This window comes from Sphaerodactylus townsendi, linkage group LG01 (assembly GCF_021028975.2).
Source record: "Sphaerodactylus townsendi isolate TG3544 linkage group LG01, MPM_Stown_v2.3, whole genome shotgun sequence".
Lineage (NCBI taxonomy): Eukaryota > Metazoa > Chordata > Lepidosauria > Squamata > Sphaerodactylidae > Sphaerodactylus > Sphaerodactylus townsendi.
The window spans coordinates 164,396,136-164,468,224 of NC_059425.1; the positions used below are offsets into that span (position 1 = coordinate 164,396,136).

At 42.9% G+C, this 72,089-nt stretch overlaps 1 long non-coding RNA gene across 1 annotated transcript; it reads right to left on the bottom strand.

The window, feature by feature from the left end:
• Positions 1 to 28,560: 28,560 nt before the first annotated feature.
• Positions 28,561 to 40,911, bottom strand: LOC125441585. The gene is made up of 5 exons (XR_007245871.1): positions 40,038 to 40,911; positions 37,349 to 37,631; positions 37,052 to 37,136; positions 29,385 to 29,449; positions 28,561 to 28,698 (listed from the first exon to the last, which is right to left on the bottom strand). It is a non-coding gene; the product is annotated as an uncharacterized LOC125441585 (long non-coding RNA).
• Positions 40,912 to 72,089: the final 31,178 nt, after the last annotated feature.

Sequence of the window (72,089 nt, forward strand, 5' to 3'; positions counted from 1 at the left end):
AGACATTTACCTACAACCATGGAAGACAAATGTGTTAATTCCCTGGCCTCTTAATATATATATATATATTTTAAAAATATCCAAGCAGAATTTCCTTGGAATTGATAGTTTTATGGCCCTGAGATATGGCTCACTGTTAGTTCAGATAACTTCCAGAAATATGGTATAGCCCATTAAATGTTTTTTTTAAAAGCTCTCATAGGCTCATTCTGCACATGCAGAATAATGCACTTTCAAACTGCTTTCAGTGCTCTTTGAAGCCGTGCGGAATAGCAAAATCCACTTGCAAACAGTTGTGAAAGTGGTTTGAAAACGCATTATTTTGCGTGTGCGGAAGGGGCCATAGTTAAAATTTTGCAAATTTCATTTAGATTCAGCATCAGAGCATTTTCACACAATGGAATGAGATTTTGCCAAGCTAAATCTGCCCCAAGGCTGTTGTCTAGGTATATATGAAACAACATTTAAAAAAATAAATGCTAATATTCACTTAAAGAATATATTCTGATGTTGCACTAACTATATTAGTCTAATGGGCTTTATATTAACCATGCCTTAAATGACTTGTGCCTTAAAATATAGTCTCTCAAGATAAAAAACAGTCAATAGGGTATAGCTGGAATTTGCTAGTTGCTTAAATGTATGCTTAAATGTTTATTTGTTGAAGCAGTCAACCAAACTGCAATACCTATAGTATTTTCATGGTACTATCCCATGCGTGAGACTCCTACTCTCAGGTGGTTTAAAAGAAAGGGAAAACTATATATTGCTGGAACTGGCAGGACAAGTTGAGTACAACCATGTACTTTTCAGGCTGAAAAGGTGCCCAAGATCGTAACCTGTAAAGCAAATGTCTGGAATAATCTTCACCAAATAGCTATGCCCACAGAGAATCCCTGTAGCACAAAATACAGGGTGCCAGTGTAACCTCCATCTGTGGGGCAGAACTTGGAAGGAGTTGCAAAGAAACTAAATTTAAAACAAAATGGTTTACTTCCTTAACATATAACACTTTTAACATTAACATTTAACATCACACTTCAAGGTCCTGCTCAGGTTTCACCTCAAGTCTTTATATTTACAATCTACTGATAATGCCAAGTCCAATTCTTCCTGCTGGTGGTTGGCTTATGAAGACTTCAGAGGTTTGGTAAATGGGATCAAAGATGATGAAGGTTTCCAGGAGAACTCTCACCCATTACAAACACAAAAAACCCTGAAACAATAAACTCCAACATTTACAACATAGCAAAAATAAACAACTACCTTCCCACTAGTTCCCAACAACATTGCAGTTACCTTAACAAGGTGTTAAGGGCTTATACAAATCAAGGTCCATGCCTGGTAGCCTTGTCTCCTCCAAACTACATGAGCTCTGCAGCCTCTTGCTGCTTTTAGTCTCCACCCCTTTCTGGGTCAACCCATTCTGAACATAGGGGTTACACCAGCAAAGGAGGAAACTGACCAGAGAACTTTAACAGTTGGGTAGAGGGAGGAAGCCTCTTTCTCCTCTCACACATTTCTTGTCCATGCTCTCCAAACAAAAAATTAGGAGGCAGCTTTTATTAAGACATCCCCAGGACATCTCATCGGTGCTGTGTGTAATGGACCAAAGTTCTAGTTCGCGATCCCTTAGAAAAGAGTTTCAAAATAATCCCTCAAATTTACAGTTTGGAAGCAAAGAGGTGTAAAACACATCCCAATGCCCCAGTCTTAAACTTTACTGTCACTCAAAATCTCATAAATGCAAGCTATTCAACTTGCATTCTTTGCACTGATGAACAAAATAATTAACCTCCCCCCCCCCCCAGTGTGTGTATGTGTAGCAAAAAATAAGCAGGAATAATGGAGGTAAACATTCATCACCTGTTGGTGGTGGTTACAAAGCAAGCAAATATTTTAAAAAGTCAAGAATGGCAAAAAAAAAGTTGAGAGTCTGTCTCTAGATCTTTTTATGCTAGTATATGGAATTTTATTTGGTCAGAGCTGTCAGTTCCAATTCATTATTTAACCAAGCAGGTCCTAAAAGTGTCTTTAGCACAAGAAATGCGATAGTGGAAAGTACTGTCAAATCACAGCTGACTTATGGTGACCCCATGGGATTTTCAAGGCAAGAGACATTCATAGGTATGTTGCCATTGCCTGCCTCTGTGTGGGCTAAGAGAGTTCTGAGAGAACTGTGACTGGCCCAAGGTCACCTAGCACATTAGAAATATGTAGCAGAAAACTAAACCAAAACCGGCCACATAAAATACTTTGTGCATATCAAGATAACAATGTAATGAAGTTGATGAGAATTAAGTCAGTTCTTTCCAAAAAGATGACATGGCACCGTTGCAATCAGATAATAAAGAGTCCACAATATTTAATTTTGCAGATTTTCCTCCTTCTGTGTCAGGCAACTACGGCTAGTTGATCACTTCGCACAGAAGAAGTTGCACTTTCAAATGATCATCTTCATGTTGTCTTATGTTTCAGCAGCCCAAGCAACTGTTTCTTTTGAATGTCACCATGCCTCGTACAAGGAAGTGAAACAATGACCTAAGCTTTTCACAGAACATGCTCCACGTGTACAAACCACAGGCTACAGAAGTCTCTTTGTATCACCTGTCAAGGGACCAAAATGGCACAGTTTGCTGCTCTGGGGCAATAAAAGGCCTACGGAGAGAATGAGAAGGTAACCTGCGTAAGCAACACCTCCAAACCAGAGTCATTTTCACATAGCAATAAAAAGACGGGAAAGCTGAGGGCTGAGTCACTTGCGCTCTCTCTCCCTCTGCACTGCACCTGGCTGAGTTATTTATGTGCCTTTGTAATCTCTCCCACTCTTTCTTTGTATTAAATGCACACTTAGGAAAGGACCTTGCTTCGGCTGTTTGTTTGTTTGAGCCACTGAATGGCCACAAAGGATTAATTCAAAGGCCCATTCAAAAGAAGACTGTGTAGAGCTCTTTGAAATCTGCTTTTTAAAAAATATGCCAATAGGACTCCTGCTGCTAGTTGGCTCCATTTTTGATTGCACATGGCGAAAAAGATTTATTTCAGTGTCTGATTTCTTTTCCTTGTTTATGTTTTCCTGCACCGAGAGTCAGGAGGGCACAGACTGTTCAGGAAAAAAATGGAGACAGCTTAATCTTCCATAGGTCGGAAAGGTGAATATAAATATAAAAATCAGGGTGGTAAAATTTTATACCCACATGTCATGACTGTTGTGTGTGCTTGCAAGAGTTTCCCCCCAAAAAATCATTCTTGACTTTATTTTTACACGTATATCCACCAAATTGTTCTGAGCAGCTAAACAATGATTTCACAGTTGCAAAATCCCCAGAGAGATACTGACAGTGCCTTGGGAAGATACAGTCCGGGGAGAGGCAGGAGCTCAGTTTGAATTTAATGCCATCTGAAGCTGTCATTTTCTCCTGGTAAACTGTTCTCTGTGATCTAGAGATCTGTAGTAATTCCATACCCCACCATGAGATTGGTAACCCTATTTTCTAGTGTTCTTCGACTTTTGAGGCTTCAGGGGTAGAGCTTTTGAGCTTCAGGGGTAGATCTCATCATGTGCCTTCAGACACTCTCTGGTTCATTGTTAGATGTTCTGGAAAATAAACTGTGCACAAACAGCTTCTTGAGGTCTGTTTTCCACATGCAGAAAGAGGAAAAGGAGTACGAGTTCAGATTTACATTCCGCTTTTATCAACCGTAAGGAGCCTCAAAGTAGCTTACAAATCCCTTCCCGTCCACCCACAACAGATACCTTGGGAGGTGGGTGAAGCTGAGGCTGATTCCGCATGGGCCAAAAATAGCGGTGTGAAAACGGTGTGAAAACAGTATACCGGTAAACCCTTTTTACACCGTTTTAAACCATTTTACACCATTTTCACACTGCTGTTTTTGGCTCATGCGGAATCAGCCAGAGAGAATTCTGACACATCTGTGACTGGCCTAATTTTCCCCAGCAGGTTTCATGTTGATTACAATGATCCAGATTAGGCTTCTTGATAATCATGAAGATCCAGATTACAGTCCACCGCACTTAACCATTACACCAAAGATAGACTGGTGGTGGAGAAACCAGGCTCTGCACTTGGGATGCTCCCCTATGTAAACTCAATGTAAATAAGCAAACTACACAGAAAATAAAGAACAAGGGGCACAGGTAGAAACTTTATCCTGACTGTATTAGTCCCATGGAATGTCTGTCAGCCAGCCTTATAACATAAACAAAAGGCAGACTCTCAAAACCATTTTCCTGCTGGCACTTTCACCCATGGTGGAGAGCCAGACTTTCTCAATCTGTAAACCATATGATGCAAATCTGTTTCCATATGGCTAAATCCACCGTGGTTTGCAGTATGACAAACATATCCTGATGGCACTGACGCAATTTAGCCGGACCTCACAAAGATGTTCTTAAGAGTTTGTTTAATGAATCTTATGCCGTTGTCTGTTGTCTGGGAATGCTCATCACAACACACAACACATTTCAGAATCTAAGGTGCATTTTTGCTGTAATAGACTAACTCAGCTGCTCTTGGCTCACAGCCACGGGAGCCATATGATTAGGAAATCTCCCTGGCGCTTTGAGTATAGTTAACTCTCTACAAAAAAACAATGCCAGCTGCAGGAAGCAACAGCTTTTCCAAATGATAGTTGATTTCTTGTTGAGTCCATAAAAACAGATCTTTACGAAGGAATATATCCTTTCCTGAAAGTTCAGGTTTAGGAACTTCACTGCCAAAAAATGTTCTGTGGCAGCCAGAGGAGGCTGAACTTGGTTCCCAGTTGGTTCCCAGTTCCTTATTTGCACTTCTTAGTTCCTTATTCATGAATCCAACCATAAATATTGAGGACAGTTTCAATGCTTTGAAACCCAAATAAGGTTTTGATGCACATTCAAGGGACTGTGCCCTCCAAGAGAATGTATATTGTTTCCTGATCCAAGGCCTAGTTCAGGGGTAGGGAACCTGCGGCTCTCCAGATGTTCAGGAACTACAATTCCCATCAGCCCCTACCAGCATGGCCAATTGGCCATGCTGACAGAGGCTGATGGGAATTGTAGTTCCTGAACATCTGGAGAGCCGCAGGTTCCCTACCCCTGGCCTAGTTCTTGTGCCAGCTGCTCCAAAGTGGGGTGCTCCAGGACAAGTACACCTGCAAACAAGGGAACTAAGCTGCATGCAGGGGCGGAGCAAGGGGAAACTGCACCTTGGGGCATGCATGTGCCCTGTGGCCCTGCTGTGGCCCTGCCCACCCCGCCCACCCCGGAACGCCCCCACCATGGCCCGGCCACACCTCCACCACGGCTCCACTCGGGACGTCACACACACACCCAGCCCTGTTGGCGCTACACCATTGGTTGCACCTCAAAACAAATCTTTGGCCGACACCAATTCACATATCCTCACAACAGAGACTGTCCCCTTCCAGAAGACATATAGCAATGCCCCGTCTAAACACTTTTTCAGGCACCCTCAGCTTCTATTTGGTTGACACCCAAAAGCTTGTACTGCGAAATAGATTTGATTAACTCTGTTCCAACAAAGACTCAATAAGATCACAGGCAATAGTGTGTCTGTGTGCGTGCATGTGTGTGTGTGGGGGGGGGGGGCTGGCCTATAGAAATATTAAAAAGGGGGAGGGGACATGCACAAATTAAGTGTGACATTTCTGAAGCTTCACTTGCATCTTTGACTGATTTGAAACTTTGTGTCTAGAATAACCAGCTATTTATGGTCTACTTTAGGCCATAGTATTTTCTTTCAGGTTGGTGGGATGGCTTCACATTCCTCATGGAAGGGGATCAGCAGGTAGCTGCACTTCAATCCCTGCCTGGTGCAAGTCTTGAGAAAGATGGGCAGCCCCATTCAAGTGGCAAGGCAGGTGGCAGTGCCACAGTTGTGCTGCCCTATTGTTCTTGGAGAGGCTTTTCGATGGTGGCGCAAGAAGATCTGCAAAACAAAACAGCCTCCCTGCTGCTGAGAAGCCTCTAGGGGGCTGAATGCACCCCCCAAAGGGTCAAGTAAGTCCAGATTCACTGCTGCCAGAATACACAAGCAAGTAGCCAGGCCGGGAGGAAGCCAACTGATGTTGACACCTCCCCTGGTTGCATCCCTGGACTACCTCTGCTGCGCTGGTGGCAGTGGCAGGAGCTCTTGGACTCTGGTGCAGCATCCTGCACCATGTCCCAGGGTCAGGGGAGTCCACTGCCAGCTGCACGTAGGTGATTTCACCCCTCCACCCAGATAAGTGTCTTGGGGAGGGCATTTCCACTGGCAGAAGCCCATGTTGCTTCCACCAGCAAACTCAGCCCCCTGAGAGGGGAGCAGCAGTGGTGTAGGAGGTTAAGAGCTTGTGTATCTAATCTGGAGGAACCGGGTTCGATTCCCAGCTCTGCCACCGGAGTTGTGGAGGCTTATCTGGGGAATTCAGATTAGCCTGTACACTCCCACACACGCCAGCTGGGTGACCTTGGGCTAGTCACAGCTTTTCAGAGCTCTCTCAGCCCCACCTACCTCACAGGGTGTTTGTTGTGAGGGGGGAAGGGCAAGGAGATTGTAAGCCCCTTTGAGTCTCCTACAAGAGAGAAAGGTGGGATATAAATCAAAACTCTTCTTCTTCTTCTTCTTCTTCTTCTTCTTCTTCTTCTTCTTCTTCTTCTTCTTCTTCTTCTTCTTCTTCTTCTTCTTCTTCTTCTTCTTCTTCTTCCCCCCCCCCCTGATGGGGCTGTGACTGTCCAAGGCCCTGGACAGCCACTGCCAATAGTACACAGTGGTGAACCTGATGAGCCAGAGATCTCACCCAGAGATCTCACTCAGGTTTATATGTTTATACACAAGCTCAAATTGTTAATTATATGTCAGCTGGAATGAGCTACATTTTAGTCACCACTGAGAAGGCTGCCAATTTAATTTTATAATTTGTTGACAACAGTGCCTTAGAACACCCTGACTTTCTGTAAGCTAGCAATTGTACCATTATAAGGGTTTTATTCTCTAAATGAAAACTTTTAAAACTTGAGGTACAGTTTAATCTGCCTTCTTGAATAACAGTGGTCTTAAGCTACATTTTACTAAACAAAAGCTACTATTCCCTACTATTTACTAAACAAAAGCTATTATTTATTTATTTATTTATTTATTAATTCGGCTTTTATACCGCCCGATCCCTGAAGGGCTCCGGGCGGTGAACAGCAAGGATTCAGAGACAACAGGAGCAAAACACATATACAATATAAAGACATAAGCTCCATCTCATGTCAGCACTAAAATAACCTAAAACCAGCGGAAACAAATTAATACATAAAAGCATAAAAGCAGGTCTAACCTCAAATTTAAACCTACCCCCCAGAAAAGTGGGACGGGTAGTCCTCAATATGAGGGGACCTGATGTAACAGCCCTCCTGAAACCAGAGGGCAATAAGGAGCAGTAGGGGCACCATATCACGCCAGACACTCCAAAGGCCCGTGAACAACACAGGTCTACAGGCCCCATGAACTCACCTAGAACCCTGCAGAGGGGTCTGACAGTTGAGGCACTCCACCAGGCCAGTGTTAAAGTCCTGGTTCAAGGTGGGAGGCTGCAGCCGCATCATAGAGGGGCCAGGGATCACCAGCAAATTGGCCTCTGCTGATCGCAGAGGCCGAGTAGGGATATATGGGGTGATGCGGTCCCGAATTATTCCCTTTCAATATTACTGTTTATTGTTTAATAATAGAACAGAACCAATCCTCCTTTTTAGCTCTGGTAAATAAAACTTGCCATCCTAAGTAAATCAGTTAAAATTATACTAATCTATCAGTTAAGCAAAATAAAACCTACATTTGTAACTAAAAGTAATGGTAGTTCTAGCAAGGCCCCAATTTGTTAATTCATCACATAGGTCATGCAAAAGTCCATCTCTGGTGGGAGTCAACAGGAGGGCCATCACCTCAAGGGCTTCAGAGTTTCCGCCCTGATAATTTGATCTAAACCAATGAACCAAAAGTCCAAAACAATAAGGAATGGGCCGATCCCAGTTCTCTCCTCCAGATGATGCTGCCGTGGTGGCGAACCTTTGGCACTCCAGATGTTATGAACTACAATTCTCATCAGCCCCTTCCAGCATGGCCAATTGGCCATGCTGGTAGGGGCTGATGGGAATTGTAGTCCATAACACTGGAGTGCCAAAGGTTCGCCACCACTGTGCTATAGGCAGGAAGGCCTCTGTCCTTTCAGTCATATAAACTTCTCAATCTTCCCAAAATAATATTTCCAATAATGTATTGCAAATAAGGAAAACTCCACTCTATAATGCTGACAAAGACTTTCTTTTCAAACTAGCCAATCTCCAGAGAGATTGAATTTTCATCAATTCCTTGCTCCCACGCCAACATCCTCTCCCCTTCCTCTCATCTGGCAAAAAGGTATAAAAGATTACCCCTGAGGCCCAATTCTTGGTAGTTGATTTGAAATCCATACAGTTATCTCAGCCTCACAGTTGATCTCTCTGATTCTATGCCTGCTTTCCTGTGCTTCTTCCTGCCTGGTCAATTTTACTCTGCTGGAGCTGTTTCATCCTCAGCAGGAACAAGCTCCTATCTTTTTGGTGTGTCCCCCCACCCCCAATTTTTAGTCATCCCCCTTGTAGGCAGGTAACTTGGTAGAAAGGGGCTTCAACTATTTCTTCTTCCATTCTATAAAACTGTCATTAGCTCTACTAAAACAGATTAACCTTTTAAACTAAATTTCTCTTTCTGTTAGCTAAAGATAAACCTCTTTTATTTTGAAAAGTTTATTCCCCCACCACTCTTTCAAGCGTTGGTCTGAATCTCAGCCCTTGGTATACATAGGGTTAAAGATCTCAATATTTAAAATCTCTAAATTTCCCAATCTCCAGGTGGCAGCTGGAAATCTCCCACCATGACTAACTTACCACAGGTGACACAGGGCCTTTCCCCACTTTTCCCTCGGCCACCGTCCCTGCGCGAAATTCCCAGCGCGCGGCATCCCTGGCGCGCGCCCGGGCATCCCCACGACCCCGCGGTCATCAAAAGGCGCCCTTTGCAAGAGCGCCAGGGATGTCTCACACTGAGGGGGCGCGACAGCGGCAGTGTCGAGACGGCTGCGCTGTCGCTGTCCCTCTCGTGGGGAGTGCCGGGGGACCCCACGCTACTCTCCTCAAGTAGCGTGGGGCTTAAAGTAAGTGGGGAAAGGCCCACAGATCAGTTCACCTGGAATAAAAGGCCCCTTTAGAAGGTGGACTCCATGGTATGAAGTCCCTCTCTTCCCATTTGCAAACCTGCCCTCCTCAGGCTCCACTCCCAAAATCTCCACTTTTTTCCCAATCCAAAGGTGGGAGCCCTAAAATGCCCACAAAACCTGTACCTGCATATGCATAGCCACCTGCGTAACAATAGCACACAGCCTCCTTTGCTATATTTGAAGGTTAAGAGCAGCTTGTACAAACCTGGAGATTTGGGGGGCGTGTTTGGGAGCAGAGGTAGCTCAGCAGATCAACACAGAGACCCCCTTCTGCATTTGCAGAACAATCAACTTTGCAACTGGATTTTATTGTGCAGAATAGCAAAACTAACTTTCAAACAATTGTGGAAGTGGATTGAAAGTGCATTATTCTGCATGTGCGGAAGGGGCCAGAGTCTACCCTCTGAAGCAGCCATTTCCTCTGGGAGAACTAAGTTCTGCAGTAAGGAGATTAGTTGTAATTCTGGGAGAAGTCCAGCTCTCCCCCCCACCCCCCGGCCACACACACCAGAGGCTGGCAACACCACCTCTGACCTTTGGATCTTTGGAAAGGTCAAAGGTTTTCAGGGCTCCGGGATTTTTGGTAGTCTCTTTCATGTTCAAATGAGCAGGGATGAGGGGAACCTCTGAACAGTAGAGGAAATAATCAAAAGGGTACTTTGAGTTTTCTTCCTTTATCAAATGAAAAAATACATTTTTCAAAGCAAATATTGATTCACATTCTAAAGATTCCAGTCCTCTATTCCCCTCCCACCCCAGCGGTTCACCTTTCACTGGTAATGTACACAATCCCATGGGTAAAAGCTAGTGATGTGCACCCACAGGATGATGTGGAATTATATCAATAATCACAAGGTGTGTTTCTTTCCGTAGCACATATTACTGTGACATGCCTCTGAAGATGCCAGGGAAACATTAGGAGCAAAAACCACCAGCCTAGAAAACCAACCTACAACACTCACTTTATTCTGGCCGTGAAAGACTTCAACAATACAGTCACAGGCATCTTTCGAGAATTTTTACAATTCATTTCTGCAAGTGTTCTGAAAGAAGGATGCTTCTGAATTTCTTTGTGTCCATCACTGTCAGAAATAAATTGTTCCAATCTCCCTTGTTCCAGTCCAGGGACGTAATGGAATGCTTCAGCTTTTCCTTTTTGATTCATTTGGTACATTTAAGAATATTTAGTTTGAACATATGCTAAAAGTCTCAGTGCCTGTCAAAAGCAATACAGGTGTTACTATGGTGCAAGCCACCATTCCTGTCTAGCAGGGGCGGAGCGAGGGAGAACTGCGCCCGGGGCACGTGCATGCCACCTGCCCCCTCCATGCCCTGGCCATGTCCCCACACCAGCGCATGCCCGGAGTGTCACGGCCCCATCCCTTTGGCGCTACGCCACTGCTGTCTAGTATAGCTTCTGCTATACTAGATTCAGTCCAGACTAAATTTCTACAGAGTCCTCATTCCTGCTGTAGATCCCCACATGCTATCCCTCAGCAATAGCATTTTGTGGAGATCAGTGATATCTGTTGGGAAAGGTGAGAGCCAGAAAAGTTTCATTCTGCCGATGGAAAATTCAGTGTGGATCCAACCCATTTGTGTTATTTTAAACCCTTTTCCCTTACTCTTCTCCTATTCCTTTTTCCTTCCCCCTTTCTTCCATTTCCCTCTTAACCTTCCCTATCCTTCCCCTTAATTCAATCCCATTAGGTAGGGACTGATTTTGTGGCACCATTGTACAGTATACTGTGGTATTGATTACTAATTTTAACTGTTAAACTATTGTTGTAAGCCACATTGAGCCTGTTAGGGGAATGGCAGCCTAGAAATCAAATTATAGATATAAATAAAATAATCTGGAATCCCCTGGAGAGGTGGCAGGACCACATATTCCTATCCAATGCATCCTATATGTGCAACAATCATTTTTAGATTTCTTTTAATCTGCTTCCTTTAAATTCTAGGGTTGAATCCAGCACAAACATTTTGCTTGTAACCAAAACTCTTTGCAAAACAAATACAAGAAAAAGACCACAGTAGCTACTTGAGCTAAGTCAAACTTATTGTACTCCCACTTGTCATTCCTACTTGTACAGTATCTTATACAACTGATTTCTGAGCACTACATATATGGAGGGAGGGACAGTGCTAGGTGTTGGAAGCAGTTTTGCAAAACAGAAGAGTGGTGTAGTCATTAAGAACAGGAGAACTCTAATCTGGAGAACTGGGTTTGATTCCCTACTCCTCCATGACACACTCTTATTTGGTGAGCTGGATTTGTTTCTCCACTCCTACATTCCTGCTGGGTGACCTTGGGCCAATTACAGTTGTTCAGAACTCTCTCAGCCCCACCTACTTTACAAGGTGTCTGCTGTATGGAGAGGAAAAGAAAGGTGTTGGTAAGCCCCTTTGAGTCTCCTTACTGGAGAGAAAGTGGGGGGCATAAATCCAAAGTCGTCATCTTCTATTCCTGACTATTTTTCTGCTTGTTAACTGCTGGATCCAAACCATAGTCTTTCCTGTGTGGATATCTTTTATCCTTCAACTACCCATCTAGCTGTTGGGTTTTCTATGTATGTGAGAGACAGTCTTAAAGATTAGGAAAAGCAACAGATTCATCCATCATAATTGCTGGAACTTTCCAATCATTCTTGGTGCAACTCCACCCACCACCTCCCCCACCATGTGCACACAATAAGTGACAGTGCAGTCCTAAGAAGACCTACTCAGAATCCAACCAAGGCATTTTAATTGGGGCTTACTCCCCAAAAAGTTTTTGTAGGATTGTGCTGTAAAGGAACTAACAATTCTGTCTCCTATTATTCCCATACTTACGAAAAAATCATGGCATGCGTCAAGATAGATGGTTTAGCTCACCCAAGCTCATTTCAGATGCCAGCTCAGTCTTAATGAAACTTTTTGAAGATAAATGATCTTATCCAAATAAGACTCTTCTAATGGATTGTGGGAAGGACTGACACCAGTATACCTTGAGGTGGGACAGCTGCCAAGGCCCTGCTCTTCTGGTGGGGGCCATGATATTACTTTCCCCTGTTGTACACCTGCTTGTTGTGAGCCTTCCTAGTGCACTCAAGGAATGTTGCATGAGCATTAGTAGGACTGGAAAATGAGCCATTGGGGTGGGGAAAGCTAGGCAGTGGGGGATGAGCATAGAGACAGGTTGGCAGGGAGGTATGTGTAGAGGGCCCCAATGCACTCTCTACACAGTTCCCACTGAAACCTATAAATGGTCCCGATTGTGGGGTCCAACCCATTACAATTTGAACAACAGAAATTCTCATTGCCTTAATTTTCTGATGCCTGAATTATCTGACAAGAGAATTATAAAGCTACCCGGCACTGCGGGTGTTCAGTTTGTCCATGGCAAAGACATTTATTTGATGTGTGACGTGCTGTTATCTGTTTTAAGTGGGTCTGTCATTTGATTAAGTGCATGTTGTTTTGAAGTCAGCTGTTTTGAAATCAACTGCTTATGAATTAATTTATTCAATTAAAATAAGCTTGCATATTAACAAAAAAGCCCATGTAGGCATTCAGTTTTGAATGCAGAAGGAAGTGTAAGATATAAAAAAGACAGGAAAGATAATTACCATTCACTGAATGAAGAAAAGGCATCTTTAAAATTTTCTTTTTCATCACCTACTCTATTACAGTCATTCTTCCAAAGTGATGTAGTTTCAAATTATAAAATGTGTCCTTAATTTATAACCTGCCAAGATAAAATTAGGCCACTAGTGATTAATTTACTGTCACTTTATACACTGTGCTTATTCTGAGGGCCATGTGCTCAGGTTCATGCTGTATGGCTGCTAGTATAAACACTGTATTGCCTAAATACTTCCCTAAATTAAACTTAACAACATGGGATTTTGAGATATCCATGAGTTTCCGTTGGACCTTTTAGTGATGGGATGTCTGGGAAGTGTCCAGCCGCTGATAAGTGCCCCCTTTACTCTCCTGTGTTTAGGGTCCCTTATCATCTATGGGACCCATCTTTCTTTCTCCCCTCTTGGGAGGGTTTAATGAGGATTATTGCGGACACTGTTTAATATGTTGATTGCTGCATTTTACTTTAATTTATTTAAGAGTTTATTGTATACCTGTAATGTTATGTTGTTCACCGCCCAGAGCCCTTCGGGGGTAGGGCGGTATATAAAACCAATATAATAAAACCAATTAATTAATTAATTAATATATATAAAACCATATATATAAAACCAATATATAAAACCAATATATATATATAAAACCTATATATATATATATAAAACCAATATATAAAACCAATGAATGAATGAATGAATGAATGAATGAATGAATGAATGAATGAATGAATGAATGAATGAATGAATGAATGAATGAATGAATAAGTGTGTTGCCATGTTCTTTACTTAGATTCTGGACCAGTGTTCAATAAGAGGACTCTGGATTGTAGAAATCAGAAGTCTATTGGATTGGCAACAGGCACTCAGCTTCAGAAAGCCAGTTCTAAAGATCCTGGCTTTTGCAGTAATATTTATCCCTTACCGATTCCTCCAACTCCCCCCTCCCTCCAATGCAGAGTCTCTGGAACCAGCAGAGAGGAGTAGCAGCAGTGGGAAGAAGACTTGGCCAGGAAGAGCAGAGTGACCTGCTGGTGTTCATTTTGGAGGGCTTTTCTCAAAGCCACAGCTTTTAAAACAGTGTATTTTAACAGGGGTTATCTCTTTTTCTCCTTGTAAGGCTCCTGTGAGCTAAGGCTGCTGAATCTGGAAGGTGGGGCTTAACAGGGGTTAACAGAGTTCATCTCTTGTTCCTCTTTGTCCTAAGAGGTGGGGCTTTTGTCCCAGAGAGAGGTGGGCTTTAGTTCAGTCTCTGAACCACAGCGGTGCGCCGCCAGCGGCGCAAAGGCAATTTTAATTTAATTTTTTGTTTTTAAATTAATAAGGACATATTTGACAGATAGTACGTGCAGATAGCTCCAGGGGGGCACTGACTAAAAGCTTAATATCTAAATATCTAAACAAATCAGATATGAAGGCAGAAAGCCAGCAGGGAAGGGGGCTTTCCAGTGTTTTGCACTCGAGTGTCACATGTATGACTATCTGCCACTAGACAGAAGTCGTGGGTATGCCCCTCGCTGCAATGAGCTCCTGGCACCTCAAGGAATGTGTATGCGTTTCTCTTGAAGCCAAGGTGGCAGACCTGGAGAAGCTGGAAAGAGGTGAGAGAGGGTGACAGACGAGGCTTTCAGGGATCTCTTAACAGCCTTGGTCCAACTCCCCAGGTGCCATCTCTTCAGATGTCCTGGAGAATGAAGGTGTTATGGGCGGCGGTTGCCAGTCTGAGGTGGGGGACCATGCTCCCTTAGGGATGGGATCCCTTCCTTAACTGGTGATCAGCTATCCTCTCAAGACTGAGGGATATTCCCCTCGGGAGGTGGGGGCTCCTTGTAGTGGGGTGATTCGGGATCATTAGAAATGTAGAGAGTTGGGTTTGGGACAGGCATGATGACCGTGATGGTGACTTGCCTGCCTGGTGCTGGCGGTTAAGCGGATGTCACGCCTCGCCTCAGATAGGCTTTTAGACAGTGCTGGGGTGGAGTTCAGCAGTTGTGGTCCATATTGGCACCAACGACTATTACTGGGAAATGTAGCCGGGAACTTCTGGAAGCTAAATTTAGGCTGCTAGGAAACAGGTTGAAGTCCAGGACCCCTAAGGTGGCATTCTCAGAAATGCTACCCGTTCCAACCGCAGGGCGAAGCCAGGGCAAGCCGGAGATACAGGGTCTCAAATGCGTGGATGAGAAGGTGGTGTAAGGCAGAGGGTTTCAGATTTGTCAGGAACTGGGAACTTTTTTGGGACAAGGCAGGCTCTGTACAAATGGGACGGGCTTCATCTTAACCAGAGGAAACTCAGGCTGCTGGTGCTCAACATTAAAAAAAGGTGGCAGAACAGCTTTTAAACTGATCACTGGGGAAAGCCGACAGGAGCTGAGGTGACTTCGGGTTTTGAATACAGTATCTATGGGGATGCAGAACAGAGAGGGAGGTTTTTTCTAAATCAACCACATACAAGTTTAGGAACATAGCAATGTGCATGTGGACAAGGGATAGTGTCTGCAAAAGACTCTGAGAGGGTAAAGCACATAAATCCCAGGTTAAGGACACAGAGACAGGGTATACAGGTGTCTCTATGCTAATAGTAGAAGCCTCTCTCACCTAAATGCCGTGGGGGAGCTAGAGTGGCCAGAGTTTTGAAGGAGGATCTTTTGATATAGTGGGCATTACAGAGACATTAGCGGTGGAATGAGGAGAACCAGTGGGATGCTGCTGTTATACCCAGGCTACAGGCTCTATAGGAAGGATAGGACAGGGCTTTATTGGGGGTGGAGTTGCCCTTTACATCAAAGAGAGCATAGTATCACCATAAAATAGACAATGCAGTGGGGGGAGCTGGTTCCCCTACAGAATCACTGTGGATATCAATACCAGGTGTGTGAAGGACAGTTTAATATTAGGGAATATATTATCACGTCCCCCAGACCAAAGTGCAACAAGAGGATTCTGAGATGGAAAAAAGAAATTAAAGAGGCCAACAAAAACAAAAATGTAGTGGTAATGTGGGTGCGGATTTTAACTATCCCCATATAAACTGGAAAAATGCATGTTCAGGGTCATAGTAAGGAGAGAGCATTCCTGGATATGCTAAATGACTGTGGCTTAGAGGCAGATGGTTAAGTGGAACCAACCAGGGGAGAGGTGATCCTAGATCTAATTCTATGTGGGACCCAGGACCTGGTGCAAGAAGTCAGTGTTGTTGGAGCCGATAGGGAACAGAGAGACCACAATGCTGTCAGATTCAGCATCATCTCAGCACTGCTTAACAAGTGGCAACTCACTAATGTAGTTACATTCTGCTACCAGGTGGTGGTAGAAATTTCTCAAAGATGAGGGGGATAAGTGCGCGCAGGAAGCTGAAAGGGAAAATCAAGAGAGTCAAAACTGTCCAGGATGCTTGGAGGTTATTTAAAAACACAGTAATAAAAGCTCAGCTGGAATGTGTTCCACAGGTTAGAAAAGGCAGCACCCAGTCCAAAAGAAAGCCACCAGTGTTAACAAGAGAGGTTGAGGAAATTATCAGAAAAAAGAAAAATGTCTTTTAGAAAATGGAAGTCCAGTTTGATCTGATGAAGAAGCCACATATGAGAGGAACACAAATGGTGGCAAGTGCTATGCAGCCAAGTTAGCTGTAAGGGAGGCAAAAAAGGATTACATGAGGAACGCATGGCTGGCGCAATCATCAAGACCAGCAACAAACAGTTCTTCATCAAAAGCAGGAAGCCAGCAAGGGAAGCAGTAGGCCCAAGTTAGGATGACAAAGGAACAAAGGGGTGTGCTTTAAAGATGGCAGGAGATTGCAAGAGGAAGCCGAAATGAATTTCTTTTTTGCATCTGTCTTCACCCAAGAGGAGGGTGAGGGAACATTTCTGCACCTGGAACCAAGCTTCTTAGGGAGGTGAATCCCGAGGAACTAGCTTAAGGATAGTGGTAGACAAGGAAGAAGTTCTGGCAGCCATTGATAAACTAAATGTTACTCAAATCCCCTGGCCCAGATTGCATTCACCCAAGAGTTCTTTGGGAAGAGCTCAAGCATGAAATTAAGCTGATCTTCCTCTCACTTTTAATATGCAACTTATCCCTTGAAATTCAGGCCCATCCCTAAAGACTGGAAGATGGCCAATGTCACACCAATCTTTAAGAAAGGATCTAGGGGGTCCCGGGAAATTACAGGCCAGTCAGTTTGACATCTGTTCCTGGTAAATTAGTAGAATCTATCATTAAAGATAAAATTATAAAACATGTAGAAAAGCAAGACCTGCCTGGAGAAAGAGTCAGCATGAGCTTTTGCAGAGGCAAATCCCTGTGACCTTACAAACTTAGTTTCTAGAGTTCCTTTTGAGGGTGTAAACAGGCATGTGGACAGGGGTGAAACCAGTGGACATTGTCTACTTGGATTTCCAAAAAAAGGCTTTTTGACAAAGTTCCTCACCAGAGACTGTTGAGAAAAAAAATCAGCACATGAAGGAATAAGAGGGGAAGTCCCTCCCATGGATTAAAAACTGGTTGAGAAACAGGAAACAAAGAGTGGGTGTAAATGGGAAGTTCTCACAAATGGTAGAGATGTCGGGAGTGGTGTCCCCTAAGGATCCGCTTTGGGACCAGTGCTCTTTAACCTATTCATAAATCGACCTTGGAAGTAGGGGTGGGTAGGAAGTGGTGGCCAAGTTTGCAGATGATACCAAATTATGTAGGGTGGTGGGAAACCACAAAGGATTGCAAAGAGCTCCAAGCTGACCTTGATAACAAATTAGGGTAGAGTGGGCTCTAGAAATGGCAATGCAGTCTCAATGTAGCAAAATGTAAAGTGATGCACATAGGGGCAAAAAATCCAAACTTCACATATTATCGGCCACAGGGGTCAGTGCTATCAGTCACAGACCAGGAAAGGGATTTCGGCGTCTTAGTTGATAGTTCCATGGGAATGTCAACTCAATGCATGGCAGCTGTAAAAAAGGCAAACTCTATGCTGGGGATAATTAGGAAAGGAATTGAGAATAAAACTGCAAAGATTGTCATGCCCTTATATAAAGCAGTGGTGCTTAATTCACATTCTTGGAGTACTGTGTCCAGTTCTGGACGCCACATCTCAAAAACAGTAGCTGGGAGATAGAAAAAGTGCAGAGAAGGGCAACAAGGATGATTGAGGGACTGGAGCACCTTCCCTATGAGGAGTAGTAAGGCTGCAGCTTGGGGACCTCTTTAGTTTGGAGAGTGAGGCGGCTGAGGGGGGGGATAATGGATTGAAAGTCTACAAAATTATGCATGGGGTAGAAAATGTTGACAGAGAGAAATTTTTCTCTCTTTCTCACAATACTAGAACCAGGGGGCATTCATTGAAAATGCTGGGGGGAAGAATTAGGACTAATAAAAAGGAAACACTTTCTTCACTTTAATTTGCGGTGATTGGTGTTTGGAATATGCTGCCACAGGAGGTGGTGATGGCCACTAACCTGGATAGCTTTTGTGTATATAAAGGGGCTTTGGACAGATTTATGGAGGAGAAGTCGATTTATGGCTACCAATCTTGATCCTCCTTGATCTGAGATTGCAAATGCCTTAACAGACCAGGTGATCGGGAGCAACAGCCGCAGAAGGCCATTGCGTTCACATCCTACATGTGAGTTCCCAAAGGCACCTGGTGGGCCACTGCGAGTAGCAGAGAGCTGGACTAGATGGACTTTGGTCTGATCCAGCTGGCTTGTTCTTATGTTCTTATGTTCTTATGTTCTTATGTTCTTATTGCGGGAACAAGGTGTGAAAGACTTTGTTTTGTAAAGCAGGTACTCCAAGACCACAGCAATAATCTCCTGGCGGGCTGTGTCCAGAGCCTCCAGACCTCCCTCCTCCCATCCAGAGTCAAACAGGGGTGCACTAATTATTTACATTGCAAAGCACATTGATACAGTACCCATTAACCTAAAACAGGTGTGATTAGATAGAAGATCAGCATTCACACTCTTGCCCCAACCAGACCGATTTCCCCTTGCCCAGACCTGCCTCGTGGTCTGATGTCGGGAGGGGGCACGTCCCACTCCTGACAGGTTTCAGCCCTCCAGGTAAACAAATTATCACGACAGAGTATCTTGCTGGTTCTATCATCTGATTACCCCTTGGGGTTGGAATTCATAGTTGCTATATAATTAGGGTCGCCAGATCCAGGTTGAGAAACTCCTGGAGATTTGTCGGTAGAGTCTGCAGGGGACAGAGACATTAAGGAATACAATGCCACAGAGTCCATCTTCCAAGCATCCATTTTCTCCAGGGCAGGGGTGTAGCTAGGGTAAATGGAGCCCGGGGCAAAATCTGAGTTTTCTTGCCTTCCCATTTCTGGGGCAAGGCAGCCTCCCTCCTTCCCACCACTGCACTCAAACAACATTTTTTGCACCAGGTCATCTCAAAGTCACCATTGCATTATAGAACATGGCCCAACACACAAATCTGAACACACCCAGGGCTCCCTAGTTTAAACAACATTGAAAGTGATGCTATTTTTTTTAAGGAGGGGGAATCCACCCTGAAACAGCATCACTTTTAATGTTGTTTAAACTACAGAGCCCAGATTCTCCTTTTAAATCCACCTTAAGGGGATACTCTGGGCTCCCTAGTTTTAGAAACAACATTGAAAGTCATGCTTTTTCAGAGTAGATTCCCCACCCCAAACAGCATCATTTTTCAGCCTATGTTGGTTAACCATTAGGGAGTTTTTCACGGGTTGTGTGGCCGTGGTCTGAAGTGTATCTTGTTCTAATAGTTATCACCTAGCATGTCTGTGGCTGGTATTTTCAGAGGTGTATCACATGAGAGAAGTCCTATTATACACACTGTGTCCAGCCTTCTCTTTATAACAGACTTCTCTCTGTGATACACTTCTGAAGCATGCCAGCCACAGATGCGAGGCTAAAATGTTAGGAACAAGATCTATCAGGACCACGGCTACACAGCCTGTAAAACTCTACAACTACCAGTTGAATCTGGTTTTTGAAAGCCTTCATCAATACCTCTTTTTAATGTTTTTTTTTTAATCTAGGGAGTTCCAGATTCTTTCCCTTTAAATCCACCTCCCAAAAGGAGGTGGATTTAAAGAGAGAACCTAAGAGGGGAAAATATGTGAGGGTGCCTGTCAGGGGAGCACATGTTTATGCTAACAGTACCAAACTTTTAGGCTTATCTTCAGAAGACTTCTCCTGATTAAACCAATTCCCAGGTTTAGTGAAGTTTGGTTCAGGGAAAGCCCAAAGTTATGGACCCTCAAAAGGGTAGCCCCATCTACCATTAGCTCCCCATTGGAAACAATGGCGGATGGAGCACCTCTTTTGGGGGTCTGATAACTTTGGACTCTCTGAACCAAACTGCATTCGAAACCTTGGAGTGCTATCTAAGCAGAGACTATCCCTATGATAGCACCCAGGTTTGGTGCAGTTTGGTTCAGAGGGATCCAAAGTTATGGACCCTCAAAATGGTAGCACCGTTTACTATTAGCTCCCATTGGAAATAATGGAGTATGGGGTCACCCATTTTGTGGGTCCATAGCGTTGGACCCCCTGAACCAAACTGCACCAAACTTGGCTGGTATCATCAGGAGAGTCACCTGGCAATAGTCTGAAAGTTTGGTGCTGCTAGCCTAAAAACTGCGCCCCCTGCAGGCCAGAAATGGGAAAAACCCTGAAAAATAGAAAAAGCCACTAACGAACCTGCAATTTTTGCGCCCACCACAAGGTGGCGCCCGGGGCACTTGTCCCCGGATGTCCCCATGGTAGCTACGCCTCTGCTCCAGGGGACCTGAACTCTGTAGTCTTGGGATGAACTGTAATTCTGGGGTAACCACAGATCCCACCTGGCGGCTATCACCACTATGCATTAAGGTGTGCTTTGTGCAGCACTATCTTAGACAAGCGTCATTATCCTTTTCTCCATTGCTGGCCATCCTACATTACAGATTGCTCAACTCACTCCTGGGAGGAGTGGGATTGAGGCTTGGCAGTAAGAACAATTGGCTGAAGGCAAGTGTTTCTGGGAAAGTAGGACAGGAGGACAATGGCATTGAAAGCAGCATTCTCATCTCCTGAGGAGAGATCTCCTTCTGTGAAAATGAGCAGAGGGGGAAGCAGGAAGCAGCAAAGACCTAAGGGAAAAGAAAACAGCCAAGTTGGCTGACAGTTGGCCTATTCTAGTGGCTTCTGTGTAAGGCAGTCACATGGCAGGCAGTGGCAAATCATGCTGCTTCCATTCCTCTGGCAAAACCAAGGCTCACAAATTGAACCACCAGAAACTTCCAGTCTGAGTAGATAATACTGACTTTGATGGACCAAGGGTCTGATTTGTTACAAGGCAACTTCATGTGCATGTGTGTGCTCATCTGCTAAACCTACCCTGGCAGTTCTATTTTTTACCTTTTCAAAAAGGTGGTGGTACCTATCAGTATCGCCATTCTCCCTTTAAAGATCTATAATTGAACACTTAGCTGAGCTCTTTTAAAATGGCTAAAATTTCCTCTGTTAAACTGCCAGGTAAAATGTGATGCTAATGACTGAGTGGTGCATAATTTGGTTGCATTAATAGCCAAATTGAAGCCTGACTATACCTGTCCTATTCATTAGTCCCTTTCTTGCTGTTAACATATTATTCCTTCTTCCCTCTATCAAGAGCTGTAATGATTTGCCTGTTTGATATAAATAGACCTGACAGGTTTCTTTGAGCTAGTTGTCATCCATGTACACCAAATTGATTTTTGAACTTTACAGCTAGATAATTTCTATTTTCAAACCAGAAAACATGGAACAATTTTTAAAATTCATATCCTTTGAAACCACAAGGCCCATTTAGGGTTGCCAACAGGTTGGGGCATTTCTGGAGATTTGGGGGTGGATCCTGGGGAGGGTGGGATCTCAGCACAGATGTGATGCAATAGGCCGTGGTGGCGAACCCATGGCACTCCAGATGTTCATGGACTACCAATTCCCATCAGCCACTGCCAGCATGGCCAATTGTAGTCCATGAACATCTGGAGCGCCATAGGTTCGCCACCACTGCATAGAGTCTGCCCTCCAAAGCAACCATTTTCATAAGGGGAACTGATATCTGTTTGGTGATTGGTTGTAATCGTGGGAACCCTCCAGGTCCCACCCAGAAGTTGACAACCCTAGGCCCAATCCAGACACTTCCCATGAGTGATGCTAAGTAAATAAAATCCTCCCAGAAATGTAGCAGTCTATGTATAAAAGAATTGCCAGTGGTAGTTGAAAGCAATTGTATTAAAAGAACTCTAATGCATGATATAGCTGCCTTGCAAAAGAGGATGGAAGAGGATGGATAGGGACTGGATAGCCCATTTAATAACCAAAGCCACAATCTCTACTTGATCATCTAACATGTTAGAGGAGGATCAATATGCATTAACTTACATGCGGTGAGTGAACCACATACGAAGCCTTCAAGAATCTTTTTGAAATGGCTAACATTATGGATGTGGTTCTTGTTGGATGTAGCTATGTCTAATGTGCAAAGGAACTGAGAAGAAGATCCAGCAGGGGACAGGCTAGATAGGGGTGTGAAGTTAGTGACCCCTCTGTCCTTTTGTGTCACCTTTTGTCTATCCTTAGACTGATACTCTGAAGTCTAATATCCTGCTTCTTCTCAGAAGTCAGTTGCAGAGAGTCTTTCCAGCTAGCAAAGTAGCAGAATGCTACCTTTCCCTCTTCCCTATCCAAAATGTAGTTCCTAATAAACATTTACCTTTTACTGTCTTAATCAATGTGTTAGACATTTCTCTGTGTAGTAAAATCCAACAGTTGTACTCCACAGTCTTGGTCAGAAGTGGGACTTTTCAGCTTATAAAAGAGAGAGCTAATGGGGACATGAGAGATTTATAACATTATGCATGGGGTAGACAGAGTGGACTGTTCTATGCACACCAGACTCCTCTGTAGTGGTAAAGTATGCTGAGTTCTGAATGAGCACAACCTGCCAGACAGAGCACTTAGTTGCCAGTTGCCTATTAATAAGTGACAGGCAAAATAGCTTTAAACATAATAATTTAGAGTTTGGCAGAAGGAGGGGTGTTGCTCTAAAGTTTAAAATACAACCCGAGAAAGTGAGATAGAACTGCAGGAATCTCAAATTGCAAATCTTTTTCACTTATTATAGGGAATTGAGCATGCTGCGAGTCTGAGAGGAAAGGGCTAAGTAAGACTATTATTTATAATGGCAATAAAGACTTTGTAAATGTTAAATTGACAAAAGATTCTAATCACCTGGGGAGTTCTGCTTGAGCAAGTAATAATGAAGAAACACATGGGATGCTTATTGGAAGTTACTTCCTTACTGACTTTTGTTTAAAAGGGAAGTGGAAGGGACAGAACTCTTTATCTTTCCCCTTTAAGATGCCTGTGCTACAAGTAATGGGTGGAATGCAAGTGTTAAATTAAAGGTAATGGGTGGAATGCAAGTGTTAAATTAAAGGTAATGGGTGGAATGCAAGTGTTAAATTAAAGGTAATGGGTGGAATGCAAGTGTTACAGTGTACTACAACTATTGTTTTAAATTCAGCTGTCAGTGATGAAAATGGCCAAACATCTCAATGTGGCATACCTCAGAAGATGCTAGCTATAGATGACCGTGAAACGTTAGGAGCAAAAACTGTCAAACCACAGTCAGTCGGCCTGGAAAACCCCCAACAGCCAAAATAACCATGTGTTAGAAGGACAATAAGTTTAATGGCTGTCTTTACTTAACTTTGTGGTACTATGCCAAATCTCTTTATAGCAGAATATGGTGGCACTTAAAATGGCAATCCTATGCAATATGGTGGCACTTAAAGTGGCACTTCGAGTATCCTCTTTTTTCTGGCTCTCTGTTGTAACAGGCCATGATGGCGCGATTTTCTTGTGCATCTCACTGAATCTTGATTTTCAAATCATGGTATTTAGTGACCTTCTCATGTTCTTTTTCAGTGACCCTGTTGTCACCAGGTACTGCTACATTGACGATGGTCACTTTCTTGTCCTCAGTCACTGTGATGCCCAGTGTATTATGTGCCAATACTTTCTCAGTTTGGACTTGAAAGTCCCATGAGATCTTGACCTTCTTTCTCTGGACAATGTTCCCACCAGTTTTTAGCTGTCCTAATGTTGTAATTCTTGCATAAATTCCAGTGGATCATCTTGGCCACTTTGTGCCTCTGTTTGTACTCAGTCTGGGCGATCTTTTTGCAGGGGCTGAGTACACGATCTACAGTTTCATTGGCTTCCTTGCACAATCTGCACTTTGCATCATCTGAGGATTTTTCTAGTCTGGCCTTGATCATATTTGTCCTGATTTCCTGTTCTTGAGCAGCTGAAATCAGTGATTCGGTTTCCTTTTTCAGAGTTCCATTTGCTAACCATAGCCAGATCTTTTCAATGTCCACTTTGTCTTTGATCTTCTCCAGAAACTGGCTGTGAAATACTTTGTTTTAATCACATTTTCTCTGTACTTGTGTTTGGTTTTATGGGCTTTCAATAAATGCATTGTATTCATTTCAATCAATGCCTGTTATTGTAGCCCATTTGTCGATGCATGCCCAGTTGCCTCAGCATGCAAAGCAGCCCTTGTTAACCCATGCGATAACCGATGCAGTATGGAATTATTTTGTATTTGTTTCACTATATTGTATGGATTGGTGAACACTCTTAGTTTGGTTTCTCAGTTGAGACCTGTCTGGCTTGGGAGACTCCTCTGGTAGTATACCTCTAGCATAACTCTCAACATCATCAAAGCATGCAAGCCTTCCCCATGACAAGGTGTGTCCATGTGAGGATGATGATGATGATATTTGACTTCTGTCCCACCTTTTCCCAGTATAAACTGGGCTCAAAGCAGCTCACAACATAAATAACATAGCTGTGTTTCCAGATGTGAGAATCATTTAGAGTAGCTGTTTTGTTGACATGTTAATTTTCCATGTGCTGGAAAATCATGGCATGACTATGAATCCCAACAAATCAACTACAATGTATATTTGGTAGTAGTACAACTGTGTACCATTTGTATGCCAGAATTTATGAAACAGTAAGCATTTGAAAAGTTCATGATTTAGACACCTCTACCCAAATGCCTGTGATATTTATTCAGGTGAATGTGTAGACACAATACTAGTTTTGCTTCCAGATGCAAGAATGAAAAAACAGCTGAATGTAATCTTGCTCCTTGTCTGCATCTCCTCTCCTGTTGACCAGGACAAATGCTGTCAGTGATTTATATCATCTTGCAGGAATTACATGTTGACATTTTGAAGCAGGAACTAACTCATAAGAAATGGAATGTTTTCAAGACATTTATGTAGTTGTCAACAAACCTTTATTAGGCATTAAAAATGAAAAGAAAAAAAGATAAGGGAAAAGACCAGACATTAACAAACCAAACATATCAGTTATTTCCTATGCCAGAAGGACCAATACAGAGTAAATTATTCCAATGAGTCGAGAAGAAATTTGGCTACAGAGGTTACAATCAAAGGGGAAAAATTATTTAATAAGAATATGACCTTCATTGAACTTTGCAGGAAACAAAGAGAAAAGATTGGTCCCAAGCTCCTCATATTTAGAACAATAAAGCAGATTATGTTCCATAGATTGGACCTCAGAAATACAGTGGGGGCATTTTAGGTCTTGTTGGGCAGTCTTAGTGAACCTCCCTCGTAATATTGAAGAAGGGAAAGAGTAACAACTTGCCCTGGTAATTACCCACCTCTGGTTAGGGTCAGAGAGTAGGATCAAATAATCTGCCATCCGGTTAATTTTAAATTTGATGTTGTAGTGGAGGGGGGAACAATTGCTTCGAGCTTTGTTCTGCAAGGTTTGGAATTCTTGATCTCTAGAAGCCTTCTTTTCAGTTGGAAATAGATTTCAGAAGCAGATAACATTTGGAGGGGATCCCAAGAGAATCCCAGCGAAAGTATCTTAGTTTCACCACCTAGAGGCCTGAAGCTGGGGAAGAATATGGTAGGTGAGGCATGTAGTTGAAATGATTGCAGTACAAATGCAATGAAAATGTGCCCTGGGGGCAAAGAGCATACTTCTGCCGAAGTCTACTAACATTATCCTCTCTATCCATTTTCTGGTGAATCAGTTTCCTTATTCAGCTGTAATTAATACTGACTTTCATTTAAGAATGAATTTGTTGAATACGCAGAACATTCATATTGATTGCTTTGCAGGCCTTTTCCACATAAGTTGTTTACAAAATATCTTGCAGCCAAGTGCTACATTATTTTCTTTGAATGTCACACATTTTTTTCTTCTGTTTGATTCCAAAAATGTTTTCCCTGCATTTTTCCTCCATTGGTTTCCTGAGCACTTTAACCATGATGTTTTTTTCAATCTGTTTCTGAGCCAGCTTCCCTTAACTGCATGATCATCTTGAAACAGTCTTTATTTCTGTACCTTACCAAACACCTGGCCCTTATCCACCTCCCTGTATTGTTGCCCAAACTGTCCTTCAGCCATTTTATTCTCCCCTTCCTCCTCTTCCAAAAAGGTTTTTAAAAATCTCTCTGTCACATTTCATTGGTGGGACAGAACTAGCCCTACTTCCAGTGGTGGGATCCAAAAATGTTAGTAACAGGTTCCCATGGTGGTGGGATTCAAACTGTGGCGTAGCGCCAATAGGGCTGGGCGGGGCACAATGGGGGCATGGCCGGGCATTCCTGGGGGGGGCATTCCTGGGTGGGGCTGTGGCAAGGATGCAGCTGCTGCGGCGGTCCTTGGGTGGGAAACGAATGCACGCAGGTGCAGGCTGCCACACACGCCGGTGCACCTCCTGCTAGACTGCTTCAGGTTCTGCGCGCTACTGCTGAGAGGAGGGGCATAACTAAGGCAAAAATCACATGGCAAAATCACCAATTAGTAACCCCCTCTCGGCACACACAAATAATTAGTAACCTACTCTCGGGAACCTGTGAGAGCCTGCTGGATCCCACGTCTGCCTACTTCTATCAACTACAATCACACCATGCATCAGAAACACATTGACCTATTGGTTCTGTCCTGTTGGTACCTGGAGAAGAGGAAGAAATAATAGTGCCCTCCCATATACATGTATATGGTGATTCCCCATTGATGGCAAATCAATTACTTAGTGTTGAAAATCTTTCTCCAGCCACATTATACCAATAAAGTAAAGCAACCCTTTTCTTGTAAGGATGAACAGCAGCCAGTCACTTGTGTGGGATAAAGTAAAGAGGTAAAATACAAGTTTGGGACTGAAGCCGCCTAACCCTGTTTTTGGCCCCAGCCATAAATAATCAAGGCAGCTCTTATGATCAGAGCTCTAACCTGGATTCCTTTTCTTAGTCGTGCTCAAGTGTTTGGAGAATGACATGGAATGCTGAACAGAGTTCTATGTAGTTAGGCAGTCAGATGTTGAGAAACCACTGTTGCAATATGGGGTGCTGGAGGAAAGCCCTGGTTGACCTGCTGACTCCCTTTGGTGCAATTCACAATTTAGCTCCTAAGAGCTGACCACCCCTTTTCTCCAGTTTGATTGGGAACATCCACTGAAAAATGAATCTGCAGTTTGATGGCATGCACGCACACACACACACACACACACACACACACACACACACACACACACACACACAAAGAGAACAACAACAACAAACGACAGTCAATTCCAGTGAGCTTGGCATAGTTACGTTGTTTCTATCAAAGTATGGCAGAGGTTCTCATTTACATGCCTCAAATGTGGCAAGGTTATAGAAACAGAAGTCAGCCATCCACAACTTCTCAGAGTGAACATTTTTAGTGCAAAGACCTGAATGGGGGGGGGGGGGGTTGGCAAAGAAAAGGTTTATTACACAATAAAATGACAGAACAGAAGCGTAAGTGCTATTTCAACTCCATTCTGAGAGTGGAAATCAGCTTATCTGCTCTGAAAAATAGGACCCAGATGCTTTATAATTCCCTTTTGGCAGACACATTCCTCCTCATCTTGCAGAAGCAATAACACTGTCTTTGCTGAAAATTACCAGGGCTCGGAACACCAAGGGGGTAATTTCCTGGGCTGGGTGACAAGGAGACCCATTTGCACAGCTCCTGTAAAATGTCAAAGCAGCTAAAAGGTAGGAAACATAGGGAACAATCAGTGGGTGTGGGAAGACTCCCTCCCCCCCGCCCCCCGTACACCATAAGTTGACTGTTTCCTTATGACGAGTCTCAACATCTCTGGCTAACAACTAATTTTTGAATAATGGGCATATTTTGAAAAGCTCTAAGGGAGAAGGGCCAGAAATATGGACTCTCCCTGTTGCTTTCCCCTGCTGACTGATGACATCTTTGATTCCCTTTTTTTGCAGCAGGATAGAAAGTTGGGCTGTCTTTATCTGTAATGCATCTCGGCCACCTCTCTCTTTGGACATGTTGGCAGAGTTAGATTTGCTTAGGGAGAGTAGAGTGGCCAATTGTGGGTGGAGAAATTCCTGGAGATTTGGGGATGGAATCTGAGCAGGGTGGGGTTTAGGGAGGAGAAATAATTCTATGGGATATATTCCCATTAAGTCCCTCCAAACTATTCTTTTTTTCTATAGAGAAAGTTGTCAAGGTTCCTGAGTGAGCACCCAATAGTGCATGGGCTCTAATTCTGAATCAAACACTTCACACCAAAAATAATAAAGAATATTTCTGATTTATTTTCTTTAAAAAAGGAGTTCAATGGCACTGATAAATGCAGATTCAAATGGTACAAAAAAGAAACTGGAAAATAGCAGTGGCTAGAATAATAAAGCAAAGTCCCAATAGAATCCAGTCAGAGAGGTTCATTTCTGAGTTGCCTTCATTCCAGGTATCAAGCTGTATTTCTGAGGTCAGGAACAGAATTCAAAAGAATGCTAAGTTCAATCAAAGCCAGGATTCAAGATACAGTGTAACAGAATAGCCAGTCAAAAAGTAACTAGTTAGATTCTTCGGAATAGCAGATTAAAACAAATATAGCCAAACTCTAACTCATGTGATACTTTTTAACCAATAGGAGTGCCTCCAGAGCAACAAAGCGGCATTTCAAAAGTTCAGGAAATTTGCAGTTCAGGAAATTTGCAAAACAAAGCCATTGCTGCGGGGCAGCTCCAGGGCAGAAACATGGCAGCCATGCTGCAGCACCGGGGCTGTGCAGAGTTCCTGACTACATTAGGGCATTCCCCATGCCAATAGAGGGGCAATTTTGGCATGCAAAATTGGCCTAAGTGACCTTGGCTGGTCACTCTGTCTCATCTTAACCTGCCTCACAGGGTTGTGGTGAGGATAAAATGGGGAAAGAGAGCCAAACACTTTAGCTTGAGCTCCCTGAAGGAAAACTGGAATAGATAATGCAATAGACATATTTCCCCTAGATTTCTGCCCCATTAGCTGATGTATATCTAAAATTCAGGTTTAGTTGGGTTGCATTGTCTTCTAGCCAATGATCTGTAAACATAGGTCATTCCATAGGTGACACTGGAAAAGCTAGAAAGTGGTTACAGTCTTTTCTGCAAAGATTTGTTTTCCTTACCTTCAGTCTTTTCCTCTTGATATTGATGTACACTGTGATTTTGCCTTTTCTCTCCTTTCAACAGACTGTAAAAACAGATGCTGGTTTTCTTTATCGTTGATGTGGCTGAACTATATTGCATGCTCAGTATTTCTTGCCATTTGTGTTATACTTTTGCATAATTCCCACATACGAATAGCTCCCAATAGTGTTTAGAAATCCATGTACAGTTATAGATAATTAAATATTATTTTCAAGGCTTAAGAGACATTAAAGGAATCAAGAACAATATTTATGATGGAATTATGCAATAATTAGCATTTCAGAAAGTGACGATGAATAAAACCAATTCCTAAATTGACAATTCTAGAAGTATCATTCAAACTTCAACCAGAGAAGGAGAAGGAGGTTAAAAAAATTAAGGGATCTTAAATTTTCAGATCAGGTGGTGAAACAGGAAAAGAGCAAACAAACTAGAAGGAGAAGAAGGAAAAGAAGGAAGGTTAGAAGGAAAGGAAGAAGAAGAATTCAGTTATATTTGATACTAGTGGAAGCATCCAGAAGCTGAAACAGGGGTTACAGGATTGTGTTCCAGTGGTTTTGATCTCTTTTGATAAAACACAAAGCATTTCTCTCGTGAAGGTCGATTCATTAGTTTGGGATCCGATAGGGCCGTGGTGGCAGACCTTTGGCACTCCAGATGTTATGGACTACAATTCCCATCAGCCCCTGCCAGCATGGCCAATTGGCCATGCTGACAGGGGCTGATGGGAATTGTAGTCCATAACATCTGGAGTGCCAAAGGTTCACCACCACTGCAATAGGGCATCTCAGGGTTCTCCTCTCTCTATAGCACTCATTAATTTCTACGTATCATCTGTTGCTTTGGCTGATAACACTGAGGTACACCGGCCATTTACAATGCCTCCAGAAGTGACTGTGGCCCAGTAGTGGACCATGGCTCACTGGGAGAGCATCTGTTTTGAATGGTTCAAACCTTATCATCTGCAGTTAAAAGATTCATGCAGCAGATGGCGTTAAAGATCTCTAGCTCAGAGGCTCATTCCGCACATGCAGAATAATGCACTTTCAAACTGCTTTCAGTGCTCTTTGAAGCTGTGCGGAATGGCAAAATCCACTTGCAAACAGTTGTGAAAGTGGTTTGAAACGCATTATTTTGTGTGTGCGGAAAGGGCCAGACTTTGGAGAGCTGCAACTGAAAGATCTATCATATTTAACAAAGAAGCAAAGTTTGTAGCCATTTGCAAATGTAGATCATACACCAGAACAACTGAAGCCATCTTGCTTTAAAACTAAGCTTAAAACCACATTGAAAAGGATCCAGCACATAGGAATCAGAGGGAAATTCTGAAGCTGTGCCAGCTTTTTCACTAAAGGCTTCCTGCAACTTCTTTTGGTGATCTTGGGAAATTCCTTCTACCGAAGATGAATTTATAATTCTTGTGAGCAGAATAGCTAAGTTATCCCAGAATCATTTTATAAGGTCAGAAGGGTCTGTCAGATGGTGACCTTCACAACTTCAGGATTGCTGTTCACATCAGTCAAGGTGACAAATTCAAAATTACCCATAGAAAAGGATAATAGGGGCATCTGACACAATACTTATTCAATAGCCACGTAAACTTGAACAGCAAGTTGCCAGTATAAGCCAATTATTGTGAGTTGCCAGAGATTCAGTTGCTTCTGAAGAATAATGACTTGTGGCATGAAACACAGAAGTTGCACAGTCCAAATTGCACTAAAGTTGCACGAAATGGCACCCTTGGATGAGCCAATAGTGGACTGAGATCTTATTGACAAGACAATTTATGCTGCTTCTCCAGAGTGCTGCTAGAGATGGCTTACAAGTAAAAACAATACCATAAAGTCATCATAAATTATCAATATAAAAATGAAGCAAGCTGTTAAAAACCACATGTAGGTGTGCATTCTCTGTTGTGGGCCCCACTTTATGGGATGATCTCCTGATAAAGTTACTCAAAACTGAATTATTCAAGAGGACTTTCTGCACAGGAAATGATGCACAGTAACAATATGGTTCAGAAAGAAGGGTTAGGAATTTTAGACTGTACCACTGTGTACTGTATATGTTAATCTCTGGTTAGTTTCCAGATCTCTACAAGTCAAATCCTACTGCACTGACTACTGGATGTCCCTCTCTGTGGCCTGCATTGACTTATTCTGTGTGATTCCACCTTGAATCCCAGTGAGACAGGTTGGCTGACTGTAAATAGCATAAATTAACAATAAATCACCAAGCCAAAGACATAAAATCAGCATCAAAAGCAGACCATGACATTGCTAATTGTGCAGTTTAAAAGTTACTGGGAATAAAGTAAAGGGGATTGTTTTTGTGGTAGTTGCTTCACATGTATGAGGCACACAGTTATTATACGTAAGTTTTATGTTTGATTGTTCATATGCTTCTGCCCCTTTGAGATTGAATTGTGTGGCATTCTGGGTAACAGAGATGTCAGTTAGAGACAGCAGATAGCAGATTTCATTGCTGGAGTGATTAAGGTTCTGAAAGTGTTTTAGTTCATGTTTTGTATGTTCTTAAGGAATAAAAATCAATTTTTGTAAATTTATCCTGCCTCCCCCTTGGCTGGAGTATAACATTATCATACCTTCACGCCACCCTGAAATTTGAAAAAGCAAGGGGTGGGGTAGACATGATCACCTCTCCATGGTAATGGCTGCTGTAAGACAAACCATTAAGCATCACCTGCATAGTTAGCTGTCATCTACTTGAAAGTACTATGATGGCTGGCATCCCTGAATTGTCTCATTTGTCAAGCGCAGGATATTGCTGAAGACACATCAGCATAAACCATTCTGCTCTTTTGGGATTATGCTTCCCACTGCTTGAGGAAATTTGTGTGGACCATGACGATTTCTTTAGCAAAGTTTTGCTAAGGATTTTTTTTAGCTGTCTTACTAGCCAAAAGTCTGCTATGTCACCAGTAGCCAACCTATTATTTTCTCTCCATCAGTCAAGTCTGAATTATGGCCTTCTGACAAATGGACTCTTTTGCCCTCCAGTACATGCATGCGCACAACATAAGCTGCAGTTTAGAATATATATTTTTCTGATCCTCTCATCAGGGGTGGATGTAATCACTTATGAAAAGTGGCACCTATTTAAAGTACCAGTTTGCACAGTGGGACTTTGCAGAGCAGAAAGGCCAGAAGTATTCAACATTTGGAATATATGTGTATAACCTAAAAGTGAAAGAGAGTATTGGGGGACGGGGAGGGAACAATAAAGCTTTAAACAGAGAGGAAAGGGTTGTGGGTTTTTTAATGTTCCAAAGAAGCTGCCACGAGAAGAATTATTAGGGTTCTTTTTTTCCTCTAAGATGGCACTGTAAAATCAACAGAAAATTTCATACCTTTGTGGACTAAATCACAAAAGATAATATCTCTCATGAATTCGTAGTTTTTTGTCCCACCCTATCATGACCTGAAGAGATAACGTGTCTTGAAAGTGACCTGTGAGTAAGGAAGACCCTTTTTAACCTAATCTCAGCCATAAACTCATCATTTGCTCCATCAGAAACATATCTTGCTAATAGAATTCTGGAATGTACCTCTGTGGATTCGGGTTGGAAATTGCATTTTTGAATGTTCCCTAATATAAAAAAAGTGGCATATCCTGCAGATCAGTTTGATGAAAGAAGTGATGCTTTATGCTTGTATGCTATGACTCTAGTGCCCACTTCCCAAAAAGAAGGTTCTTAAGGCCTGGGGAAAGTTTCAAATTTTGTTGAGCAAAGTGGGATTAAAAATCATGTCATTGTCAATTATTCATCTCCAGCTCCCACTCCAAGAGATAAAAATGATGTTTTTTTTCCCTTTCACAATCACCTCTCAAAGAGATTGGGAAGGGATTGTACTCCTGAGTTATAGTAACACTGTATTATGAAAGGCTATGCCTAGTACAGGGAAAGGGAAATGACATGGTATAGCTGTAAGGCTGAACACACTCAAAGTCGACTTTGAGAAAAAGAAACGAACTGTATTGATCTTTGTTCCCCTAACTACAGGGTGCTGGAACTGAGGGTTCGCGCCCACAGTACAAGTATGTATGGAGGTTTCGAATGGGTGGTTCGTGGCTGCGATTGGTTCTTCATTTTCCCGCTGCCGGAGCAGCGGTGGGAACGGGTGGATTCTGGGGGATGTAGTCCTGACAATAGCCCAATCTCATCAGCTCTTGGAAGCTAAGCAGAGTCAGTTCTCAAAGGTCTTCTGCTTGGAATGTTCTGCTGGTTCCACCTTTGGGGTCTTGCTTTGAAAGCAATGTTGGGATCTGTGTCTACCCCAGGGGTCTGCAACCTGCAGCTCTCCAGATGTTTATGGACTACAAATCCCATCAGCCCCTGCCAGCATGGCCAATTGACCATGCTGGCAGGGGCTGATGGGAATTGTAGTCCATAAACATCTGGAGAGCCACACCCAAGTTACAGAATCACACAGAGTTCTCTGGTACCTCCTGCTCTAAGCAAGAATTCTAGACACAAGTGAGGGGTAAGGTCATGAGTAGTTCCTGCTAGATATTGGGAAACTATTCATTTTTAAAGCCCCAGTTGGAAGTACAGTTTTGCAACCAAACGAGTAAGGAAGACTATAGTGTTGTCCTGTACCATACACAAGTTGTTAATGGATATGTATTGTCGAAGGCTTTCATGGCCGGAATCACTGGAATGTTGTGGGATTTCCAGGCTGTATGGCCGTGTTCCAGTAGCATTTTCTCCTGATGTTTCACCTGCATCTGTGGCTGGCATCTTCAGAGAATCCTTTGAAGATGCCAGTCACAGATGCAGGCGAAATGTCAGGAGAAACACAGCCATACAGCCCGGAAATCCCACAATACTCCACTGTTTATGGATAAGTAGCCCACATACCTCTGGGGGAATTTCAACATATCCTATAACTTCTGCAAGCCTCCCAGACCTTCTAAATAAGACATCATGAAGTGGGCAAAAAACAACACCCAAATTATACCTGTCCAATCCCAGATTTTTTGAAAATCATCCTTAATCAAAACTAGGCAATGAATTGGCACCCAGTTACGTTAATGTGAACAAATGTAGGTTATTGCATCTTTTAATAATGAGCTTCTGTGGCTCATTCCCCACCCACGGCATGCATACTGTAATTTATTAGTAGACCCAAGGGGTCTCATGAACATGCCTATTGCTATTGAACCCTCTTCTATTCCTTCCTCCAAATAGAAGACAACTCCGTACCCATACAGCTGCTGCACTTGGAGAAGATTCTTGGCTTTAAAATTGATTCTGGACAGTTTCATTAGCCAGAGAAGACCCATGATAAATGAGAGAGCAAGTGAAAGTTTAAAAATAATCATATGAATAAAAGAGGAGAGCTAAAGTGAGAAAAGTCTCCAGTACAGAACTCTGGTGATTCAAAAGTCTGAAATGGACCAAGAATAAAATGCTGCTTGTTTTAGTATGCATGGTTGCAAGGAACGTCTTTGGGTCCATAATCTTGATGAGATATTATTTGTTTTCAAGACTAATCTTAAATATCAGGTAAATAAATATAATGTAGAGCTAGATTTAAGTCCAGTAGCACCTTAGATACAACTTTAGAAAGTCAAAGTTCCCTTTGTCACGTATGAAAGGAGAGTTGCTTTTAAAAGCTTGTTGCTTTCTAAGGTGCTACTGGACTTGTTGTTTTCTAAGGTGCTACTGGACTTGAATCCAGCTCTTCAACTGCAAACCAGCAGGGCTACCCTCTGCAAATATAATTAAGTTTATTAAAAATGGAAGTAACTGTCCAATGTTATTTATAGCCACGGGGTCTTCTCTTGAAGTAGAATTTACATTCTGGAGAGCCAGCGTGCTATAATGGCTAAGAGCATGTTGACTTGAATCTGGCGAACCGGGTTGGATTCCCTGCTCCTCCCTATGAATCAGATTTGTTTTCCCACCCCAACATTCCTGTTGGATGATCCTGGGCTAGCCACAGTTCTTCAGAACTCTCTCAGTCCCACCTTCCTCACAAGGTGTCGTTGTGAGGAGAGAAAGGGAAAGGAGCTGGTAAGCCTCTTTGAATCTCCTTTCATGAGAGAAAGGGTGGGGATAAATTCAAACTCTCCTTCTAAAAAAATTTTAATGCAGACAAAAATATTCCATACACATTTCGTACAAATGTTCCATATGTATTTAGAAATTTGGGGGTATTTAAGGCACATAAACTGGGCCAGCAAAATGTAATTCTGGAGTAGCAAGATGAAGTAAAAAAAAATCAGTGTTTCAGAATTGTTCCTTCTAAGGATGGCATTCCACCCAGTCATTGAAAGCTTGTAATTTAAATTATGTTGGAGCATTAAAGCTAGAGAACAGTTTAGGTTATTTATTTATTTATTTATTAAATTTATAGGCCGTCCTCCCCCAAAGGGCTCAGGGTGGCAAACATCAAAATAAACAGCATATTGTATTGTCGAAGGCTTTCACAGCTGGAATCACTGGGGTGCTGTGTGGTTTCTGGGCTGTATGGCCGTGTTCTAGCAGCATTCTCTCCTGACGTTTCACCTGCATCTGTGGCTGGCATCTTCAGAGGATTTGAAGATCCTCTGAAGATGCCAGCCACAGATGCAGGCGAAACGTCAGGAGAGAATGCTGCTAGAACACGGCCATAAAGCTCGGAAACCACACAGCACCCCAAACAACATATTAAAATCTATTTAAACACACAATTTAAAACACTCAAATCCACCAGTGCTAACAGGAACTTTAAAAAAATGTAAACAATGTAAACAGATAGCGATAAAACTCAACCCCCTCCCTCCCCTCCCAACTAAGCCCATCGGAGGCCAGATGTAACCAGAGACCAGATGTCCTTAGATCAGCAATCAACCCGGCTGGTCAAATGCCTGGCGGAACAGGTCCGTTTTACAGGCCCTGTGGAAACTCTGTAAGGCCCGCAGGGCCCTAGTCTCCCTAGGAACCCAGTTCCACCAGAGCGGGGCCAGGGCCATAAAAGCCAAACATGTTATCTTATCAGAGGAATGTAACTTTCCTCCAGCCTAAGCAGCCTTCTTGCAATTTAAGGGGTGAGCTGGCCAGTTAATTTAACAGCATATTTCCTGATGGGTCACTGATCTGGAGGACCACCGGTGATCAGAAGCAAGCGCTGCCAAGCCCCAGCAATTCTGCAATACCTCAGGGGGGGCCCTGGGTCAAACCCTTCATCATGAGTGATAATGATAGTCATAATTAATACCAACTCACGAATTGTCTGCTCTTGCAGACTGGTTGAGAAAGGATCAGTGGGTGGGTTGATGGCCACTGTTGGTGCCACTCAACTGAGGGACCCCTGCAGCAATGGCTTGTAGTGCCAAAGCAGCCCCTCAGCTTGGCTTGCTCCAAAGTCATTGTCACTCCAAGGTTATTGTCTGTCTTGGAGCCACACATTGAACTGAGGAAAATTCCTTAGTCTGGAGAAAGGTTTGAAGCTCAGTGGAGTAGTAGGATACAGGACGTGGGATTGTCAATCATTTCCAACTGGACATGCAATGATTAAAGAACGAACAAGTAGAAAAGTGATTTGAAAAGTGATTTGCCTTTTCCATATTAAAAACATGCCTGGATCAATTGTCAGGAATGTCATTCTAATTAGCAGAATCATGTTTTTCTACCCACCTTTTCTGAGAAATTCGCTAAGAATAATATGGTGTACTTTTTCAGCCATCTGTGATTGGCATCTCCCAGCCTGTTTTTATTGTCCCTGTAATTAGCAAGATAACTGTTACATATAATCACGTATTCAATATAATGGCTCCATAAAATTAAATCTCCAGTTTATAATAAGGTTCTTTATTGACCCAGATGTTACTCATGCATCCACCCTCAGAAAAAAAAATGCTGCATTATGCTACGACAAGTTCATTTGCTCAATGTTATCGACCTGCTTGACTTCTCTTCCATCTGTACGTGTACCTCTTTTCTTGCTCAGTTCTGTTTCATGTTGCTTATTTTTATTCTCCATGCTTGTCTTCTTTCACTTCCTCCCAGTTACAAAGGCACCGTGACATTCTTTAATGATCCAAAGTCATCAGCAGAAGCAAAACCGCTTCTCCATTTTGATCTGCCATGATACAGAAGTCCAGTGGCACTTTGAAGACTGACAAAATGTTTTTCAACATAACCTTTTGTCAGAGCTCACTTCATCAAATACATAATGCATGATTGCTAAGGTGGCCAACTGTGGATTAGGACATTCCTGGAGATGGGGGGGGGTAGAGAGAGGGAAGAGCAGAATGTCAGGAGGAGAGAGAGATTGGGATGGAAGGATATTATGACATACTGTCAGGGGGATTGTGTCTAGGTGAATTCCTAATTCAGTGTAATTGCTACAAGATATATGTAACCAGCCTGCTATATGTTACTACTGCCATTCTAGAGCATTCTTTCCTTGATCTTTACTTTATGGCTTTGCACTCTGAGTAGATAACTAGGCTTTCCCCTGACACTTAGGTGTCATGAGAACCAGGTTTGTTTCTGTTACCTTGTGGGGGCAGGATGCCAGGTGGCTCTCTATCTCTACCTGTCTACAACCTTGGGGCACCTGAGCTCCAAATGAATTATTTCTCACATTTCTTGAGAAAATGGGAGGGGAGACTAACATCAGAAAATGGGAGGGGAGACTAACATTGGAACAAAAGCCAAGTGTTGCCCTGGGTGGCATTTTCTCCCAGTACACCTCTGGCTACCACCAGCTTGGCTGCCCCCTCCCCCTCTCCCCTATTTCTTATATTCTTTTCACCTCCTGTTAGGAACTATTGTGTATTCCTCAGTGCCATCAGACTTATAATGACTCTAAATGCTTTTAACTGTATTTATATTGATTTTATGTATTACTGAGTATGCTGAGAGCTGCCCTGAGTCCATCAGGGGAAGGGTGGCATATAACAATAACAATAGAAGAGCGGGAACCTGAGTACTGAATTTGTGATTTACAAGCAAAAGGAATCATCCTGCCGGGAAAATGAAACAAAATGACAGAGTGGGGCAGTGGACAAGGGAAACAAGGTACAACTGAAAACATTGTGACATAGGCCCTTTCCGCACGGGGCGAAAAACAGCGGCCCAGGAACGGAAAAACACCGGTCCCTGGGCAGCTGTTCGCACAGGCAGCGCTGCTGCAACACAGCAGCGCCATCCTGTGCGGCCCTGAGCGGTATGAAGGCGCCACTTTCCACCTCCCTTCCCAGGCGCCACTTTCCTGTCCCCCCCACTCACCTCGTCCTCCAGCGTCGGTCTGGAGGGCTGCTGAGACCCGCCCACACTGCCCTCCGACCCCTGGAGCCGCCTCTTCTGTGCTGGTCTCTGCAGGGGCCGCTCGCATGCTCCCGAACGGCCCCCTCCCCTCCACCGGCATAATTCCTGCCGGTGGAGGAGCGCTCTTTCCGCTGTGCGGAAAGGGCCATAGATGCAAAAAATTGCCCCTAACATCGTCAATTCAAAGTGGAAAATGGGAGGTTGTTGGGGTGTCCAGCTCAAGGTTATGAAATTCCTGGAGATTTGAGGGTGGGGTAGCCTGGGGAGGAACTAGGTAAGCACTAGGACCCAAGTAGAGCATTCTAAAACAAAGATGGTCCAGCATGTGATGGATTCTACTTTGACCTTTACATGGAAAACATATAGCTGCACTGACACAGCAGGGGCATGGTGGCTGCCATCCCAGGGGTGGAACTGACATTAGTAGGCTTCCATCCCAAGTTTGTGGCACTTATGCCATGGTCCCAGCCAGTGGTGGGAGTCAAATAATTTAACAACTGGTTGTATACAAGCATCATTTTAACAACCGGTTCTGCCGAAGTGGTGCGAACCTGCTGAATCCCACCACTGGTCCCAGCTCTTGGACTTAAGCCACCCTTTTGGGTTTCTTTCCTTTGTTTTTTGCCTCCCCGTGCCACCAAAAAGCCCTCACTGGGGCTCTGGGTGGGGCTGTAAATTAACTAATCTCCTAAACAAAAGCCAATACAAGAGTTTAATGAGCAGTGGGAATTATATTTTCTGTACTATGTTGAATCATCTATTTAATGTCTATACTTAATGAAACTTTTTTTACTCTGCAGACTAATAATGCAATGGATTAATTATACAGGCTAAAATGTAACTGAGTAATTAAAAAGCAAAAGGTATAAAATGTGTTCAATAGATAATGATGAACTTGTATTAAATTATATAAATTGTGAATGGATTTATTGTGGTAAGAACAGAAAGATAAATTGTTAGAAGTTTATTATTAAAGTATAAGGTTAATGAGAAGAATTATTGTATATTATACCAAATGAATAATTGTTATTAAGGTTCTCTTATATAATACATTTTTGTAACAGTTAAGATCCCCCTTTTTCTTTTTTCTCTTAATTTTGTCTAATTTTTGTGTGAGTTTTAAATGAGGAAACAATCAAAATTACTATAAAAATACATAAAATACAGTACACAAACAAATAAAAATATTAGTATTAAAATCAATTAAAAGATATACTTCAAATAGGTAACTGAAAAGTAACTTAATGCTAACCAGAGTTGCACCCATCTAAGTTTATTGATGTCAGTGAGCTTAGAATGGTGTAACACTGCTTATGCTTGCAGTTTAAAATAGACAATCAAAACCAACCTTTTAAATGGATCATTAAAGCAATTAAGCTTGAGTCTTTCCAAGTTGCTCTGTAAGCTGTTTTAAACAAGTCTCTCTTGCAGTCTTGCCAGAAGATCCCAAGTGAAGGTGCCTACCTCATCTCTTCCAGAAGGCAGTTCCATAACAGTGAAGATAAAACAGAAAAGACCTAGACCCAGGCTGAGGTTGATAGCATCCTCAAAGACAAGTAGAGTGTTAAGAGTCACTGGTGTTAGGAACATAATTATCACACAGATTCATATCAAGCAAGAAGGTCTTTCAGGTCATGATGAGCTTCACAAGGAAGCACTAGCACTTAAAGTTGGACATGGAAACAAATATGTAGCCAGTAAAGTGAACATGTAGAGAGGTGGGTGTTAGTAATAAAATGTTGGTATGGGTTTGTCTAGTAAGCCATTGAGTGGAGCAGCTCATCTCAAAGTTCAAAAGCTCTGACTACCAGTCTATACAACTAGTTATGATCTTCCATGGCAGTGCTAAAGATGCTAATAGTTAAGAATTGTTCAAGGAGGTCAGGTTGCATGGCATGGCCATAACCCCAAGATGATGCTCTGTGGCCATGGACCACACGTGGTGTCAACACACATGAGAACACTAGAGATTTGGGTTGGGTCGTTGGTGGGAATATACAGTAGAAATGGGCTGGCAGTCCCCAAAGGAAAGCTGCTATACAGGAACCAAGGAATACAGCACTCCTTCCCATAGGCTGTGCTATTGTGACATAATGTTTATAACTGCATGACTGACTTCAGACATCATGCAAACATGGTTTAGTTGAAGTAACTGAGACTAGCATGACTGTCTGAATTTGACCTGAATGTGACCTAACTTCATTAGGGTCTGTCAGACCAGGATCAGAAGCTAAGACCTCATGTTGACTTATTAACTGCAGTTACTCTTAACTATGGTTTCATAAGAAGCATGAATGGAGACATCTTACCTTAATCCTGGTTCAGTCCTGGCCTGTTCTTTGAGGATGTCTCTTCAGGATGCAGACAAAATGCAGTGAAACTAGAAGGCACACCAGGTCTCAAGTAACTGAGTGTACTTACTTCACTTTAAAAAATGAATCAAAGTAAAAATAAACTGCAGTTTTGGGTATGATGTCTGAACTGACCCCATGCTTCTCTCTTCACTTTGCCAAGCAGTGCCACAAGAATCGTTTCCTCTGACAGGAAATCTGATTTTGTTTGCAGCGTTCTTTCCTATCACCTCTGCGTGTCACTTGATGGATTTTGCCATCTTATAAGAAACGGCTATGCATACTGATGAGAGGGGGACGATGTCCAAACCTCAGGCGCTCATTTCCATGTAATTTCCTCAGTGCCATGGCAACATCATGGAAGACTCCAATTTATTGGCCATGGGAACACAGTGATACATTTCAGAGTGGGCTTTATATAAACCATTCAGTAGCACCATTTGGGGGCAGGGAAGGGGATTTTGCACTTTATTACCCTAAATCATAGTTGCAGAACGTAGAAATATTAGATAGTGAGACACAGAAAATCTGCTGAAAGAACTGGCTAGGATGATATCAGCTGGCGAGCTTAATACGGCAGAACTGCAGAAAGCTCAAATCCCAGCTATGCATGTCTGCAGGAGACTCTAATTAAGCAATAATCAGGAATGGGACAAAATTCACTCTTTCAAAGCCAAATCTATATTTTTTTCAGCCTTGTGCTAACCAAGGGCTGCAGGAAGCTTGACTATACTGTTTTGCTATGTATACATCTTTGAATATGTGTAACTTTTTGTCCTAAGTCAGTCTATTTTAGTATTATCTACTTTGACTGTCAACAAGGAAATGTCTTTCCTAATGCTTGTACCATGGTCCTTTAACTGGAGATGTGACGGTAGGACCTGTGATCTTGCACATTCAAAACACACATCCCACCACTGATCCTGAAACCTTCTTTCAGGTAATTATATTGAGAAATAGGAAGTTTTGGCCAATTATACATGGGGAGATTCCAACAGCTTCAAGGAGAATTGGCCATCGGATCTTTATTTTGTGGCATGTTGGACATTAATACTAACCACCCTATTTGCAGCGGGGCAGGTATTACCCATCAGCTGGTTTTTTTGCTTTCATCCGGGGGTGGGGGGACATTTTGCAGGTTCTCTATCACACATGTGTGCTTTGATTTTTACTATAATTTTTAATTTTAAAATTCTGTTATCAATATATTGATATAAAAAGGCAAACTGTTGACAAAATATTAAAGAAAATGTGGCATCTATACACTTTGATTGTCTTTTATGACAGGAAGTGAGAGGGGAGTAAAGGCGGCATGCAAACTGCGAAAGAACAAAAGAACATGAATTGCTGTTTGCTAAGCTCCCTGGGTTCATGATCATCCATCTCCTGATGTGCAGTAAAACCAAGCATCAAGACCAATGGGCTTCTCCTGGCATGGTCAGGAATCACTGATTGCTTGTGTATGAGTCTATAAGCCTGGAGATGTCCCAGTTTGTTAATCAAACGCATGGGCAAATAGTGTGTTTCAACTGATCAACTAGTTATATTATTTTTTACATTTTTAGTGTTATTATTGATTTATCAATCTATCAGTATGATTATTTAATTTTTTAAAAAAAATTAAATTACAGATATGCAGGAGCAGGCAATAGAAATGATATGGCAGGACAAGAAGCAGAAAGAAGTTGGCAACAGGGAGGAGGGCAAGGGGGAAGCACTCAAAACAGTCCAAGGTAATGGGGGGAATAAGACTAAGTGGGCTGCCTGCGGGCAGAGTGAAGAGGTCCAGAGTGAAGAGGACAAGCTGTACTCACTGGCAAATCTGTACCGCTTTCGCAGCGAAGCGAAATTAAAATCATGCTGTAAGTGGATTCGCTTGCCACGGAGAGAGTGGAAAGTGAAAGTGGGGCTAGAGGAAATATGTCCATACAAGAAATCTTGTCACGGCAGACTTTCACCTCCATCTTGCAGCAAACACCTTGTATGTAATTGGCCTTTGTGTGAAAGTTCACCTCAGGTTCCTTTGGACACTAGAAGTGTTGTTGCAGAACCAATCAGAAGAAATTTTATCTCCTCAAAGCCTCTATCATATGCATGCTTCTTCTGCTCAATGATTAAAGAGATAACAAGTAAAGGTGTCTGAATCCAGAATATCTAAGATTCAGTCACTAAGATCTTTGCTTTGGCAAACTAGCAGTTGAGTTTCATTTGAGCTGAGAGAAACTGTTTATTGAAATTTATAGGAAATACAGAGACTTGGCCCATAATATGCAGACATGAGGTAAGGGTGCTAACAGTATGATGTCACTTCCAGAAGTTCTTTTCTAGGAATCAACAAAACCTCTATGGTTTTATGAAAATGTATGGTTTTACCATACAGTTTCTGGTACTTTTTAGAATGGTGTGACATCATTTCTGGGTTTTTCCTGAAGTGACATCATGCCTGTACTGAAAGTGATTTTTAATTAATTTTCCTTCTCCCCAGCAAACATAGCCACAGATAAACAGAAGTGGGGGTTGCCAGCAGGAAGTCTTGCGCCATAGAGGGAGTCCAGGCAATCATACTTCTTAGTAGACCTGCTTAGGAAGGCTCCCTCAAAGGCTTCCTCAAGGGATAGAAGAGCCCCAGTTACAAATCTTCAGTATATCTCAGACTGAAATCTTAGGCACAATTACACTTGAGAAATTCTCACTGAACTCAGAAGGACTTAATTCTGAGTAAAATAAATGTCTAGGCATAGATTGCCTCACAGATTAGTAGTAAACATAAATGAGATAAACATTGTGATAGATTGTTAGACACTAAAACTTGTGAACGTACCGTGAGAAGAGAAGATGGCTTTAAGAGTAACTGAACAAAATGTGATGGGGAAAAATGATAAAAAATAAAAAATAAAAATGATACAGGTGAACCAAACTCCAGATATTGTTACTATTGGGAATGGAGAAGAGTAAGCCTTCCTTTCATGTGAAAACACAATGGCATTGACTTAAAAGTTTGGTCTTTTTTGACAAGTGATCACTATATATGAAGAATATTTTGCTGCCCTCTTTCTCATGCCCTCTGGATATCTGCAGTCACACATACTGTGCCGAAGGAAATAATGTCCAAAAACAAATCCTTTTTATTCAAGGGTAAAAGGAGGAGATATATATATAAAAGGAGTAAAAGGAGGAGATATATATATATATATATCTTCTCCCCTCTCCCAATTACACGGATTCTCTCATCAGTGTGAATTTCTCTCATAGCAAAGGCCACTGGAAATGGGCAACCCTTTCCATGTATTTAAATGGCAACTCTACTAATGGAGGATCTCTGCATGCTCATTATGATATGAACAACAGGACTTTATATGAGGAAGATAAGAAGAATCAGACCAGTGGTCTGTATAGCCCAGCATGGTGTAGTGGTTAACAGCAGATAGACTCTAATCTGGAGACCCAGGTTAGATTCCCCACTCAGCCTCACAAGTGGCAGACTCTTACCTAGGTCCTTTCTCCACTTACCTTAAGCTTACCTTAAGCCCCGCGCTACTCTCCTCAAGTAGCGCGGGGTCCTGGGGCACTCCCCACTACAGGGGCGGCATCCCTGGCACTCCTCAAAACGGCACCTTTTGATGACCCCGCGCAGATGCCCGGGTGTGCGCCAGAGATGCTGCAGGGCAGCAAAGGTAAGTGGGGAAAGGGCCCTAGTGAAGTGGATTGGTTTTCCCTGCTCCTTCAGGTGAAGACTGCTGGGTGACCTTGGGCTAGTCGCAGTTCTCTCAGAACCCTCTCAGCCCCACCTACCTTACAAGTTATTTATTGTGTGGAGAGACAAGAAAAGGAATTTGTAAGCTGCTTTGAGGAAATGTGGGGCATAAATACAAACTCCTTCTCACCTTCCTCCTCCTCCTCCTCCTCCTCCTCCTCCTCCTCCTCTGCCACTTCTTCAGTGACTGCATCTGATGTAGCATATCCTTGACCAAAGAATGGTATGTTCCTTCTTTCTGGGACAGTTGTCCTCTTCCACTGAGTGTACAGCTTCAGGAGGGATGCATATGGAATAATGTAGGATGATGATGATGTCAGGAATCTTGTCTAATGATTGAGGGGGACACGAGAGATATAGGCATAGTTTACTTGAATGCAACAATTTTCCTTGGTCTGATTCCACACATTCAACTGCCTGCCAATACAATAAATTGAGGGCAGAATGCACAGATGGTGTCCCTGAATGTACGGATGAGGAATTAATCTCCCAGGCTGATTCCATACTGGGATTTTTCCACACAAGGAAATTGGAAAGCCTCCATATTATTTATTTATGATCACCCCATGGCTCAAGATGGCTTACAATAATAGTTTAAACACATTTTCTGTTAAGACCAAAAATAAAATAGCAAAGGAAAAAGGGGAATACCTATATGGGAAAAAAAGGCCAGAGATAAATCTATCTTAAGCATAAATAAATAAGATTTTATATCCAATTAGAGGATGTGCAGTATGAACCACAGAAAGGTTCTTAAAGTGCATAAAGCTTAGCACATATCCAACCATGTTGTTCTGAAGACTTAATGTGCCACTTAGTCTGCAAAAGGAAACAGGGACTTTTGCCAATTCCCCCTTCTATCGGCATCATTCCAGTGGGTTTTTTTCGTTTAAAAAGAAACAAAGGAGCTAGTAGTCACATAAGGTCACACAAATCCCCCTCTCCAGACTTGGGAGACCTCCTCTCCCCAACTGAAAGGAGCTGGTACTCAGGTACAAAAACGAACGAACAAAAAAGCCCAGCACACCTCCCTTTAACATTGCTTTTACTGAGCTTTTATGAGCAATATTTGGAGGGAGAGCTCAGTGGATTGTAGGAAGATGGAAAGGTTGTAGACGCAAAGTTTGTAGATGGTTGCATACATCTCACTGGCTTGTTTCTCATCTCCATTTGGGCAACTTCCTACACGGTGTGACACATTCTTTCCAATTCTATTCCCCTCAGTCAGAGGGGACAAAAATATTAGTGACATGAAATGTCTTTGGGATGAGAGGACAAAAAATTCACGCTTGTGATTGCCACAGGCATGTTATAGACTATGAAGATAATTAACAAAGACAAATATTTGATTTCAATCTAGGACACACAAAAAGAGACAAGATAGAGCTCCACAGAGTACCTTCAGGGTTTTTTTCCCCCTTCAGATTTGTATTATTCTTATGAAAATCAAATCACAAGCAACCTTGGTGAATGGTTACACATCCCCCCATGAACACCCCTCCTCACTGTAGCGCAACTAGGGTTTGGGGGGGGATACTATTTCAGGATTTGTATCAGCGAATTCTCTAACTTTGTTTTGCAGTGGGGTTCCCCACTGTTTACACCACTCTGGTTCCCCCCATGGTTTTTGCTTGGCTATCCGAGCCAATCTGCCATTTTGCCCGCCCACCTGTTTGTTGTTGCCATGCAATGTACATTTTGGAAGACTGACTGCTGCTTTTTTTGAGTCTGCCATGCTGAGCAATAACAGCAATAAAGCCTTGCTCAAGGCTAGAAAAGGAAGGAGGAAAGAAGGCAGTGGCAGCTGGGGGTGGGGAGAGAGACTAAGAAGGCCGGCAGGAGCAAACCCAGCCTTGTCAGTTTCACTAGGTTCACCGCTCCAATAACAATTCCAACATGGATTTTTTTTTTAAAAAAGAAACCAGTGGAGGCATTTCCCCAAAGTCTCTGATCATCCTGAAATAGTGATTCATAGAGTGGGAGGCAGCATCATGTGGGCGGGGAAAAGTGGGGAGGAGCAAGAAAACCTGAGGAAATGCTAATCCATATGAATCTCCTTCACTTTCCCTGAGAAGGGAGGAAAAAGTCGCACTTGCAGAGCTTTTTGGAAACTACAAGAGTTGTCAGATCAGAGAGCGAGCGAGTGCCAAAGAAGGGAAAATGTGTGCAAAGGAGACTAAAACCTGAAGGGAACATACACTCAAAGGAAAGGAGACCAATCAAAAGATTCCACATGTGTAGATGGCCATTGCCTCAAGGAGCACTTGGCTGAGATTCTTCATCACCAACGGCTATGCCTCAGAGGCCACTAAGTTAATTTTATTTTAAAGGTAATTTCACCAGTAGTGAAGTGCCAAGGGGACAGGGGGCATCTTGCCCCAGGAATGCGCTGGTGTGGGGGCATGGCGGGTGTGTTCCAGCGTGGGGGTGGGGGCATGGCAGGGGCGCAGGACACACACGTGCCCTGGGTACAGTCCCCCCTCGACTATGGCTCTGATTTTCACTTCCCAGTCCACTCCTGCTGTCACAAAAAGGTTGCATGCTCTTCAAAGATGGATTTCTCATAGTTAGTTACAATATTCATGTTTTTTTCTCCAGTCTTTGCCACCCTGAAATTGATGCTAAACTTCAAGTCTGTAAAAAAGATACAAACTGCGAGAAATGTGGAATGATGGAGCTGCATCTGGCAGTTTTCACACCACACTGAAACTTGTAAATAGAAAGTATGGCATGTAGCGCTGCACTTGAGGTATTTCCCATCTTTTTGCAGCTTATTAAACAACTGAACTTGATTTCACCGATTTCCTCATCTTTAGCTGTAGTTCAAAACCTTTATTTTGAATTGGAATGCCTCGAGAACCCTGCCCAGACAAACTGTCTGGGATGACTGAACATGTACACAATCCGAGATGACTGACAGGAGTAGGGTTTTGACAGCCTGAATAGGTCTAATGTGTATAGGTCTGTCTGTGCAATCAGTTTTGACTGCTGTCGAAGGCTTTCATGGCCGCAATTACTGGGGTGTTGTGTGGTTTCCGGGAGGTTTGGCTGTGTTCTAGTAGCAATGTCTCCTGATGTTTCGCCTGCATTTGTGGCTGACATCTTCAGAGTTTTGACTGTTGTAGGTCACCTAATTACAACTCAGACCCTTTACTGAACTTATCTGGGCCAAGTAAGAGGTTTGTTATCACAGTCTCCACCCTTAGGTTCATTTACATTGGAATGCTTGTCTGAACAGAGCTCATTAATTGTGACACCCAATTTCCTTTATGCTAATCTCTGCCACATCAACAATAAAATTAATCCTACAAAACTTTATTTTTCTATGACAAGTACAAGGTTCTATTCCTTAGTGCTTTCAACATGCAAGCCTTTTTTAAAATTTGGGAGCGCACTCAGACATGCACTCTCCTTTATACTTTATATTTTGGGATGGCAGCCTTCAGGTAGGTAACAATCAGGTAGGGTCAGGTAGGGTCAGAGTTCTGACCCCCAGAGTTCTGACCCCCAGGTAGGGTCAGAGTTCTCTTAGAATTACAATTGATCTCTAGATCGCCAGAATACAGAGATCAGGTCCCCTGAAAGAAATGCTTTAGAGGGTGGATTCTATGATGCACCTAGGGATATCCCTGCCAAATTCCCTCCCCAAATTCTACCTTCACCAGGCATAATCCTCAACCTCCCATGAGTTTTCCAGGTTCAAGTTGGCAACTCAACTTTTATTGCTCATGTTAACTGGCCAGACTCCAATCTGATGTATAATTGAAATCAATGAGCTTGCTTTTGAGTAGTCACAGTTGGGCTGCCAAAGACAAAATTGCTTTCTTACAGCACAACTGTGGCTACTCAAAAGCAAGCTACTGTGGAGAACAAGATACACTTTGTTGAATCTTTGATCTGATCTAGCAGAGTTATTCTTAACGTTCTTATGAAAGTTAGGAATGTAGGTTAATGTGCTGCTTAACATGGGAAGCACTTTTTTTAATTAAAAGGATTGCCTTTGGAAATACAGCTATTAAAGTCAAATGAGCAGGTGTCTGGGCACATGTTATCCTATCCCAGTGAGTGAGTGTGATCTTATATAAACTGCACAGCACTGAACAGTATATGTTATATTTACTGCAGTAAGTTTCCAGGTGGCCTCTTCCCCTGTGGATATGACATTTTTTTCACTTGGAAAAAAAACCCTGCTTATTCTTAAGGGTTGCAAACAATATGAATATAGCTAATGCAATATGGTAATTGGGTGGACATGTGAGTTTGATATACACAGAAAACTGTTGTACATGAAGAGGCAACAGTGAATTTTTACTAATACCGTGTTTCCCCAAATATAAGACAGTGTGTCTTTATATTAATTTTTGCTCCCAAAGATGCGCTATGTCTTATTTTCAGGAGATGTCTTATTTTTCTGTGTTCTGTTCGTCGGGCATGCTTCCAAACAAAAACTTTGCTATGTCTTACTTTCGGAGGATGCCTTATATTTCGCACTTCAGCAAAACCTCTACTATGTCTTATTTTTCAGGGATGTCTTATATTAGGGGAAACAGGGTACCATATTTTCTCTTTAATTACACTTTTTCACTCTGTGGGAAGCTATGAATTGCCAATTTTCAGCTAGCTCTGCCTAGAATTATAGCACATAGCTCAGATGAGGAGTAGCTTAAACAGGCAGACTACCTAGATGCGACGGCTGCCCTACACAGGTGCAGGACTCCTTATTTTGCATTTAGAGCATAAGTGCTAGCCTATATAAAATCCTTATGCACATATCTCCTTCACCCATCAAATTTTGCAGATGGTTCCAGATCTGAACTGGAACACTTCCACTCATGGCTCCTCCCCCGCCCACCCCACCCCACCCCCCCGGAACATATTCACCTCCATCTAGAGACTTCAGAGAGTTGAAGGGATGCTGTAAGACCTTTCTTTGCTTTTGCAGTATTTTGTAACCATCACCTTGCCTGCAAAACTTAATCCTTAATAAACATGCAATTTATCTCTGCCTAGATTTGATTTGCCAGACTCCAGGTGGGGCCTGGAGATACTAAGAGACAGCTTTGTTGTTTTGCCTCTGGAGGGGGAAAAAGCCCTCCTATGAAAATATTTGGAGTCCTGCTCTTCTGGCACAGTGCTCCCATTGTTTTGACTCCAACTAGTCTAGCACAGCTAGTCACCAACCAAACTAAACGCAGCCCAGTTATGCCCTTCAAGGAGTTACCAGAGAGTCTGCATGGTGTAGTGGTTAAAGTTTCAGGCTAGGACCTAGATTCAAATCCCCATGCCAAGGAAGCTTATTGGGTGACCTTGGGCCAGTCACACACTCTCAACCCTGGCTATTATCTGGATGGGAGACCTCCAAAGAATACCAAGGTCGTGACATGGAGGCCTGCAAATTACTCGTATGATGGACAACAGCCTTTGTTGGAAGCTTAAATACAGTATCTGGAGAGTCAACAGGAGGATTTGATGAACTTGGAGACCGGTTGAGGCCTGCAAATCAATCACTTCCAATTGTCTCTTGCCTTGAGAAACCCTATGGGGTCACCATGAGCCAGCTGTGACTTGACAACAAAACGGGGGGTACCAGCTTGTAAACTACACTTATAGATAAGGGCAAAAAAAATCTCAGGGTTGGTTCAAAAGTTTCAGGGGTTTAATCACCTTTCTAAGAAAGGAATTAAATATCTGAGTGACTAAAATTCAGGAAGGAGTCTATTTCCGTGGTAACCCCCCTTTGTGGTAACCCCCCTTCCATGGTAACCAGTTATGTCTCTCTTTTTGTGAAACGAAATGAATACGGGGAGGATGTCAACACAGGTATAATTAATGTCATCTGGAAATACATAAGGAAATACATGGGGACCCTAATCTCTCTCTCCCTCTGTCTCTTCACTTCTGCCGCAAGTCTCTGCCATCAGTTCCAACAGGAGCCTCTCAATAATTCCCATCCTTTGACTTTTAGGGTTGGAGCGTCAGGTGTTTTGATAACCCTGCATATTATGGAGGGTTAGCCGGCAGCTAATTTCTTTCTGGGAATCAAATTACTGTTAAAGGCAGAAGAGCTGTTCAGGCCCATTTGTTTCTAGTCATTTGCCAATCCTAGTAGACTTCATACACTTCCTGCTTTTGTTGTTTCCCTACATTTTAATCAAGGGGGGCAGGGGGGGCAGGGGGGCTAGACTCTGAGAAGTCTTTAACACAACACTGGCAGGGAGAGGGGGGATGCATCATAACCTGTGCAAGCCCGATGCAGCCTTAGCCAGCAAAAGTCCTTTAAAAATTGAACAAATCCGATTCCTCCACACTTTCTATAGTCTCTTTGTTGAGAACTGCTTCTGTGGAAACATCTGCTTGCAAATTTATATGGGGGGGGATCTTTTGCTCACTTCTGCATCATTTCCTTTCTCTGACTCATATTCCCTGTTTAGATGATTCCTTGCCATGGTGATGTCGCAGACAATGTCTCTTTCCTTAGAAAAACTGGCCCTGTGCTCAGAGATAACCTGCCCACAATTTTCCTGAACCTAACAGTGCAGATATTACACATCTGCTGACCACCAGCAGTCAGAAAACAGATAATCATCTGGTATAAGAGCAAGACCACACTAATGTATTTCAGGTGGGTAACAATGCCAAATAGTGTGACATTTGTGTCGCTTTGCTGTCTGGATGCCGCACTCAATCATTTCTTTGCTGACAAGTACTGCTGCAAAAGTCATTGCTTATCAGCCTTCCTGGAAGGGCAAAGCAGAATGTAATTGTTTTGCTACCAGGAAATTAAAGCAGGCACGCGTGTGTGATTTGACTTCACTGCAGTACGGCACAAGCTTAGCAGCAGTCCAATGACTGGTTTTCATGATCATCTGGGATTTTCTGGGATGCTGATATTGGCAATCAGTGTGGTTAAAATAAACGGGATTCCATGCATGTGTAAGTTCCCATGACTACACCTTGCATGCATGTGTAAGTTCCCATGACTTGCACCTTAATGACTGTCAAAGAATTGCAGAGTTTAAATTGCAGAGTTTGTTAACCCAAACTATTGTACAATCTTTATTGAGTATCTGGATTTATCTTCATCAGATCTGTCTTAGGTGGGGAGAGATGTCAGCATGGCATGGCCTTGTCTTGTCAGATGATGATGATGATGAAGAAGAAGAGTTGGATTTATATCCCCCTTTTCTCTCCTATAGGACACTCAAAGGGGCTTACAAACTCCTTATCCTTCCCCCCCTCACAACAAACACTCTGTGAGGTGGGTGGGGCTGAGAGAACTCAGAAGAACTGTGACTAGCCCAAGGTCACCCAGCTGGTGTGTGTTGGAGTGTATGGGCTAATCTGAATTCCCCAGATAAGCCCCCACAGCTCAGGTGGCAGAGCAGGGAATAAAATCCAGTTCCTCCAGATTAGAGTGCACCTGCTCTTAACCACTACACCACTGCTGCTCCAGATCTCAGAAGCTAAGCAGAATTGAGTTGACATATGGCGATTTCCCACTGGCGATTAATCCTGGGATAGTCACCCTAAATATCCAGGTTTCCTCGCGATCTCTCTCGCTATTTCCTGCTGAATTGTGGAACACAGATCAGTCCCGTTTCTGGCACTCCCCATGTCCCTTATCAAGGGATTTCCCTGGACTTGCTTGTATATGCACCTTTTTGAAAAAACACTCCAATGGGAGCTAATAGAAGATGGGGCTACACATTTGAGGGCCCATAACTTTGGCCCCCATGAACCATCATCAGGAGGGTCTCCTAAAGATACTCTGAAATTTTGGTGCTTCTAGCTTAACAATTGCACCCCTGACAGCAACCCCCCCCCTCCCCCAAGAGGCAGGCCTAGATGTCTTCACTAGAAACATGCTGCATTGAGGATGTTGGAACCTGGATGAAAAGGTGCTGATTCTTTTGAAACTTGGTTGTATCTACATTAAATTTTCAGTGGGAATTTGGCTATAAGTTAGCTGTGACTTGATAGCACTTTATACAAATACACACATCTAGGGTGACCAGAGGGAGGAAAACAGTTCGTTCATTCATTCATTCATTCATTCATTCATTCATTCATTCATTCATTCATTCATTCATTCATTCATTCATTCATTCATTCACTCACTCACTCACTCACTCACTCACTCACTCACTCACTCACTCACTCACTCACTCACTCTTTCTTTCTTTCTTTCTTTCTTTCTTTCTTTCTTTCTTTCTTTCTTTCTTTCTTTCTTTCTTTCTTTCCAAAGACAAGTAGCATTCTTTTTTCTTTTAGACAAATGTCCTTTTCAAAACACTGATCATCTACTGAAAGAATCTTTGACATTTCAGAAAGTATGCTCAAGGGTTGTTATTTTGTTTGCTTTGCTTTTTGTTTGGTTTGGGGGGGGATTAGGCAGGGGAAAGTTTTCACAGATTTCGATCTGAACTGCTATGTCTTTTTGACAGCAGAGTTAAGCTCTTAATAGCAGTCCAACATGTAGAAATTCAACAGATACTGTTTTCCCCTACCGTTATATCTTGAAGCTAAGAAAGGCTGTTTAATCTGTATTTGCTGTGCAGTTTCTCAGTCAGAAATAAAAATAACAATGTACAAAACCACTCAGAGAATCTATATTAGTCTTGTAAAACAATTTAGCTGAATTTTATCTCATGTTAAGCATTCTGATATATTCATGATCAAGTGCATGAAAAGGGAGATGGTGATACACTGTGAGATCTTCCAGGGAGTTTGAGGGAAAAAAATCAACCTGTTATACTGTTAGCACGACAGGGTATGTCATTAGTATATTTTGAATTTGATCAGGTGCTTGAAAGGTGTGATGGTAACTTTAAGTGGGAAAGGGTTAAGAGCCACTGTTCAAGTTACTCCTTATTGTCTTCAGCTCTTTAACATCCTCTTAGTATCTAAAAGGGGATTACACACCCTGGAAGGCCTAAGCACAAAGGCAACAGTGATCCTGAAGGCTGTACTGAACCTTTAAAACTGACAGCTTTTAGTCAAAATTAAAGAGAGATTTCTTTTAGAGAAATTACAACCCTTTGGATATTCTCTTAGTACAGTGGTGGCGAACCTATGGCATGGGTGCCAGAGGTGGCACTCAGAGCCCTCTCTGTGGGCACGTGCAGAGTGTCCCCTCCCCACACATCTAGGCTAGCCTAGGCCGCTGGAGCTCTCGACATATATTAGCATTAAACCCTAAAGACCTTGGTTTTGGGGAGAAAGCAGTGTAGGTAACCCTGTTAGGCACTGTTAAACCTCACTGATTTTCATGCGAAGAACTAAAGCATGATCCTTTCCCTGGGAGTAAGCTCGGTTGCTGGCAATAGGGCTTGCTTCTGAGTAAACCTTCCTAGGGTTGTGATTCACTCGTTGGAAGAGTTGCACGGTTGTTTCAAAGCAAAGCCACCAACTACCACTAAGCTTACTCCCAAGTAATGCACGCCTCAGAGCCAACCATTTTTTCTAAACTAAAACCTCAGTATTCAGGTTAAATTGCCGTATTGGCACTTTGCAATAAATAAGTGGGTTTTGGGTTGCAATTTGGGCAGTTGGTCTTGAAAAGGTTCGCCATCACTGCCCTACCCTAACCTATTTTTGCTTTGGATTTACTATCCTCATTAACTGGGTATTATGCATACAAAAATTAAGCAGTGGTCACCTTCTGGCTTCCCAGTTCAAGTGAGAGCTGTTCTGTTTGCCTTGATTAAGGGAGCGACAGGGGACGAGGCCATTGTTGAGTAAATAGCAAAGCTGTCCAGAAAAGCTGTCAGTATTCAGGTTAAATTGCCGTATTGGCACTTTGCAATAAATAAGTGGGTTTTGGGTTGCAATTTGGGCACTCGGTCTCGAAAAGGTTCACCATCACTGTCCTAGTAGCTTAATAGCATGGGGTTATTCCAAAGCCAAATCTTAAATTAAGCAAAGGATTTGGGACATCAACACCAACGTTGCCAGCAGCCTGGAGAAAAAGTGTCCTTTTCCTTTAATAAAGTCTTACTGAAATATTATTGACCTCCATATTATGAAAAGCTTCAACTGCCCATTTACACATTTTAAACCTTTATTAAATGTCCAGGAATTTGTTTTCTCCTTCCTGCTGGCAATCCTAAAAGAATATCATATTGTGTGGCAAACCAACAGAAGAGATTACAGGATCCTACTGGCACTTAAGGTATCAAGTGACGTTGAGAAAGAACATAATCTTCCACTCCAGGGAACATCCCAATTTATGAGAATCTGACAGAACTTTTTTTCCCTTGTGAAATGTCATGAGGCTTTTTGACAGAATTCTTCATGTGCAATAGAAGCTGTTTAAATTTCACCCACCACTGACATTGGAGTGAAAACATTCCCTAAGCTCCAAAATTGCTAAATGAACTGAGATAAAGCAGGAAATGGTTAGATTACATGATCAAACCATAACAGAAATAATTCTTTAAACTCTAGCATAAGACGGGATACCTGGGATCACAGCACAGACTTCTGTCTAGTGGTGTTCAGGGTGCTATGCTAAAATATGTGATAGTCATAATACACTTTCGCGATGCTTAACGTGAAGACTGTAAGCAAAGGACTATCTTTTCCCATTTCATTAGGATTTGCAGATGTTGAAATTGGGTTGACCAACGAATGTCTATACAAGTAGCTAAGTGACTGCTTTTTGCTATAAAAATAAAAGGTAAAGGTAGTCCCCGGGCAATTATGAAGTCCTTACTAACACATGAGGTTGTGCCCATTGCAACATTTTTCTAGGCAGATTATGGTCCATTCCGCATGGGCCAACAAACATGGGTGTAGGGCGCTATAAAGCTTATTTGTGGGGAGGACTTCCCTCAGGCCCTGCCTCTCAAACGAGCCGGCCCCATTTTATTTTCCCCAACCCAGTTTTTTTTAAAAAAAAAACTACTAAACTAGCAATTCTTTTGAAAAATCCTGGGTTGGGGCTACTCCCGACTGAACTGCCACCATGCCCTCCACGGTGAGGGAGAATTCACCTGCCATTGCCCAGCTGTTCCAGGGAGGCTCCTTTTCCTTTTAAAAAAAGTTTGCAGGTTGCATCTGCGTAGCTACCTAGGTGCAGTTGGTCATATCGTGGGACGATCTGCATGGCTGTGGGGGGGGAGTCATCTCTGCATGTTTTGCTGGAATTTTTTTTAAAGGAGAAGCATCTCTGTGTGAAGGCATGATAGCAACCCGGATTGTTTCCATGGGCTCCAGTCACTTCCTGCACAGGACTCATGTGAACAGGTAAACAGGAACACAGCTGCAACCCATTGAACATTTACTGTGTGGAATCAGCGTATGTTTTACAGGGAGACTTGCAAAAAAGCCAACTTGTGTGTAACGTATATGACAGAGGAACAAGACAGTACGTCACACACTGAAGACGAAGGATCAATATATTCAATAAATGTATTTATATATATTATTATTATAATTGTCCAGTTACTGAATCCAATGATTGTACATCCAGTTTTTTGAAAAACAAGTAAAATATTTTTTCAACAACAGAAGTTCATTTTTGAGATATATAATCCATATCTTCAATATCTACTGAACGAAAATAGTTCATTTTTTCAATATCTTTAGGATGATTATATTCCATATAGAAAGTACTTCCCAAACGACTCGCGTGTTTTTAAGTACGTTTTCACTGTCGTCTTCCTCATTGTACCAACCTTGGAAGGATGGAAGGCTGAGTCAACCTTGAGTTGGCTACATGAAACTGACTTGTCAAGATCGAACTCAGGTTCTGAGGAGCTTTGGCTGCCCTACTTCATCTTACCACTCTGTGCCACAGAGCTGTTGCTATAAAAATACAAGACTGCGGAGGAGGAGGAGGAGTTTGGATTTATATCCCCCCTTTCTCTCTTGCAGGAGACTCAAAGGGGCTTACAATCTCCTTGCCCTTCCCCCCTCACAACAAACACCCTGGGAGGTAGGTGGGGCTGAGAGAGCTCCAAGAAGCTGTGACTAGCCCAAGGTCACCCAGCTGGTGTGTGTGGGAGTATACAAGCTAATCTGAATTCCCCAGATAAGCCTCCACAGCTCAGGCGGCAGAGCTGGGAATCAAACCCGGTTCCTCCAGATTAGATACACAAGCTCTTAACCTCCTACTCCACTGCTGCTCCTATGCACACATGTCTTGTGTGTAATTTACTGTAATCACTGCTGACCCTTTTCATTGTCTGATGCACTAGGTTGAATGAAATGTGTTGGGATATAATGTTTGGCAGTTAACTAATGTTTGTTTTTCTGCTTCCAAATAGCTTGTAGCCCTTAATAAAGATTGTCTGACTCACTTTCTCTGTTTATTAGGACCTCTTCACACAAGACCAAATGGGGCAGGTTCAACCCTATCCTCCCATTCCACTGAGCAAAGGTTGAAGCTTTCTGTCAACTTCCATTTAAGAAAGTGTCGCTTAAGTTGAAGGAAGACATCTTAGGCTGGAGGAAAGCTCCTCGGAAGATGGCTGGCTCCACCCCACTGTCTTCTTGCTGCATGTATACAAATAATAAATTATTTATTTATTTATTTATTTATAATTAGTTTTATATACCACCCCTCCCCCGAAGGGCTCTGGGCGGTGAACAACACAATAAAACAATAGTTATAATAAAAACCCCATTAAAACAACAATCAATAATATTATATTGCCATCCAATCATAAAAACAGAACTTCATAGATCCACCCTGGAAAATAAAACAGAGAAGCGGAGAACCCAGAATGTAAAGAAAAGGAGGGGGAAAGGGGAGGGGGCATCAGCGGCCGGCCCCTCCAAATGCCCGGTGGAACAATTCGGTCTTACAGGCCCTGCGGAACTCTCCAAGATCCCGCAGGGCCCGGATAGTTGGTGGTAACGTGTTCCACCAGGCAGGGGCCAGGGCTGTAAAAGCCCTGGCCCGGGTAGAGGCCAGCCGCATCATCAAGGGGCCAGGGACCACCAGTAAATTGGCCTCTAACGTGGATGGATTCAAAATTTTCCAATAAGAAGTTATATCTATTGTATTCTTTTTGATTGCTGGTATCCCTGTAATGTAGCTGGTGTTTCAGAAGTTGAAAAACTATGATTACAGCCTTGGAAACTACACCCTCAAACACAGAAAAAGACTGTATAAGGCCTGCCCCTACATCCAGGCAACTTAAATCTTACTGTTAAAAATTTCCCATCTCTTCTGAAGCACTGATTCATCAGTTCTGGATCCTCAAAGATGAGGCTTGCTGACAAAGGAGACATTGCTGTACAGAGGTATTTAGAGACAGAAAGTCACCTGTGGATCTTATATTAACTTTATATTTACAGAGTCTCCATCAAAGGGAACAGTAGCAAAGAACTCACCAGATATGTTAGTGATAACAGCCTGAGTTGCAAGAAACTGGTACTTTCCACACACTTAAAAACATTTTGAGGCAGGAAATAAATGGAGAACTCCATGGAGTTCTGCATTGTTTTTGCTCTAACCTTTTTTTTGCTAGCCTCAAAACATTTTAAATGAATGCCCTTTTAAAATGAATCTTCAGTTGAAACATTTTAAAAACTGCTCCATTTGCCTGTGTGGTTTCTTTAAGATGTTTCCCATGCCTCTCCGCCTTCACTGCACTTCCTCATTGGTTCCATTTTGTGAGCTCACTCTATGGTTCCTCTCCTGTTTTTGGAGCCTTTTTGTCATTTTGGGGGGCTAATCTTCAACATATGGACTGTACAACGCACAATGTATTGCAATCCCCCACTGTAAAGCACAGAAATGTTGTTTGGACAGTGTACTCTTTAAAAAAGGGAGAAATCACAAAATGGCGGCAAGGAATCATTTTGAGGGGGTGGGTGCAGACATAACTTGTGGTGAAGGTGGAGATTGAAAATGTTTCAGAAATGTTTGGGGGGAATCTGTGCAGAAAGGGTCAAGATGCAGCCCTGTGAGCATTGTGGTAATGGCTAAACTGCAGGCCACAAGAAGTACAGAAAAGTGCCTTGAACAATGAGTCTATCTTGTTGAATTTATCTTCTGCTCCTTTAAGCAGAGAAACCTTGTGTTGGGTTAATCTTTCCTTCCCCTACCAATTCATAGGGACAGTGACATCAACCCAAGGGATGAAGTTGGATGCTCTGGAGCAGGACTATAATTCAGTAGCAATCTACTTGGCACGCAGAAGGTCCCCACTTCAATCTCTGGCATCTCCATTTAAAGGAATCAAGCAGCAGGTGATGTGGAAAGACCTCTCCATTCATATCTTGGAGAGCTACTGCCAGTCTGACTAAACTCTGATGGGCCAAGGTTCTGATTCATTATATGACAGCATTCTATGTGTCATATAAGTTTCATGCTCCAGATGTGAGGAATCCCCCAGATATCACCAATGCCCAAAAAGTACTATGAAAAGTGAGATATTAACTGAGCTATCCAACAATTGAAAGGAAGATGTCTGCCCAGAATATGGGGAACTGATCAGGAATTTCTTGTCAAATGTCACATGAAATATGCTTCCTCTTCAGAAATATACTCCATTTCATTTAGATCAGGGGTAGGGAACCTGCGGCTCTCCAGATGTTCAGGAACTACAATTCCCATCAGCCCCTACCAGCATGGCCAATTGGCCATGCTGACAGAGGCTGATGGGAAATGTAGTTCCTGAACATCTGGAGAGCCGCAGGTTCCCTACCCCTGATTTAGATATTTACAAAATGATGGTCTATAACAGGACACATATATAATTATTACATGATCGATGTGATCTCTAAGAACTATTTTAGAACGTCCTGCTCCAGAGCACTTCCACATAGTTCAACAGGACTTTCCCTAGTGTCTGTAGTGGTAAATTATATCTGGACTATATCCTTTGAAACTACATTTGGGGCTGACATAATTAAATAATTTTTATCTTTTTAAAGATGTCTTTAAATGTCACGCTTTAGTTCTTCCCATGAAAATCAGTGGGGTTTAACAGAACAGGGTTACCTACATGTTGTGCCCAGCAGCACAGGCCAGTCTAGATGTGTGGGGCCCCCCAATTTTCCACCCCCCAGGACAAACTCTGTGCGCGTGCCCACAGAGAGGGCTCTGAGTGCCACCACTGGCACGCGTGCCATAGGTTCGCCACAACTGGGCTGTACCATGCTGCCTTCCCTCCCGGAGGCAATATACACATTTTCCAAATAAATAATAGATACACAAAAAATATTCTGTGCCTAGAATAGTAGATATCAGGAAAAAGGTTTCTAGTTAAGCTTTTTCTTTGAGGTACTGAATTTCCCCTTTGGCAACGGGAGCCCTTACATGAGGTGAGCCGTCAGTCATACTATACTTGAGGCTTAGCACTCTATCAGGTATTAGTGAGAAGTTGTGATGGATTTACAACATCCAATATCCTTTTCCTCTATTGACTTTGACAAGCCAGCTGCTGATATAGATCTGTATGAACAGCAGCCACTCTGGTAATGGAGGCAAGTGATACTCAGAATCCTTCCACTGACAGTTGTCTACTAATTGGGGGAGAGTGACATCAGTTAGTTATGACCACTGTCAGTTGCTAGCAGTTGCTCTGGCTGAGAGGACTTGGGCAGGTTGAGGAAAGATCTAGCAGGCCAGTGAATAAAATGCAGATGTAAAAAGGAGTGTTACCCAGCTTTCACAGGTTGTGAACTTATTTCTAAGGAATCTCCACCAGCTGCTAAGAGTGTAACAGCACACAACTATTTTAAGTAGCAATGGGGAAAATAACTCAGCTTGGCAATGCGAGAGGCAGGCTGGTAGGGATCTTTTAAAACTATGTATACCAGAAACGGCTTGAAACGTATCTGCAGAGAATTCACAAAATACCAATTATAGTTTAAATATTTTTATATAAATTTTGTTTGCAAGCAATCATACAGCAAGAAGGCACATACACACAGTTCCTAGGATATAAACAGGGAGGAGAAGATAAGTTGGATGATAGCGCAGGGAGTTGGGGAAGCGGGGATCATACATTACCTAAATTCAGCTGAAGAAGATCTTGTAGAAGGCAAGGATTCAAATGACCAGCATGTGAATCCAGGCGAAGGATGATATTGTGTCTCAACCCAACTAGACCAAGAGAGGTGCAAGCCAGTATTTACCACTGGAGTTGGGGTGCACTGGAGTTGGGGTGCACTGGAGTTGGGGAGCACTGGAGTTGGGGTGCACAGTACTTTTATACCCTTCTGCGCAGGTAGGGGCGGGAACAGGTAAGTTTAAGTTTCATTTTCCTAAATTCTCTGGAATTTCCCATGCTGGACTTGCTGGCTTGAGCTAATAAAAAAGCTCTGTCTATTATTCTAAACCCCGGGACAATGGAGTCAATTGCTCTTAGATTGAATCAGGAAGCCTCCACTTAGGTCAGTGGTGGCGAACCAATGGCACGGGTGCCAGAGGTGGCACTCAGAGCCCTCTCTGTGGGCACGTGCAAACAGAGTGCCCCCTCCCCACACATCTAGGCTAGCCTGGGCCACTGGGATTGATGATTAGCAGTGTAGGTAACCCTGTTAAGCACTGTTAAACCTCATTGATTTTCATGCGAAGAACTAAAGCACGATCCTGGGAGTAAGCTCAGTTGCTGGCAATGGGGCTTGCTTCTGAGTAAACCCTCCTAGGGTTGTGATTCACTCGTTGGAAGAGTTGCACAGTTGTTTCAAAGGAAAGCCACCAACTACCACTAAGCTTACTCCCAAGTAATGCACGCCTCAGAGCCAACCATTTTTTCTAAACTAAAACCTCAGTATTCAGGTTAAATTGCCGTATTGGCACTTTGCAATAAATAAGTGGGTTTTGGGTTACAATTTGGGCACTCGGTCTTGAAAAGTTTCACCATCACTGACTTAGGTTATTCAAATTTGGCTGAGGCATCAGATTAGGAAGGGATTGATTGGTTTTAGGGAAAGTGTATCAATAGGTTGAGGAAATGCAGGGAGAAAGCAATGGTTTGGAGAAAGGTTTTCTCAAAAGCACAGTATCAGGGAGCTTCCAAAAGCAGCTTAGCGAGGTGTGGCGTTCTGGAGATGTGCAGATTCCATTATATCACTGAAGTACTCTGGTAGGGTAAGATAATCAAAGATGCATGTCCTTGTTATGAGACGTCCAGATAATTGCCTGGAGTAACTCATAGATTAACTTTCTGGAAAACAGGCTGTTTTGCCTTAGGCTTGCTCTTGGCTGGGACACTCTGCTATCCACCCATACAAACACGGAAACTGGCATTTTTGCAGCACATAGTATGAGAAATAATATGAACTTCAATATTTTATAAGGCAGGGGATGAAGGCCAGGGTTACAGGAGAGTGGGTTTTTTCTTTCTTAAAATCATAGAGTTGGAAGAGACCACAAGATCAAATCCAACCCGCTACCATAAGTCCAACCCGCTACCGTGCAGGAACACACAATCAAACACTCCTGACAGATGGTCATCCAGCATCTGTTTAAAAACCTCCAAAGAAGGAGACTCCACCATATTCAAAGGTAGCATATTCCACTGTTGAACAGCCCTTACTGGCAGGAAGTTCTTCCTAATGTTTAGGTAGGATCTCTTTTGCTGGAGCTTGAATCCATTACTTCTTGTCCTCATCTCTGGAGCAGTAGAAGACAAACTTGCTCCCTCTTCAACATGACAACCCTTCAAATATTGAAACATGGCTATCATGTCACCCCTTAACACAAATACCATGCAGCTATTCCTTCTTGTTTATCCAGAAGTGTGCAGGTCCTCTTCTGGGGAAAAAATAGGATCTTGCTGGTGGCAGCCATCTTTATTCCAGGCATCAATAGGGAATTTTTAGCCATCCTTGAGGGAAATTAGGCCCACTGCAAGGTGAAGTCATCTTCCCTTCCTGTGAGCTGGTCACTACCCCCAGTACGTTTAGATTTTTTTAGAGCAGTGAAACAATACCAACGCATTTGGAAAAAAAATATTAACACATTTAAGCCTTCCTAGATTTTTGTTATTGCTCTCCTGGCTTCAGGAAAATTCTTCTGCGAACCCATTTTTGGTAGGAAAGTTTGCAAGAAAATTAGATCCCCCCCCCCCTGCAGTATTGTAGGTAAAGTTTCACATTTGTCTTCAGCAAGGTTATCAATATCAAAAGAAAGGGAGATATTTCATCTCTCAGAAGTCAAAAAGCACACATATTTCAAAATGGTTTTACTGTCGTTATACTGCTGCCCATTTTGTCTTTCTCTATATGCCCCTCCATGTTATGTAAAGAAATAGTTTATATTCAGATATTTGACACCCACAGTGTCTGTGTATTTCAAGGTAGAGAAAAGTGAGGTAAAGAAACCAACCCTTCTTTATCTGAATGGCCAGTCCACTTCTGCAAGTGATAAGAAAAGACAGCCATATTGCTAAAATGGGATGATTCTATCCAATTAGGGACCACACAGGAACTCTTCATGTTATAATTCAATGTTGGCAGTCAAATTTGACTATTTATTAATTAAAATTCTTTAAAATGTTTATATGCCCACCTTTCTTCTGACCAAATCTGGACCTAAGGGAACAATATTATAAAATACAATAAAACTGTATACATTGGCAGAAATAAGAACAATTAAGCATTAAAGCTAAAATATCAATATCAGTAAAAATATTAAAAACTACATTAAAAAGCACCAATCAAAGCACCAAGTTAATTACAGAAAGAGGTAGAAAGAGATTTTGCCCTCAAATTTTCTGAAATACTCATGTGATGAACTCAGTGTTGACAACTGAAAGTTAGAAGGTATCATCAACAAATACCTGAACATTTTCTCAAAGACCATAAAACATCATCAAAAAGGAAGGGAGGTTTTTTGGGTGCTTGAAAATGTTCACAACCTCCACCCTTTCAGTTCTACTCCAATAAAGATTGATTTTTCACACACATTGCCTAAAACAAATTCAGAAATATCACCAAACTTTTCCAGAACTCCAGAACATGCCTATAGGGATTTTAAGTAGATCCATCAAACTTGGACTAGAACCCAGCTATTGCCAATCTTCAACTTATTTATTATCAAATTGGCCATGCTGGAAGGGGCTGATGGGAATTGTAGTCCATAACATCTGGGGTGCCAAAGGTTTGCCACCACTGTCTTATACTATGTATATCTGCCATGTATATTTGTGGATGTTATCAAGGATGGGAATATATGCAGTGGTGGGATCCAAAAATTTTAGTAACAGGTTCCCATGGTGGTGGGATTCAAACAGTGGCGTAGCGCCAATGAGGCTGGGCGGGGCACGACGGGGGCGTGGCCGGGCATTCCGGGGGCGGGGCATTAATAATTTCTCTGTTACTGTAAAAAACTCTTACTGTAAAAAAAAGTTCCGAATTTCCAGCTGGTATCTTCCTGTCCATAATTTAAACTCATTCTAGCAAGTCCTATCGTCTACTGCCAACAGAAACAACTACTTCTCCTCTAATTGACTGCCTGTCAAATACTTAATACTTTCAAATACTTAATTTTGTTTCTAGAAATCAAAAGAAGGATACTTTCCTTAAGCAAGGAACTTTACCATATTTCTAAAACATGTTTTTAAAACAGACCAACAGGGAGAATTACCCCGTTTTCTACCTTTGCTAACCAGCCACATAGGAAACAACAGGACTTTATGATTTTTGGACCTAATGGAATTCCTAATGGAAAAGCAGACCCAATTAGTAACCCCCTCTCGGCACACACAAATAATTAGTAACCCACTCTCGGGAACTGGTGAGAACCTGCTGGATCCCACCTCTGAATATATGGATTTTTATGGACACACGCTCTCTCTTTACTGTCTAAGAAAATAATCTCTTTGCAGGTTGATTTCAGGAAAAGCAGCATTTTTAATACCATAGCGTCTCAGTTTCATGTGCTGCATTATCAAGGTCAACCTTACTTCAAACACTGCCATGAAAATTGACAAGCTGCCACAGCATAATTTTTAGACCGTTTCACTCGCATTTGACTTTTCTTTAGCCTCTCGGGAAATGCTGTATTTCATGTGCCATCACATCGAGCCATTCAAGCTCCGACTCCAGATAATGTACATCACAATTTACATATTTATCTGTTCCTAGCAGAGATCATTTCTTCCATTCATAGGTTCAGGCGCCACAATTTCATTTTACCCTACTCCAGGGGAGTCGCAATCTTGGTCATGACTAAATTCCCAAACCAAAACAACAAATGTTGACCTTCTTGTGTCCTGGCCAGCAATTTGTTCCCTGGAAGGACACAAGGCAGTGAAGAGTGGCGTGCCAACGCCTCAACTCTCTGTCCTATGTGCCCTTCCAAACAGCCTGCTGCTGCCAGGCTGTGACACTGTTGCCATATTTTATTATTATTATTATTATTTATTTAATTTGTATACCGCCCGATCCCCGAAGGGCTTTTTTTTTTCATCTGGGGTTGGCATTTGTGGGATCTAGTGGCAATCATGGGTGCAGTTTGGCTCAGAGGCTAGTTATCTTAGGCTCATTCCGCACATGCAGAATAATGCACTTTCAAACTGCTTTCAGTGCTCTTTGAAGCCGTGCAGAATAGCAAAATCCACTTGCAAACAGTTGGGAAAGTGGTTTGAAAAAGCATTATTTTGCGTATAGCTTTTAAAAAAGAAAGAAAAGAAAGGCCTTAAGATTGCATACTTTATTCCTGTTAAGAACCACAATCTGGCAAAAGTTCAGCCTTTACCTCCAGTTAAACATTTCATATATCAAAGCAGAGACTTGCCAGATATCCTGCAAAATTGCTGCCCTTAAGGGTGGACAGACAGAGCCAGCAAACAGGAATGCCCCAAATATTCAATTTCTTGGCGTGTTCTTTTTGTGGGTTTGTTTGTTTTCATACTTATGAGGTGTTTTCATCCCATCTATTTGCTATGCTCATTTCCCCCATTTCATTCATTGTCTTCACAACATTTCTATCCTACAGCATTTTACATCATTACAGAGCAATTTAAAAATGCTTTTCTGCATTTTAAGCCCCTCTGCACAGACCTGAGTAGGATTCTGAGTAAACTTGCTTAGTATGGCACTATTAGTAAGCAGTTTGTCATTTAAATGCAAGAACAAGCTCAATTTTTAACAGTGATTTTCCTATTACTGGTCAGGAAAGACAGTTGCAGTTTCATCCTCACCAAAAAAAAAAAAGTTAAATCCAGATTTTTAATCAAAGTAGAATAATCACAAAATTCAATAACTAACTTCCCTAGTAGGGTAGACTATCAATGGCCCTTTCTGCACCGCAACGGTGCAGGGATGCGTTGGCGTAAAAGACGCCAACGCACCCCCCCCCGGGACCGTTCGCATGGACGGTCCCGGGAGGGTGGCAGGGGGCGGCGCAGCCTTTGCACAGGCTGCGCCATCCCTGAAAGCTTACCTTGTCTCCTGGCTTCCAGCTCGTTGCAGAGGCCAGGGGACACGCCCCCACAGGCTGGAGCGACAGCTCTAGAGTCACAGGCCAGGGGGGCGTGTCCCCTGGCCTCTGTGACGAGCCGGAAGCCAGGAGACAAGGTAAGCTTTCAGGGATGGTGCGGGGGACATGGCACCTTCCAGCTGCTGCTGTTCACATGGCAGCATTTGGAAGCTGCTGTTTCCGGAAAACCTCTCTCAGGGAGCGAGGTTGGGAAACAGCAGCTTCACGCCACTGGGGGGGGGAGCAAGGACAGTGCTGCTGCAATGTAGCAGTGCCCCCCCATGCGAACAGCTCCCTAGGGACGGCTGTTTTGGGCCCGTGCAGAAAGGGCCTCTATTTCAAAGGAGAAAACAACTCCTTTCTAAGTACTAGAGCTACTAGGATCCTGCCAGGGATGGGAGATCAGCTGGCCAGTGACTTACTGGGTGCAGCAGGAGGCCTAGGCTGACACAGTGATGTCACTAGCACTGCAGAGGTGTCACTGCTTGCACATACCAAAAGTGTTGTCATTGCATCACTGGTGATGCAAGGATGCTGGTATTTGGGCGAAACTCTATGGTAACAAGTTCTACTACAGAGTTTTTGCCAAAATATCAGAGTGTCCTTGCATCACTGGGGATGCCATGACATCACATCCGCTGCACACTTAAAGTGATGTTGCCATGTCGCCAAGGATGTTACTGCTATGCCAGCCTAGGCATTCCACCATTTCCAGCAAGCCCCTTCACTCCCTGCATGTTGTCAGGAGAAACCTAGCAACCCTATTTCCAAATGGCATAGACCAATATGTTCAAATAATGGATGAAAGACATGTGGAACCAAAAGGGTAACAAGGAGAGACTGAGTGACAACGCTACCCAGGGCTACCCCAACATATCATGGTTCTGATCAAGGTCAACCCAAGGTTTTTTGGCACCCTAGATGAATTAAGGCACTGTCACCTTCCACCCCTATTCAATCAACAGGAAGCAAGCCCCACTGAATAGATTTGAACAGGATTCTGCGTAGACTGCTTCAGATTGCTCTGTTAGTCATGTCTACAAAATAAAATGGAAGTTCTTGTCTCTGGCCACTATCTCAGCAAAGTCAGAAGCCCTTCTGCAAATTTCCTCCAATTTAAGGGGTATTTCTGCCAGAGCTTTTTTAAAAAAACCAGGCTGCTGTTTCTGTCTCACCTTATTTATGTAATCATCTGATCAGTGTTAATTTGAAAGACAGAGCGAAAGAGAGGCATTTGTAATGCAAATGGACATTCTAGTCAACAGAGACTTTGCATTTCTTTACAAATACAGTTGAAGCAAGGGCTGCTCTCAGCCTTATGCATGTAAATATCCCAGAACAGCTGGGCCGCTAATGTCTTGCAGATTATACCTTGCTTTTTGGAGCCTTGGGGAAAATAATGTAGTTTCAGAATGTCCATTGACTCACATGTAATTATAACCATTGACCACATAAGTATAATGTGAACCATAATCCATGTTTGTAATGTTCTGAGGCTCTTTGAAACAATGCTGAGGTCAATGTTAAAAATATTATTTGCTTTCACAAGCTTTTAAATGTAATCACAAAGCTTTCAAAAATATACCTATTAATATAGACCTCCTGCCAGGTGATTATATGTTTGCCATGCCCAGTACAATTTTTGGAGGGGGTTGATCGAGGAGCTTCAACTTTAGAATAACTATTAAGGCATCAAACTTGATCCTAACTGGCAAACATGCCTGGAAGAACACTGGAAAGCCACCATATGTAAGAAATTACCATCTATTATCAAAGCACTCAGGTTTTCTTCCTGACCTTTACAGAAGCTCTCAAACAATGCCATTCTAAGAGATGTTCTTAAATCTTGAGGAAAAACCTGCCCTGATTTACATTATGGGGCATATAGGTTGGCTTTGGGCTCCCTACCATGAGTAACAGATTTGAGTTACAGGTTCTCATGAATTTCCACCTATATGGTTTGTATCAGGACTAACATCACACCTCGAGGAGGGGCTTCAGTCTTTCTCCCAGCACCATTTTCCCAATTTGGGAAAGGTCCTGGAGCAGTGGTTCCAGTGGTGGGACCCAAAAATTTTAGTAACAGGTTCCCATAGTGGTGGGATTCAAACTGTGGCGTAGCGCCAATGGGGCTGGGCGGGGCATTCCGGGGGCGTAGCCGGGCATTCCAGGGGCGGGCATTCCTGGGTGGGGCTGTGGTAAGGACGCAGCCGCTGTGCAGTCCTTGGGCGGGAAACAAATGCACACAGGTGCAGGCTGCCACGCACGCCGGTGCACCTCCTGCTAGACTGCTTCAAGTTCTACGCGCTACTGCTGAGAGGAGGGGCGTAACTAAGGCAAAAATCACGTGGCAAAATCACCAATTAGTAACCCCCTCTCGGCATAATTAGTAACCTACTCTCTGGAACCTGTGAGAACCTGCTGGATCCCACCTCTGAGTGGTTCTCAACTTGTGGGTGGTGACCCTTTTGGGGGTCGAACGACCCTTTCACAGGGGTCGCCTAAGACTCTCTGCATCAGTGTTCTCCATCTGTAAAATGGATAAGTGTTAGGGTTGGGGGTCACCACAACATGAGGAACTGTATTAAAGGGTCGCGGCATTAGGAAGGTTGAGAACCACTGTCCTGGAGGGTACTATAGGGAAATTGACAAAAGCCTACAACCGCAATTCATATCTGATTGGTTAATGTAATAATGTAAGAATCAGCCCTCAAACAAACCCAGTTCACTAATGCCATCCAAAGCCATGAACTTCCTCTCACACTGGTAATGTTTCCAAGCAACTTCTTCAGCAGATGAATTGCAGAAGAGTCTGAAGTGATGCTTTGCATTTCAGTACTCCCTCCCCCACGGCAGCATAGTAAGCATGTAATGGTTTAAACTACAATTGTTAAGCTGCAATCCAGAAACTGATGCTATTACTGATCAAGCAAAGTGCAACCTTATGCAAACCCAACCATGCAACATCTCTGGCATTCTGTTCCAAAATTGCTTGTTCCAGTGGGCATAGAAGGGTGTAATTCTGCTTAGGATTGCACTGTGAGTCTATGATATGGTCATTTGACTGCACACGAGTTATCAGAAAGTCTGTTCTCCTAATGAGGCCCTGATACCAGAAGTTAATTCAGCTGTAATAAAAAACACTTGAGAAAAAAGAATATCAGAAGATAAGCAGAAGGTGTGTGGGGGTTCAGTTCTCCAAACCAATCTACCTTTTGCTCTAAATACTGGTCTGCCTTACTGATTCCTTCCAGACCAGAAATTGAACTGCTAGTCAAACTGAAGTTGTAGAACCGTGTCTTCAACATGCCTAACAGAGGCCCTTTCCACACGGGCGTAATACAGCGGCCCAGGGATTGCAAAAACCCCATCCCTGGGCTGCTGTTCGCACAGGAGGCCCTGCTGCATCGCAGCAGCGCTGTCCTGGCCGCCCGGTAGCGGTGTGAAGCCGCCCCTGTTAACCTCGCTAAACAAGCAAGGTTTTTCTAAAGCACCGTCTTCCCGTCTGCGTGGTGCGAACAGCACTGGCGGAAAAACACTGCTTTCCCCCTCCCCTCCACTCACCGTCCCATCCAGCGTCACTCTGGAGGGCTGTAGAGCCCCACCCATGCTGCCCTCCAACCCCTGGAGGTCGGAGGGCAGCATGGCGGGTCCCTGCAGCCCTCCAGAGTGACACTGGATGGGACGGTGAGTGGAGGGGGGCGACCAGAGGCGGAGCCGCTTCTCTGGCTGCGGGGAAAGTCGGGGCCTCTCGCATACTAGCGTGCAAATGGTTCCCGAGCCTCCACAGGCATTATTCATGCCGGCGGAGGTGCGTTTCCGCCTGTGTGAGGAAAGGGCCAGACTTCTTTTTTTGGTAGAATCACAAGTTAATACTTTGTACATGTAGGTACCCAACATACACACACACAATAGGAAGCTTGCTGTGGGGATGTTAAGACAGATTGTAGGGAAGTACACGGCGGGGGTATAAAAGTATTTAGCATCAGGGGAACGTGCAGGTACTTCCACAGTATATATATACACTGAGAAAAATCTCAAAACCAGCAGACCATGCTTAGAGAAACAGAACCCTCCTGATCACTGATGTCTCATGTGTCATTTGTGTATTTGTGTGCTAAAAGTCAAAGCTAAATTATGGTGACCTTGTAGGGTTTTCAAGGCAAGAGATGTTCAGTGATGGTTTGCCATTGCCATGGGTTGAGAGAGCTCTGAAAGAACTGTGACAGGCCCAAGGTCACCCAGAAGGCTTCATGTGAAGATGTAGGGAAGGGTCCCGTTTCTCAACATCTGGTTAGCAACTGCAAGAATTAAGCTGGTGGATTTAGACGGACCTCTGATACAGCAGTGTTCCCCTTGTATTCTCTGAGTAGCAAACTGGCAACCATAGTTTAGAAGTTTTTAAACAAGCATTAGCAGCACATTTAAAAACATACGCATGTTACAAGCGATTTCCTCAACCCAGTCTAACAATCACATCCAATTTCCTCCCCCAAATGTTGATATTTTCAGGGGAAGTGAAAGATGGAATCATTTTAAGAGAAGCTGGATCAGTTCAGTTGGGGATGGCTTTGAGGCCACCAGAATTCCTCCTCTCCTTTTCTTTTTTGCCTTTTCATTCCCTATTTTTAAATGAATTATAAAATATTAACACTCGGGAGGATTTTGAGATGCTAAGAGATTGATTTTGGCTAAGGACTTAGTTCCAATCAATGGAGATTGTTTAATAATTCAGAGAGATAATATCAAACCATCACACTCTTGCACACACATCTATGTGTTTGCAAGTTCAGAAATGAAAGTAGACGAGAGGAAAAGGCTGCTTTGTCTTTAGGAATGGTCCCAGAGGTGCATGGGGCCTCTGTGTGATTCCACTCATACTCTGCTTCAAATTCTATATGCACATCTGAGCACATGGCAGAGCCAGCGTGGCGGAATGGTTAAGAGCGGTGGACGCTAATCTGGTGAACCAGGTTTGTTTCCCCACTCCTTCCCATGAAGTTTGCTGTATAGCCTTGGGCTAGTTACAGTTCTCTTAAAACTCTCTCAACCCCACAGACGTCACAAGGTGTCTGCTGTGAGGAAAGGAAGAGAAGGAGCTTGCAAGCAACTTTGAGACCCCTTACAATTGAAAAAAGGGGGTATACATCCAGACTTTTCTTCTTCTACTTGAACCAAATCTCTTTGGTGGCAGTGGACTTCATTTCAAGAAAAGAGTTGTCCTTTTTTAACATTAAGAGAACCCACACACTCATTCCCTCTCCCCCCATTTACCATCATTCTCCCATAGCAAACGTTCCTGGTGAATGTCTTATTAGAATTGTTTTATCTCTAGGAAGGGAGAGACTCAATGATGGAGGCAGTGGTTACCACCAGAGCTGAATCTATTGAAACACAGCAGTTAACTGACTGAATAGGCAAAACTAGGCCTCAGTAACTCTAACTCTTTCTTCAGGTATTGTCAAAGGTTATCACGGCCGGATTCAACTGGTTGTTGTGGGTTTTCCGGGCTGTGTGGCTGTGGTCTGGTAGATCTTGTTCCTAACGTTTCGCCTGTATCTGCACCTGTAACAGACTTCTCTCTGTGATACACCTCTGAAGATGCCAGCCGCAGATGCAGGCAAAATGTTAGGAACAAGATCTACCAGACCATGGCCACACAGCCCGGAAAACGCACAACAACCAGTCTTTCTCCAGGAATGGTCAGAAAACCCGAGGACCTCTAAGTGTTGTCCTTCAAGTAATAGTGCCGATACAACACAAGAAACACAATCAGTTTTCCCTTCATGTTTTTTTTGTATTATTACTGAAATATTTTAGAAAGTGATCACACTTACCATACAAATAAGACACTGCAAAAACACCTTACATCATGCTTTTGAGAATGGCCAAAAAAACCCCACCTGT